The sequence below is a fragment of the Manacus vitellinus genome, unplaced genomic scaffold (genome assembly GCF_001715985.3).
Source record: "Manacus vitellinus isolate BGI_N305 unplaced genomic scaffold, ASM171598v3 scaffold_9_pilon, whole genome shotgun sequence".
Taxonomy (NCBI): Eukaryota; Metazoa; Chordata; class Aves; order Passeriformes; family Pipridae; genus Manacus; species Manacus vitellinus.
This window is the reverse complement of record NW_021940917.1, coordinates 13,833,530-13,905,618: the sequence shown is the minus strand read 5'-3', so window position 1 is coordinate 13,905,618 and position 72,089 is coordinate 13,833,530. Positions and strand designations below refer to the sequence as shown.

The following is a 72,089-nucleotide window of genomic DNA, read 5'->3' as shown; positions in this document are numbered from 1 at the left end:
GGCCAGATGATAACTTATTGGTTAAAAATGATGAATGTATTTAATATATTCTCATTTACGAAGATAGAATTTGTCCCTAGAAAATGTTAGAGTTTAAATCAGCTTCCAGCACTGCCCTGAATTCCCAGGTAGTATATTGATTTCCATGACGGGGATTACCATGTGATAAGGACTAATACCAAAACTCCTCATGAAGTATTCAAGGCTGCAAATCAGGCTGAGTGCAGCACATAATCCTTAATAATATGAGAAATTATAAACCAGAAAACATCCATTCTTGTAAAAAACCCCACTCATAATCCTATTTTCAGAACAGATTTATGGAGTTTCCCTCAGGGTTTCTAGGTTACTCAAGAATAGAGCTGGATTTCTCGCTTGAAGGGTATAAGTTTCTTGTGGTTAATTCACTGTTTTTCTGCTTGTCTGTTTTGTTTTCATTTATTTTGGTTTAGTTTGGTTTTTTTTTTTCATGTTTCTAGCATTATTATCATTACAGAAATCTGAGGGATATTATGGGATAACTTTTATGATGTTGCTGGGGTATCAATGAGAAGAGGGAAAAAAAAACTCAGTGGGACTCACATTGAACTAAAGTTGAATCGTTGTTACAGAAATGTTTTACATGTCCAAATGCAAATCACTTTTCCGACTGTTTGTTCCAACCATCCTGTCGCCCACATAGGAAAGAGAAAAGCTAGGAACAAGTGGCACAAAGACAACACAGTTTCAGTACTTTACCAAGAAGTTTCTCTTTGTTTTAGTGCCTGGTATTCGTAGTTCCTTTTTCTAATTTGTGATTGACTACTTGCATACTCCAGATTTTCAGAAATTGCTTAGGTAGCCACAGTTTGAGTTTAGCACAGCCCTAAAATGTGACTAGCAATTTAGTATTATTTATTTAGCTTCCAGTTTGTAGCAGTGAGTTAACCTTTTCCCAGCAGTGGGAATTCAATTTCATGTGAGGGTGTTTCTGCAGATTTTCCAGTTTTCAGAAAAGTTTTTCAGAGACAACGCTGCTATGGGCTGCAGGGGTTTAAGGCTGACAGATCCTTGGATTGCATACTGATTTTCACACCCTGCCCCATAACTTAGAGGCATTCAGCAGCTATCCATCACAACTTTTCTAGGCCATTGTTATTGATCTCATTTCTCTAGTCTGGAGAGTAGTTAAAATCGGCATTTTCATACCTGTGGTTTTATACTGTACCAGTGCTGCTCTTAACTGGCTGCTCTAACTTGTCTTGGTGGCATCAGCGACCACCTGAATGTCAGGAACAATAGTATAGCAGTGCCTGGGTACACCTCTCCTCTATGCCTGTTCTCCTGGCAGTCTAAACCTGAAATAAGCATGGTGTGGAGCCATCAGACTGGAAAACTATGAAACGGGGCTATCTTCCAGTAGTCATTCTGACTGCTTTACAGTTTGCATTCGGCTTGTGCATCTCAGCTAGATGTAAAGACACAGACAAAACCTCACTGACTCCATGTCTCAATGTCTCCATTGCCTTTATAAGAGAGGTGACATGAAGACATGCTGGCAAGAAGTCATTAAAATATTACCATAATGGAAAATCCCAAGAACTTTGAGTCATGAACAGGACGATAAGTATATGCAGGATCTGAATAGGACAAACCACTTTAGTACCCATTTGTAAAATTATCTTATCTGAAAATGTTTAAGCATGGCACCATGCTCTGAAAAAAACCTCCCCCACCTATCTCTGAAATTTCTAGGATTAATATGAAAATGGAAGGATTAATGATATCAAAACATCTCCTGTTTGGTATGACCAGTGATAAACTCCTAAGTACTACTGGAGAACCACCTTTATTAGATATGGCCTGATCAGACTTGTTCTTCTATTGTAGCTCAAGATTAAAGCATTTCTTACCACCACACTTTTTTTAACTAATCCTCTCTGTGGCTGACTCATAACAGCTGTTAAATAACTAGATAATTGGCTTAAGACGAACTAAACCTATAAATTTAAAAGTGATACAATAACCAACTCCTTTATGCATAGCAAACTGCTTCTGTCATCATGTGAATGCTTTATGCTGACCTCACTGCCTGCTTCTGATTGAACTGATCTAATACTATAGCTGACAAAAGACGATAATAACAGTGATTAGATATTTCTGATGCATTGTGGAGGTGGACAGAGACCTCATAGGACAGAAACCACATAGGAGTGAGAGGCACTGTGTGGGGGGAGATGGAAAGGTTGACATAATGTTTTTGAAATGTCTGAAAGATTGGTTGGAGTTTGTTCCCTAGTGTTTCAACAGCAGCACGTGCAAAACGTACACATGCTTTGTTTTTCCTCATTTTCTTTGCCCCCTTTGTCAGTTATTTGGTAGTATCTCTTTCCTCCTTTGACTGTGCATGAAGTCATAGCCTTGTCATGGATGAAACAGTACATTCACCATTTTTCTCTGCCTTCTTAGACATTCTGATTTGTCAGAAACTTAGTAATACTCACTGGTGCTCTGCAGCACGCAGCTCATTCTCTCTAGACCATAGTGCTTTGGAAATGTTGACTTTTTCTGGTGGGAGAGGCTGACACCTAGAGAAGTAAAATGACTTGCCCAAACTCATGTAGCACAGATCCAGTCTTTTTATCCACAGCTTCCTCCTAATTTAGATCGCAAGGAGTCCTCATGCCTTTTTTTCACAGCGAAGAGACAATATGTACACATAAAGGCTTTTATTAAAACAGATCTATGTAAAAGCTCAACGAGAAGGAAAAAACCCTTTTTTTCCCCTGTTGTTGATAAAATTTACTTGCTTCGTCATCACATAGTCTCTTGGCTCAATTTGCCCTAGCCCTAAGGTGTCCTTTAAATATTTAAAAAGGACCTCATGTATTGTTGGAATTAAATCTAGGAAGCAAGATTTTATTTTTTTCCATGCGAACAGGTTTCATGAAACCGAAGTACAACTTTAAACTGAAGTGGCAATTTTAAAGATTATAGGCACATTCTGAAACCTTTTGAAAAGACCTTCAGCTTTAAGATTGTGAAAAGTACCTTAGGACTTCAAGGTTAACGATGTGAGTAATGTGTCGTCTTGGTGCAGACCTGAATTCTTAACATAGTAATTCACAGCCAGAAGTGAAAATGCTCAGTTTTATTCTAGCCACAGTAAACATGGGATCACCACTGGTTGTGGGCACCAGTGGTTTCAAGACAGGTAAGTTCCTTCTGTTTTGAGTTATATTTGTATAAGGAAGCTTAGTTATGCTGTATTCTGTGCAAAAACGTAATGAAATAACAGATTTTTAAAGACTTGACAAAGTCCTAAAGTAAGACAATTACACGGATGTTACTGGTGTGAGCCAGGTGATAGAAAATCTCACTGATGTGATTTGCTGATCTCCTTTGACAGTAAAAGGCAATGAGAGAGAAAATATGAAGATGTTCACCTGAAAAGTGAAATGGAGAAAACTCTGGCACTGTGAACTACTCTGCAGTGTCAGTCACCTTATCAATACAAAAAGAGAGAGGTAGAGACTGGAACATGAAGAGCCTTGACAGTGACAAGAAGTCAACTGTATTTGGTGAGAAAGAAAAGGGAAGCAGTGTCATAAAGAGTGAAGTCATCTAAGCTGCAATACAAGAATGCCATTTTTTGCAGCAGCAAAAAAGGAATGGAAAATGTTGATATAAGCTCCTACTGTCTAGGATGATAATGTTGTGATGAAAGTGTGGGATTTCGAGAGCTGAAGAAATGAAATGTGCCATTTGGAATAGCCATATCCTTGAGAAGGAGAAAACAGACAATAAGACAGTCTATTCAATGTCACAGATTGAGAGTCTGGGAGGCAAGTAAGCATAAAGAAAGGAAAGTGGGAAAGTCCACCAAGGCAGAGGGATGGCTCAAAACCTCATAAAGAGATGTGAGAGAGACAGGACAAGACTACATTTGTGAGAATGAAACTGGCCAAGAATAGTTTGTGGTTACCTTGTCTCTGTCATGTAGCCTTGTCTTTGTGTAGTCTTGAGGGTTAAACAGGAGTATCTTATATAATATTTAAAAAAATAAATTCTACAGACCACTATCAGCTCAAGTGGTCCTAATCAGACAGCATCTTTTTACTCATTTGAGGACATGGGCGAAGTAACCCAATACAGGAACCCAGTGATGACAACTGGATGGTGGTCAGTGATGTTTTAACCTGGGGAAAATTAACCTGAATGTTAATGGAAACAAAACTGCTTAATACGAGACATGGTCAAAGTGGCAGTGGAGATGGAGAATTAGACTCTGCCCTTGTTGACAAGAGGCCATGCATGCACAGCAATGGATAGCTTCACAGGTACAATGCAGCTCTCTGACCTCTTTCTCTGTGCAGCCTCACTTCTTTTAGCTATGCAGGTAATGCTTCTGTATACATAGCTTGATTTCCCTTAGGAAACTGAGCTGAAACTGCGCTGCTTAATAACAATTTTGTTAGTTCCTCTCTTTCCCATTACTTAATAACCCATTGACCAATTCTGAATCAATGCAGCAAAGTTCAGAGATGTGTTTCACGCAGAGGAGGGACACTGACGGTGAGATTGCAGAGAGGAGATCACAGACACCAGCCATCACTTGCAGTTCTGCATGTAATGCTCAAGAGACCTCCTGGCCATGCACTGTCTTCTGCCCAGAGTAGGAGCAGGGCCTCCATCAGAATCAGGGTTTTCCCCTTCTGGAAGAGGATGTGTGATGTGTGATGTGTGATGTGTGATGTGTGATGTGATGTGATGTGATGTGTGATGTGTGATGTGTGATGTGTGATGTGATGTGATGTGATGTGATTGATGTGATGTGATGTGACAGGAGGGGGCAAAGGGGATGTAGCACATCACACCACACAAAACTGGCCTTTATTAGCTGTACTGCTCACAGGCTCCACAGCTGCAGTTTTACAGCAGAGGGAGAGGCTTTCCAGGGGGCTTGGGCTCTGCTTCAGGGCTGATATGAATGGTACAGTGTTGATTGCGTGGGGTCTTCAGTTAGCCATCAGGAAAAATAAATAGCCCATGCAGTATGGTGTCCAAGGGTTTCTGGAACAGGAAGAACAGTTTTCATATAGACTCAAGTCTTCCCATTTTTTGTTCTCTCCCTCTGCACACCTTCATGTTCTGCCAAGTATTTCCTCTTAAACAGATCCACATCTCTGTCCCAGACTTAAGTCCTGTCATCAGCTTTACTTCATCTGCAATCATCATGTTATTGAAATCACACACTCGGAGGCACCTAGTGAAATGTTCAAAGATCTCTTAAAAAAAAAAATTTTGCAGTCAGACATGCATCCAGTTGGCTTATAAACACATGCTTGAAAAGTGGAATTTTTCAGCCCATTAGTGCCTCACATTTTGACTGTAGGCAGCAGCTGTGCTCATCTCACAGACACATGTGGCTTTGGAAGACACGATATAACTAGATTATTGGCACCAGACACACAGGAGGGACTGCCTCAGAGGTCTGAGCCAAGGTCCATGCTGCTCACCACTTGTCTGGCTCAGGAGGTGGTGTTTGCCGCTGGCTCCTGCTCTTCGCTCCACCCTCTGGAGAATTCAGCTCTTTTCCCCAGATATAAAGCCATGGAAAAACAACTAAAAAATTTTAAGTTTTACACATAATCATGGATCAAACTCACAGAGATACTAAAGGTCAGTCCAGTGTCCCTCCTCAAAGCCATGCCCTCTTCACACTCACTAAACTGCATGTTTTACCTGTTTTACAGCAGACACACATATCAATATACAACTGGTGATGAGAAAGTCAGGTAAACAAAGCGAGGCAAAACCAATCTGAGCACATGCATGAACTTGTTCTGAAAGTGAAGTGCAGTAATTGTTCTTTAGAACAAAAAAACCTAATACTCATCTTCCTTCTTCCTGAAGGACTTTCTCCCAAGAGAGCCTGTAAACACTGTCAGGCAGCAAGTCTGGGAGGGAGTACGTCACGGGCTGGAGAAGTCAGAGGACTGGTGGCTGTGGAGCTTTTAGGAGACAGCAAACCACAGCATGAGCTGCACCTCTGTAGCATGTACAGCTTCAAGAAGTGCTTCTAGGCCTTTCTCTCTGTTAAACTAATGTCAAGAAGGTCTAGCACTAGACAACAAGAAAAGGAAAGCAATGCACTTCAATTCCTGGCTCATGCCCTAGGCTATGCTGTGGTTACTGGGTTACTGGGGAATAGGTGGTTTAGAGGAATAAAATACCTGTAGATGTGACATGTATGTGACATGCAAATCAACTGATCATGGCACGATTTTTGAACCCATGCATACAAAGATAACGCCCCACTTACAGATGATTGTTTTGGTCTGTAAGCATTGACACAGACACACATGTGCACTGCTTACATGTGGCCATCAGGTACTCTTAAGAGGACTATGGAGGAAACTTCCTAAAGAAGTGAAGGTGTATATTTTGGGCTCTGCTGCTGTTACCCATTCTACTTATCTATAGTTATTATGCTATTAATTTGCTCCAAAGTAGCTCTAATGCTTTCTCTGAAATGGAAATACAGGTATTGCCAGGACAGGAAGGATATAAAATTTAAGTTTATTCCAGTTACTAAATCTAATCCAGCAGATAACTACAGATGTTTTTAATATATGACATATATGTTCAACTGCTGTAAAAATAAACATCACAAAAATTCAGACATGAATGGAACAAGACATTTGCAAAATGTGAAGTTATGTATTGCAGTTTATGTGATGCATGTTTGGTGAAGTAAGGGCAGACTGCCTAATACTTTCAACATTCAAGAGAGAAACTCAATATTACTGATTCATAGACCCTCAACCATATTGATTTGAAAGTATTCTTTTTAAAAATCATAAGTGTTCTTACTGTTGCTTTTAAATACTTTAACTTAGCTTCTCTTTACAGTATGCCCTAGCTATATCTGCTATTCTAGCAGTGCCAAGCACACCTGAAATTGGTAGTTTACTGGGAAGAAACAGCCATGGCCATTGAATTGCTGTGCCCTGGCAGTGCTTGGCTGGGTGACTGGGATGTTCCTTGGAAAGATGGTAACAAACGTGAAGCCACCCTCTGTTTTGCAGCTGCTGGTTGTAATGCTCTTGCTGTAGCAGACACAGAGTGGGTAAGTATGAGGATTTGGGCCTTTTCTTAGGGGTGCTGGTGTCCCTGATAAGGACTAAATGCATTCTGAGTATGCAAACATATTTGCAAGATGAAACAGCGATTATACCTAAAATGTCTGTAGCTGGATTCACTTTTTTAATCTCTCTTGCAGGAATAGGCATAATATCAAGCTCCAGATGGCTCTAAATTTTTTTCTCTCTCTTTTTTTTCCTTTGTATTTTTGTTCATCTGTAGGCAGAGCCCTCCTCTGTTTTATATTTTCTAGATTCTTTTGTATTTATTTTCAGCCTCCCTTAATTCTGGATGTGAATTCTTCAGACAGGAATTTCTACATTTGTAACATCCAGTGCGTTATTATTTTTGTCTTAATTTTTTTACACTTTACAAGAAGAGTAAAAGCCACAAGAATGCAGGAAATCCTATATGAAATGTAACTAAACCCTTCGGTGTTCTCTGAGGAGATGGAGAGATTGCTTAACTGTTAATAGGACACCGTCTATGAACAGGAGAACTGCAAAGGAACAGTTGTTACATCAAGAGTTTTCCATGTTTGCCATGACATGAACTTTTCTCAAGCACTCAAAACTGTCAGGAAATTTTGCTTTCTTCTTTTCATCATTCAAGAGGAGAGGAGAGCATCCCCAAATGTCAACTTGTCTCTTGCTCATGGAAGGCAGTGAATGTGGGGTTTCTCATATTTTCAGCACCTTACTACTCCATTATCATGATGAAGTAACAATTTAATGCCAAGTGTCAGAGATTTGGTTGTGGAACAATTCAGATGTTGGCATTACCTTATGAAACAGTCCATGGTTAGCTTTCCTCATCCCTTCCCTTTGATCTGTGCAGGTACTAGTATGGAAACGGTTTCCTCCACATGTTTTTGGGTTTTAGTCTCCGTCAGGCAAGAGGGAACTCATCAAAGACCACTTTGTTGCTAGACTTGGGACTGTACATTGGCATAAAAAAGTCTCAGTCTGCTACTCAGTGAGATGTGCTACCAGGCCAATGTATTAGCCTTCAAATAGCTATCCCAGAAAATAGTTGGGCTAAGAGTCATTTAGTCAAACTGCTTGGACTGTTAAATTTCTACCTAGCACAGAGAAAATTTTCCATGTTATTACAAATTTTTATTATCTTTGGGCATCAAGATGCTTTCTTCATAGATTAGAGCAAATAACACAACTGACCAGAGAAGAGCATTTGAGTATCGTGTTCATGCCAGTATTTGCAAGTCCTCCATCAAAACAAGTTTCTCTAGTTGCTTAGAATTAATTGGTAAATTTAACATGCCATGAAACAAAACAGTAGACCCACCACTCTTAACCCCAGCACATCTTCTATTAGCTTTTTCACTTCATAATTTTTTTTATTGTTTGATTTGTTTACATCTCCTTTTTCAGACCACCTGAGGCATTTTAGAAAGTCAGACCTTATTAACAAACCATCTGCCCACTCTGGCATGCTGAAATGTCACTATGTGTGCTGATACAGTATAAGAGATATAATTGACAGGTGCCTCTATGGGTGGGTGGAGGAGGCAGAGGTGGAAATTTTTACAGTTTGTCCTGGAAATTAATTATGTTGCGGGGGTAGGAAGATAAGCTATGGTGGTGGGGAGGAATGAGTGTGCAGAGGTATTACCCAGAGAAAAAGAACTATGACTATGTCAAGTGTATATGATGTTTAATAGCATATGAAGGGTGATAGTTTATACAACTGTAACACATAAGTGTAATGCCAGCATGACAATAGTGGTTACAGTTATGGTTGAACACTATTAAGCTGTAAGATGACTGTAAGATAACTATAAAATAATCTTGATGATGGCAGTGGATAGCTACAACAGTCTTAGCAGCGTGCAGTCATGGAAGAGTTAGCACATTACTATGGCTATGATGGCTGCTCCCAAATCCCTGGATTCTCCTGGTGTCACAAGATCTGCAAAATCCTGCTTTCATCCATGAGCATCCTCGGTGATGGCTCAAAATGTCAGGATGTTGCATGTGGCCCAGGTGATCTGGAAAAGGGCACAGCCACCATAGGAGCTGATGTTCACAACCTGGTGGCAAAAATCCCAACCTTCTTCTGCTGACCCCACCCTTCCCCCACCTTGGACAACTTGGGTTGTCCATTTAGCTGTTAAGCATCATGACCTATGGCTTTCTGTGCTTCATTACCTCCATTTTCTGGACAAATTCATCACTACTGAGTCACTTGCTGAGCTGATCCAAAAGTGAGGAGTCACAGCGTCTTCTTATTGCTGTGTATTCATCATGCAGCTCCTCCCCAAGCGAGACCATTCCCTGAAACCTCTCAGAGTTCAGAGGTGGCCTCTGCTTTCATAGTTGCTCAAGGCATCCCAACCAAGCCATTATTGCACTTTTTGTCCTAAGTTCTACAAATCATGTTAAATGAGTAGGACAGTAAATCTCTTCATGACAACGTCAGCAATTTAATTATGGTCTTACAGATAAAGTAAGGCTTTATAGTTAGGCTGGGACAGTGGTACATTAGTATATTAGTCTTTCATCACAGATAATGCTCTAAATCTATTTGTTATGCTAATATTAACAAAGTTGGGGCCCCCTGGTGGTCTAGTGGTTAGGATGCAGCACTCTCACTGCTGCGGTCTGGGTTCAATTCCCAGTCAGGGAAACTCCCCTGGGCAGATGGAGCTCGTCAGCCCTGTAAGGCCATCCATCTAAGAGAAGGTCATTCTAAACAAACCTACGTCCTGAGGACCTCGCTGCCACTGTCCAAGCTTGCTCAGTCCCGGCAGATGAACCTCAGGATTAAAGGGTGGGCTTAGTTCAGTGCACACTGTGTCTCACCTAAAAAATCCGCTGCGCAGGCTCAAAGGGTAAAGACCTTTCCCAAATCCTCGCTCACAAAGACTGGCCAAAACCTCTAATTAACAAAGTTACATAAAGGTTTTATTATGGCTCAGTGGTCCCCTCTCCCCTGCTTTGAACAGAGACCCCTACAGCCATTGGGTTTCTTCTTCCAAATTTATATAAATATTTTCCCTTTGTTTTGATTCTTCTTCTGTATCATTTGCAGTTTACAAAGTATGTGTCAAATTATGGGCTATGTGACATAGTAAGGACCATTTAAAGTGGGCTGAGTTTATTCTTTCTTTACTAAGTATTGATAATAATTCTGGTCCTCTGTAAGTGGTGGCCACAGGATTTTGTAGTCGATACTAATTTCTTCATCACGATGTATTTTTGTTTCATTACTTCCCCCATTTTCCCAAATGTTAAGAATTATTTTGAGGTACATTTGAACAGTCATTTTTTCAACATAGTAGCCATTTTTTTCAACATAAGGAATTTGAGCTGCCTTTTTTTTTCAGTTATATTGTACCATAACTATGTTTTATTTAAACTTTTGTAGAAATATCTCCCTAAAATAATAATTTCTTCTTGGGAACACCAGCATTTTCATAGTGTTAAGTACATACATTAACAGATAAATATGTGCCAAATTTGCACAGAAGACATTAATCATTTGAAGACACTTACTGTTAATTTAGTGATTAAATTTATGCCAGCCTCACCAGAATGAGCTGTTACACAGCATTAGTCACTTTTTTGCATTACATTGGTGGCAGAGGAAGTAGAACTTCTGGGAACTATCCAAAGCTATATTAGTGGTGGTGGCAGGTTTACATATCTTTTAAATAGCTCCAGGGATGATGACTCAACTACTTTCCCTGTTCCAGCCTGTTCAAATGCCTGACCACCCTTTCAGTGGAGAGTTTTTTCCTAATATCCAATCTAAACATCCCCACGTGAAACTTAAGGCCATTTCCTCTCATCCTGTCACTTCTTACCTGGGGAAAGAGAACGATTCCCACTTCCCTACAGTCCCCTTTCAGGCTGTTGTGGAGAGGGATAAAGTCTCGCCTCAGTTTCCTTTTCATCAGGCTAAACAACTCCACCTCCCTCAGCTGCTTCTCATAAGCCTTGTGCTCCAGACCCTCTAACGTGCTGGCTTTTAAATCTGAATTGACTGGGTTTTTTTAAAAAAGGTTTTCTACCAATACTTTACCCATTCATTCACCAGACACAATAACCTGACCCTTAAAGTGTCAATAAACTGGATAAAATCAACATTATACCACCATGGTTCCCCTTTCACCAATTTTTAAATATGTCTCCGCCAATAATTTCAACACTTCAGCCATTTAAGTCCTACTAACAAAGCTCAGTAGCAACAACCATAGAACTGTGTCATGTAGGAGAATGTCCAAATCCTCCACATTTTCTTAAGATTTATGCATTAATTCAGTCGTAACATATTAATTGCACATTTTTCTTGTAATAGTTTTGCCATTCAATTATGATTATGTTCTTTTTCTTCCTTCACAGATCTCAAGTTCCATCAATGCAATGAAGTATTTTCTGCCTGAAAAAGCCATTCCAGATTTGGACACAAAAGTCATCAGAGTACCATTTGGTGATTTTTTAGATGAACGTTTTAAGTAATCTTTTTTCAGAAACATAAGATCATACATTAACTGATGTGAAGTGTAAAATAATAGTTCTTTTTCATGGTGGGTAGTTAATCCATAAGTCATAAATTGTATTCATAAATAATGTGATGTGCTCTTTGTGAAACAATTAAATTCTTTCTGTATGTAAGCAGGATTCCAACAGGTGATCCCACATTCCCATGCTTTTTCTACAGGTTTGTATTATACAACACAACACTGATTCTTTAGGGCTGTTAGAAGAATGCAAGCGTATCCTGCAAAAAAAATCAAAAAGTACAGGCCAGTTTCCTCAAGGAAACTCAAGATAAGACAGCAAATGAGTCTAATACCACCAGTCTTGTTCTAGTTCCTTAAAGGCAAATTTTGCAATTGTAAAGCATGCTGCCAATTACTGATTTCCCACCAGTGCATAAAAGTACTAACTACATGTGCAGTGCTTGCCAAACTTCCTGCTCCACATCAGCCAAACCATTTCACCAGGAGTTTCCCAGTGAAATCCAATGAAAAAATTTGCAAAATTGTGCAACCAGTATTAATCTTTTTGTGATCACCCTGAAAGGAGAGGAAACAAGCACATACTGTAAGACGTGAGTGGTTGGTACTTTTCAGTATGCGCTTTGGCAATCAATGCAAATACTTAGAGCAATAAAAACACATCATAGCATGCATTAGTACAACAAGTTATACCTCTCCATGTTCAGAACAGTGTGTTGTTTTCAAAGAAGTTAATTTAAACATTTCAAAGCACAAGAACAGTTATAACTGAATCATTTAATATGTTTTATTTTAGAGATACTTTCCCCCCCTGTGAAATCAATGGGTGTATCAATGGGCCTAATACATTTTAAAGTCCTATTAATATACAGGGCAAACCCAACAGAGTCAGCAGCCTATTGCTGTGACAGTATATCATCATCCTGTTTTGGGAAAGCTTATACTGGATATGAAATTATTTACCTCTTTGCTAGAAGTAGCAGTTGATAAAGGATAGGTGACTTTGTAATGGGGTCCCTGTGTGCTTGTCAATGAACTGCTGGCTGCCAAACCATTTCATATGAGCATCACCATATTTTTCCGCTAACCCAGTGGGATTCAAACACTAACATAAAGAGGTAAAAGAGTCCTTCTGCCAGCCTCTCCAGGATTATATTTCAGCAAGAAACACTGTCACTTTTTTGAGAAAGGACTTTTCAGATACCTTCATCCTTGGCCCACTCATGCTGCCATGGTGATAAGCCCAATATAAAAACAAATGGACTTCATAGCAAAGCAGCTAAATGAACAGGACTAGGAACATCCCCATTTCCTGAGGCAGATACAGGTCAGGTTTGCCCATGGGTGGTGCCTCTCCCCCATTGTTTTTGTTTGCTGATTATCACACTTCAGCGCGGACATCAAATCCTTAATATAGTTGATGGAGAGTCACTGGATGCTTGGTTCTCAAATAGCTGTGAGTGCTTTTCATCAAAGTCACCAGAGTATATTCTAAGTCCAACTATTTGGACTTTCAAGACTTAGTCCACTCTTTGAAAGGGGGAATGGTTACATAGGTGTTTTTCTTAAATTTTTCATTAATATATATTGTTTGAACAGGGGTTGTTTAATTCTATGATAACTTCAAGCGCTGAAAGTAGCGTGACTGCTCCCATGCTTAAAGGTCAATGGGAATTTAATACTTGTGTTTACTCGGTCATATAGAACAATCATCACAACAAACAAGCAAAAAATAACTTGTTATTTCCCATGTTAGGTTTATTTAAAAACCCTTGAAAAGTGCCTAATATTTCAGAAAAAGAATACCACATCTAATCTGAATCTTGTAGGTGTTTGTGATTTCAGAAATTTTACAGAAATAATTATTTTTACAGCGCCTGGGCTTGAAGAAAAGTAATGTAAGGCATATGTGTGCAATTTAAGCTGCACGAGGTCAAGCAAGAAATGACTCATCTTCTAATTTGAAGTAATAACATTCTCATACCTTGCTTGTGATACGAAATGAAAGGAATTCACAAATAGTGCTAGTTTCCTTTCAGTAATACATCACAAAATTGATACTACTAATGCGTGCTCAGCAAAAGTGGTGGGTTGAGCTCAGTGTCAAAAGATTGGGAAGGTGAAATATTTTGTGATTTGTCTTTTTTTTTTTGTAATAAAATATAAGGCAACTCTCTCTTCTACTTTGAACATGGCAGATTCTTTGGAATAAACTACTTCCAACTTACAGAAATTATTAGGATTTAGAGAAGCAGATTCTGAATGAGTTTGCCAATCATTCCTCTTGTAATAAATTTTACTTAAATGTTAGATATCTCCAGTTCATGAAAGAATGTGGTTCTCTTTTACATCAGCTTTCCCTTCTACAAGCAGCTGATGGACTGTGTTCAAAAAGCTTTAAAAAATATTGTTGCTCTTTGCCCCCACAAATCTGGTCTATTATTAAGAAGGAACTGAGCTGTAGAAACATTAATAGTCTAATCATGCTTCTTAAATGAGTGACTGTTATGTGCCATATTTGTTTGAATAGATAAGGAAATATTTATATTTATTGGGATGATTTGGGTTTGTATCTGTTTAAATAACTGTCATTCTAGCATAAGAAATACTGTCAGGTTGGCATTGCTAAGCTGTATTTAACTGCAACATTCTTTTAAGGTCTGCTGTTACTGAATGGTTGTATGTGTTATTTTGCAAAACATCAAATATAACTAACTTCCCTACAACTATCCACAAGCTAGATATGGGTGTTAGGCACTCCTATCCAAACTTTAAAAGATCTTGAGTTTAGTCAACATGTAAGTTGTGAGCCAATTAACTGCTTAGGTTAACAGTAAAAGGTTAAATGTTATAATCAAGTATTTTGCCCAACAATTGCCATTGAATTTGCATGGAATTTTGTCATCTTCTATGATTAACATGAGCCCTTCTCTAGAACAGTTGTTCTAGCATAACAAAATAAAAATGATTGTGTTTATTTGCCATATAACAATGAGAGGGATTTGACACTGTTTTTAACTACTCCTACAACCAATATCCTGCCTAGAGAAAGCCTCATTTTTAAGTGTTATGCAAAGACCTTATCCTTAGATCTTTTTTGTTGTTGTTTTTTAGAGCCTGATAAGTGCCATCTTGGGTGAAAGTAAAAAAAACCAAACAAAACCAGAAACCAAACAGACAAAAATCCTAACAATTAAACAAACAAACAAACAAAAAAAACCCACAAAAACCCCACCCACAAACCCACAAAAAAAAAAAAAAAACTGAATAGCAAAATATAGTATTTGATCCAATTTCCCTTTAATAGTTTTCCTCAAAAAAGTTTTCCTCAAGAACTGTTTCTGCTCATGCACATAGTAACATGTTGTTTACATAACATCTGTTTCCATAGGTCTTGTCCTCTTCTGCTGTGGTCCAAAACATCAGAGCACATACAATGCAGAGCATCAACTAATAGCAAGAATATTTTGCTTTCTTTTCAATTTCTTAGTGACATAGAGATATAACTAAATAGAAATTTCCCCTAACAAGAATATCAGCTGAAAAATAATTTAGATAATCAAGTCAAAGAAGCTCACATATTAGTCGTGTATTCTAATTTGTTGCTTATTTTTCTTCCCTTCCATAGCCATTATCTTTTGTCTTATGTAACAAGCTATTATTATTGGGCTAATTTCACTCAAAAGTCTATGACTCAGCTATTAATAATAGCAGAGATAAAGGAGCACTTTATCTGCTGTCTTTCAGATGGGTTTTAAGTCATACTGTTCCCAATGAGTCAGTAGCTCTTTGCCAAGAGCTTTTGAAATCCCCCACTTCTGCCATTTAAACTCGTGCCTTTTTCACAACAGTAGTGAGCAGCACATTCAAACCCTCAGTATGTTCACCCACCCAGGACAGTACCGTGTCCTGCCTGCTCACACATCAATTTACATTTACTTTGTTATTCTGTCAATCTTTCTTTATACTCTCAGTCATCCTTCCTTTCCACAATTCAAATGAGTCATGGGATCCTGCAATCTGTTGTAATATAAGAAGTTTTCCTACACACCTGTTGAAAATGGTTTCCTGAGAGCCCCACTAAAGGCAGTGACTTCAAGTACTTTCTAAATAGGGTACTGAGAATTATTTCTGTAGATGTGACTTTATTTAGCAGCTGAAGTACCCCAGTTTCATAACGCATCCTCCAAAAATATTTTCGTCTTTTAGCTTCTCCCTAAATTGGTAAAATGTGGCCTATCCTCTTTCGAGACTGCTGAGAAATGCTCTTCAACCGTGTTGTCTCTCAGACTGTTCAACTCTTGTCTTTGATCGGGATGAGAGGGAGTTAATTTTCACCACAGCAGCCCTTACAGGGTTGTGGTGAGCTCTGGTGGCCAGAAAGGTGTTGCCAACACACCAGTGCTGTGGCCACTGCTGAGCAGTGCTCACACAGCACCAGCCTCTCTCTCCAACATGCCAACCCCACTAGTAGGCTGGGGGTGGGCAAGATTCTGTGTGGGGACAGAGCCATGACAGCTGACTCAAACTGGCCAAAAGGATATTTCATATCATGTGATGTCTGGTCAGCACTAAAAGCTAAGGGAAAGGAGAAGGAGGTGGGGGGGAAGGTGTTTGTTCTTATGATGTTCCTCTTCTAGAGCAATCATATGTACAGAAGTTCTGCTTCCCAGGAAATGGTTGCCCATTACCTGCTGACGGGAGGCAGAGAATAAGTTTTTTGTTTTCCTCTGCTTCCACGTGCAGACCTTGTTTTTGCTTTATTAAACTGCCTTTTTCTTGACCCTTGAGTTTTCGTCCATCTTATTTTCTTCCCTCCCCCAGTCCTGCAGAGGAAGAGAGTGACAGAGTGGCTTGGTGGGCACCTGGTTTCCAACTGTTGTTCGTGAAAATCGGATTTGTTCCCCAGTGTGCAACAAGCCAATAATTACACATTTGACAGAGAAGTTGATTGTTTATTTCATAGTTGTGCAAGCCTGGGTGCTCGCTGATATTCCACAAATCAAGCACAGCAACTATCAAAACTTTCTACTAATTTATACATTTTAGCAAAAAAAGGACTTACTGCACATCGGCTATAAATTACATAGTTCTCTTATTAATTAGTATTCTATCTTCTGTTGATTAATTATTCTCTCCCTCCTCATGCTAAGTAGTCTGCATGCTCAGTCTCTTCTTTAGAGTTGATGGGTTTCTTGGGTCGGTGGCCCCTGAGTCGGTGGTCATGGGTCTCCCTGCTGGAATTACCTTTTACCCAGATGGAGCTGATTTCAGCACAATTGCTGAGCTGGCTTTATTAGTTTCTTCCTTATTTTGGGAGTTCTGCCAAATTTCCTTGTGGCCCATAAATTCTGCGTTCTTTGTGTCCACTATCAGTGGACATCCCTCTTCCCAAGCTTTATTAACCTCCATTTAGGTTTGAGATCACTGAAGCATGTCCAGCCCTAAATCTTACAAGGCAATTCTACTGACAAGCCATTTGCTTTTCTAACACATGGACATCACTTAGAGCTTGTTAGCTGCTTTTTCATGGATTAAATCTCCCTTCTTGTTGATTAGGCTTGAAACTACACAAAAATCAAACATCAAAAACCATCCCTTCTTATGTATTTTTTTACATGTTCCCCATTTTGCAACACAACCAGGGTTAACCCACCACAAACTCCTAATTTTACACAAATCCCAATCACAGGCCTTCTGTGAACATCCCTACAGGGGTCCACAATACATCTGTGCATTGTTTCCTTTTAGACCTCTGCTTTTTCCTCATGGCAGAACTATCAACATACAAACCTTTCATCGATGCAGGGTTTTACAGTGCTAACAGTTTTTCACAGTTTGCTGAAACTTTTTAAACTTGAATGGTTTTGGTAATGCTATATTACTACATTATTATAATAGTAACAAGATAAATCAGTCACCACAACATAATCCTGCCCCTTTCTTTACCTAAAGACTTACATTAAATGCTTAGAAGAAGATGATCTTGTTAAATAAATCTACTTTTATTAAACAAGAAAACAGGACAAAAAGACATTTTTAGAAGCACAGTGTTCAGAAATCTGTCAAACAATTTGTGCTACCCATGGGGTTTTTTTTAGGTTCCTAGTTCATTCAATTCGAGCAGATTAAATCTAGAGATACTCATAGTCTTCAGGCGTTTTCCTTCTGCTTTCTACAATCGTTTGAGAATTCTCTGAAATTGTTGAAATTCAAACCTGTCTTACGAATTGTCCCCTGGACAGCTGGGGAAGGTTTGGCAAAGCCCTCTTTTTAAGCAGGGAGGGGTGCTGATGGTTGAGCTCTTATAGGGTGGAGGGACAACGAGAGCACAGCAGCATTAGTATGAATTCTTAACAAAAAAATTAGTTCAAAACTAGGATTTGGACCACTACAACTTGTCACTGTTTGAGGAAGCTCAGTGGCTGTAATTTAACCTGGCTCAGTGGAAGAATGGGATTGGGATTCAGACAGCCTGGATTCTGTTTCTGTATTTTCACTGCTCAAGTATCTTCAGTTGTTTCTGATTCTGTCTATCCTCTCTTCCTGTTAGGAAATGCATAAACAGCAAGCTGTCTGAAGAAAAGACCATCCTAATGATGCTGACATCTCAAGAAACACAAATAGTTAACAATTTGCCCAGAGAGTTACAGGGAATGAGAAGGAGGTTGTGAAACAGGATCCTGTCCTATTGTTGCAAAATATAGAATATGTAAAAATTTTCTTTCTAAAAATTAGCAGCACTTCTGCTGTCTACACTAAAGAATTTTCCTTTCAAAGATATACTGGTGGCTGCAGCATGGCATAGTTTCAGAAGAGAGAAACCCTGAACAGTAATACTCTTGTTAATCATGTTCGACTTACTTCAGCAGCTAAAAAACAGCAGCAAAGGATGTTGATCCCAAGAACTGCGATTTTTTTTTTCCTTACAGCTGTCTCTTAAATCTTGCTCAAAGGCAAATAGTGGAAATTAGACAGACTTTTCTTCATAGATGAAATTTCAGCTGCTGAAAACTCTTTCTGTCACATAAGCATTTGAAGGATGCTAAAGAACACATGCAGTGCAGGCAGCTCCGTGTGCAGCTGCAGTGGGAGCTGCAGGTTGAGCCCTGTGAGACAGTGGGATCCTGAGACAAGAGGCCATGAAATGCCAACCCTTTGCACAACAAAGCCCACAGGGACCTGTGACCCAGCCAGGTGACCAGACACTGAGACACAGCAGGAGCCAATGACCCCCAGACTTAGGTGTGCTTAGACTGTGAGGGTATAAAAGCCCAGGGGTTGCTTTGTTTGGGGTCCCGCATCAGAGGCTCCAGCTCAGGCTGTTACTTTGTTATTTAGTTACTGCACCAAGATTAAATTATTTAAAAAATAATTAAGGAAGGATGTCTGAGACTCTGCTATGGGAAACCTGGACTTGAGCCAGTTAGGGAACATGGTCTGGTTTATGAATGTGGGGTGTGTAGCTGTGAAGGGTCTTTAGTCCCAGATCAGGTGCTGCAAGAGTGACTGCCAGAGTGGCTCTTCAGTGATCAGACAGGGAAGTTTCCCTAACATGGAGATTACCTGTTACAATCCAAGAGTTGTTTCCCTTGTACCTTGAGTTGGACAAGACTCAGACACTTGGGCAGTGATGTCTCAGGATACACCTCTGTGTTTGATTGAGACCCAGAGAATTCTCCCGAAAAAGGACTTTTAGGAAATTCTTTTCTTTCTCTTTGCAGATGCGACCATGGCAGAACTACTTGCTTCAATAGCACAGCTCTCCTGCTCAGGTGACTGACTGCCAAATGATTCACACTGTAGCAGAGACAACATAAAAGTTACTCCTGATGTCTCTCTTGACATTTGGGATACTTCAATCTCATTACAAGGTGCGCATTAACTCATCACCTATTTAGAGAGTTAAGAACCAGCTGAGACATTCAGTATTTTGACATCCTGACATCTTTTTTATCACACTTTTAGTCTTGTCACCTGTAAGCAGTTTTACCATCCCATTTGGGTGTTGTTTGGGGAAGCATTTTTAAAATGCTGCATGTTTCTCAACTACAATAGGATAAATGCCATACAAATAATGGATACCAGCAGATATGAAGTCTTTGTTCAAAGCATTGTCCCTTTACTAAGCTGGAAAGTAACATGTCCTCTGACTTAAGGGGTTTATTTTACTGCTCTGATGCCATTGTGTTAGTCACCCTAAATTAGGCCAACTAAAATATCAGGTATAAACTTTTAAATACCTCTTCAGATTCACTCCAAATATTTTACAATAGTTACTGAATTAAATTCTTTTTAAGTTGTCACCTTATTATCTCAAGACTCCTTTAATATTTTGGAGGACAGCAAAATAAAGATGTATCAAACTCTTTTTCATTTAACATCCATGGAATTAATTTTTAATTGCTATTTAAAGTGGGATGATGAGCTAGAAGATGACATATACACCAAGGTTTAACCAGGATTGCCACACAGGTTACATTAACAAAGAAGCCACCCACACAACAAAAAGGTAGAGGTAAATCACATTGCTGAAGGACATAAATTGTACTTGCAATGGATTCACATGAAACACTGATGTGGGTTTTATTTGGCACACCATAGCCAGATGTTGGCTAGAAGCACCAGCAAACCTCAAAACAAAAGATTAAATGCTCACTAAGTGAGCAGTCACCTACACACAGGACCTGCTGGACCAGTGATCTAACCACAGAGAAATGGTACTTGGAGCCCACTAAGTGGGAGCAGGCAGAGGCATGAACAAGGTGAAGATATGGTCCCGCTCCTGCTACTTACCATTCAGAGCAAGGCTGTGTGAAATAGCTGCAAGAACATGTAGTAACTGAAGGATGCATTAGGCCAGCAGTGTGTACCTGCATGCCCATGGCCAGGAGGAAGAGGGGGAGGCACTCTGCGTCACATGCCTCTGAGTCACTGTGCCTTCTGGGCCAGTACCCTGGGTACAGTTTACAATCACCAGGACCTAACTTTTAGTCATCGAAGTCATAAAGAAGTGATGCCTGAGCAGATCCAAGGAAGGCACCTGAAGTCAGAATGCAATCAAAGAGAGGTTAAGGGTAAACAAAATCCAGATGGGGTTTGAATAACTACACTTCAACATAAACCCATGAAAATTTTATGCCAATCCTTTTTTCTTTCTTCCCCTTTTAATAATTGTGTGGTGGATGTAGTGCTAAGCTGATATGCATATTAGAAAAAAATGCTGGAAGTTGAAATATGTGGTAGATGAGCAAGTTTCAGCAGAGCCAGATGGAGAAGCAACTTTTAGTCTAGCTACCTAGATTAATTTCATAAGCACTTGCATGCACAGGTGATACAGATGCACTCATGTACTTCATGCACAAAAACTAATTAACTGGTATGAGGGCAATATTAGGGAGAAGTCCACATGTCTTAACACTAGCAGACCAATGCAGCTATTACTTAAAATAATGCTCATATTCTGTAACCATTCCTACATGATCTGCTGTTCCCTTTTCTCTGTGGCATCACTAAAGATAATGGGGACTTTGAGTCTGTACGTTACAATCAGGAAGAAAAGTATGCCTGTGTAACTGAAGTATGGATTTTATTTCATGAACTAATGTCAGTAATGTCAAATGTCAAGTTCCTTGACCTCGCTGCCTTATCTTGCAGATTTTATATGCCTGATCTCATAGTGCATGCTTCTTTGCACGGCAGCTTTTCAAATTATTGTATCAGTAAATTATCTGTAAGCTTAAAAATTCACCTTCTTTCACTTGAAATTGGTGGAGTTGCTCTGTCTGTGGACTGTGCAATCTTCACTGCATTAAGGTTATTAAGTGTTCAAGGTAACAGTTTTGAAGCTGATGAGGTCATTTTCTTGATGGTTCCTCCCTGAGGGAAAAAAAAACATTCTAGGGAAGGAATTTTCTGGTGCTCGTTTTTCTAAAATGGTCCCTTCAGGATACTTCCACTTGTGTCAAATTAGGGGAAAAAACTTGTTCATTTTGCAAAGGAATGGACCAATATAAAATGTTACAGTCCCACAGAAGAGTCAATGTAAAGACAGACAACTTCACTTCAGCTGTTATAAAGGTTTTTTGAACTTCCATTAGCCTTTTGCTGACATGCTTTGGAGGCTTCACAGACCTCTCTGCTCCATGAGAGATCTGTAGAAACAATAAAATCTAGGTAGTGGATCACAATAAAAAATTGGAAAGTTAGTTTTTTAATTATTCCTGAACGTGACCCTTGGGTGCTTACATACAGTAACCTTGAATCTTATTTACGCTTAAAAATGATTTGTCCTAACACAAAACACACACTAATTTTTCTTTGGAGTCAATTGAAATCTTAAATCATTACTCTGGGGACAGGGCCCAACAAATTGTTCAAGAGAAAGCTAGTTTCACAGTAAGAGCATATGGTTAATATGGGCTTCCTTTTGGAAGTAAATACGGGTCAAGTCTTGGCTGATGCAGAAGGACAAGGAAGATGCTCTTCTTTTAAGATGTTTGTAGTACTTCATCACTACTGAAAGAAATTCTGTGAATTTGTAGGGCAGAAACAGGAAAATTTACAAGCAGTACAGCATAATGGGAACTCATGGCACTGAGACTGGCACAAATGAATGTAGAAGATAAACTGGACTTGACTGAGGTTTTATTTTCCCTTCTTTCATGTAAATATTGTTTCTTTGAAGTAACATTGGCAAAAGCAATTCAAAGCTCAGCTACAGTGTACACAGCACTGGTATTTCTTTGCAGCAACTTTTGTTGTAATAAAAAAAAAAGTAGGACCTTTTACCTTGAAACAGTTCTTTTCATCTTCAAAGCATTTTCACAAATACATTCTAGCTAATCTAAACACCCCTTTAATGCAGTTAAGGTTGATTATCACCGTGATTATGACTTTACAGGAGGGACAGAGTTTAAAGTACTTAAATGTGTAAAAGTATTTGATGTCAGAAGAGGTATTAAAACTCAAGGGTCACTAAGTCCTAATTGTCTGCTCACACTAGATCTTCTCTCAATTTTGGTTTCCACTGTAAAGAATTATATTCTTGTAAATAGACTGTTTTCTATATTTAACTAAATATTATATTATTTGTGTATTAAAGTGTTTCTTAAATTAATAAGAATGTTTCAGTTTATTTGACCAAGATTTCTAAGCTCTGTGAGGCATATGACCAAAACTATTAACATAGTTGCAGGAAACTTAAATTGTCAGGTGTTCCCAGACTTCTAAGGACAGGGTTTTCAGGCACTGACTACATGTGGATTTTCACCAAAATTTTCACAAAAAATGACATAAAAAATTACTTTACATTTAAGTTCGAAAGGCCTTCATCTGATATGTAAACTACTTATTTTCATCTAAGGGTTCTTTTGTATTTTATGAATCGTGTAATGTGTAAATGAAACTTAGTTTTTACACATTATTTTAACTTAAGATAAGAAAACACTGTTCATGAGACACAGACAACTGAAATAGTGAGAAATCAAAGCAAACAGATTTCAAGTAATTGTGCATTTATTTTATTTTTGAAAAGGCGAAACGTTTTTTATTTAGATAACTGGATTTACATTCCATCACTTAGAACATGAAGTACAAAGTTCAACCTCTAGGAAAATACAAAGCTATCACTTTATTTCAAGGTTTTCTATAATGTCATAAGTGGAATTGTGAACTGAAACTGCAATTTCTACAGGAACTCTCTAACCTGTGTCTTTTTAAGAAAGTACGTTCATCATGTTTTCCTGAGCATCGTGGTATTGCTGGGGTGGTGTTTGATTACCTGCTTCCAAATCCAAAATGGCTGCTGCAGAAAACTGACTTCTCACAATGATAAATGCTGTGTTAAAAAATTCTAGATTATATCTTAATGATGAACAGTCACTGTACTGGATTCCACCTCTCAATCCTATCATGGGATTTTAATTTTAAGATATTCAAAACTGAGAAATAAAAAAACATATGGTCTATAGAAATGAAAATATTTAAAAATGTTAATTTCATAGAGCACCGTTTCTTACCTGTTATTGATTAGTTAAATCATTCAGAAGGCTTAAATACATGTATTCCTTAATCCAGGTTATAAAATGATATAAGTAATGGGAACTCATTAACTGTTGATAAACAGCTCACTTGAAGAAGTGCAAAATTTCATATTGGTACAGGTTTTTCTTCTAGCAAACTGCTAAACTGAAACTCACATGGCATTAAATGTGAAAAGGTACTTAGTTTGTCTGCAAGACTGCAGTTTTTCAGCTCCTTTTCTGATTCTGAGTCTAGGCTATTCATCCATTGTCTGGACTGCACCAAAACAGTGGCTCAGATCAGCCATCTTCAGAAACTCCATCTAATGAAGCTCCTTTTCAGCTTCCATCTCAACCTTTCTTGAACTATTTCTATCATTAACAATTCAACATGAGTAGGTTTTTCTGCTTGCTGCTCACATGTAACGTGGATATATGGAAAGCTTTATGCAGAGAAATACTCCTACAAAACACACACAGGAACAGAGAATCCACAGGTGTGAAGTTGGAAAGCTGATTCCTCTCTGGTCAGCTACAGTATCAAGCTCCCACGAACGGCCTGTATAGGAACAGCCAGAATGTTTTAAACAGAACTAAGAGCCAATTGTCTCTGAGAGTTTAAATAGTGAATACTTCCACACTATTTAAGCAAAGTGAGCTCTCATATTCAAAAAGCAAATAGATTGCACACAGTTGTGGTAAAAGACACAACTGACACAGCTTCTTGTAATCAATGGATGAACATTGTAGCAGAATTAAACAGAAGGAATTGCCAAGAATTATTCACTAAGAGATTCTGTACACTAAGAGTAGAACATATAACTTCAATGCAATGAGAAAAATGAGGTAAGTTTCAGACTTAGCGTGTTATTATGGCTACACACTGAAGAAGAACTTATCTGTAACTTCACCTGACAAACTGTAATTTCAGGCTGAAGAAGTTAACATGTAACTTTACCCACATCCTTCTTTCTCCCTTTATTAAACTACAATTTTCCAAAACTATATTTCTCATCAGTACAGTCTACACTTTGAACTGCAGTAAGAAGGCTTCAGCCCTGGTGACAAATATCTCAGCAGTGTATGAAGATCTCTAACATACACTGAAGACAAGAGGATAAAGTGTTTAAAGCTGCACAGAGAGCACATTCCAGCTGAAGCACAAGTTCAGCATTAGCTGCTACTGCCTCAGATTATCAGGAATATTCTTTTCCTCTTGGTGTACAAAGAACTGCCTCAAGATCTTAGCAGCTAAAATCTAGGACGTATGTTCAGTGATGAGTCTGAGTGTTCATTTACCAGTAGATATGTGACATTTCTTTAACAGGCAGGTAGCACTAAGGGCATGTGAGAATGGCATGTCTGAGTGCCCGAGGTGTCTCCAATAGATAATGTAGCTTTAAAGAAAATATGTGAAACACTTTTTCATACTTCCAATTAACAAGGTAACAGCTGTTTTTGAAAGCTCTACATCTGATATTTATACCTATCTATAGAAGCAAAATATATAAACACATTGATGTTTCTCAAAATGCAGGATTGTGTTATGGCAAAACAAATGTTCCACTTAAAATAAGAAAAATACCACAGGTAGGAAAACTGTAATTATAATAAAATAGTTTTTACCTTATTCTATCACTTGAAGCTCTATTTAGCTTGGAGAGCTAAACATATATACTTTTTATATATGTGTACTTCAGAAAGGATTTCCCCTTCCCCCCCAAACATGCTTCGGTTTGTTCTCAGAGTCATTTTGGGGTATTGAAAAGATCACCTTCAATTCCACTTCTGTTGACAAATTAATGAATTTGGGGCGGGGAGTCAAATAAACTGCTGTGTCTCCAGAAACATGGGAGGGAGGTCTGACCGGGATATGAACCGTCTGAAAGTTAAGTTTCCAGAGAGACCGAGCCAATGCTTAGCATCTTGAGAACATACCTGCACCTTTAAGTAGACAAACCATTGCGATCACACCAACCGCAGCACCGCTCCGGTCCCAAGCAGCGGAGGCTCCCGGAGAGTCACAGGAAAACGCGCAGGTCAGAAGGATTAAGAAAAGAGCAGGACGTGTGCTCCGGCTGAGAATTCGAGAGTTATTTAAACACGGCAGCATTCTCTCTGACCGAACAACGAAGGCGCTCCGGAGGCGAGAGCTCTGTGGGGGAGCAGCGGGGACACTCCGCTCCCGCGGCGGGCCCTCAAGCGCGGCGGGTGCTTCCCCCAGCGGCGGGAAGCGCGCCTCTTCCCCCCGCCCGGGCCGTGCCCCGCCACCCGCGGCGCCGCCCCGCCCTCCCGCCAACATGGCCGCCGCCAGCGCCGCCGCCGCCCCGGGACCCCGTGAAGTAAGCGCCCTCCGCCCCGCCGCGGGGCAGCGGCCCGCCGCCGCCCGCAATCCCTCCCCGCCTGTTCGCCTTCCGCCCCCCGCCCCGGGAAGCGGGATGCGGCGGAGCGCCGCCGCCGGCCCTCCCGGCGCTGCCGAAGCGCGTGGCCGAAGCGCTGCCTCCCTCCCTTCCCGCTCCGCCGCCCTTCCGCCTTCGGCGGGGAGCGGGCCGGCAGCCCGGCGGTGCCGGGCGGGAGAGCAGCCGCGTTGCCGGGCGGTGCCCGGCCGAGCGCTCCGCGCCGGGGCCGTTCGGGGCTCCGCGGCCGTCTCGGCAGAGACGATCTTTTAAAAAATTTTTTAAATGAAACCCGGAGGCCTTTGCTGAAATTTCCGGGTATCCGACCCGGCCGCGGTGTGTCGGGTTTGTCAGTGAGAGGGACCGTGGCACTGTGTCCGTGAACGTGCGCGGAGCCCGAGGCTGCAGCAGGAGCGAGCAGTGCGAAAGTTCCCGCTAAGACCTGTCGGTCCGCCGCGTGTGCTTGAAAAGCGGCTCAGAGCGGCGGTGGTACCAGCGCTGGGCAGGCCTGTGGGCAGGCTGAAACCCCGGGACTGCGTTTTAATAAACTACTAATTCTTTTTCTCAGGTGAAGTAGCTCGCCCCATTGTTTCGGTGTGTGGAGAACAGTTACAAGCTGTGTTCAGTTTACAGGTGTATTCTCTTAATGCAGTTTGATGATCTTCTTTAAGCAAAAGTCTTTGTAGTGCCATCCTCTCCCTCCCCTCCATATCCCCAAAACAGAAGAGAGGAATACAGAGGGATTTGTTGGTCATTAGTTGTCACAGAGACTCGTAGGTGATCATGACAATGTTTAGGACCCTCAGACGGACAAGTGTAATCTGTTACTGCACTGATATTTCCATGCTTGTGCTTAAACCTACTTGGGGAATTTCATCAAACACCAGATGAAAAATGGCATATGCTTCAATGTGATTGTTGCTTGGACTTCCACAGAGAAATGCTTTTGATTTTTTAGTTACTGGTGTGATAACTTTTTGTTAGGTTTCACTTTTGCTGCTCTTTATTCCAATGTTTGAGATGGGCAATATTAAAATAATTCATATTTCACTCTACTGCAATGCCATTTTACTTTAGATTTAATTCCAGATATCCTTAGATACAGCCTCCATTAGTTTTTACAAGTTATGTCCTTTGTATCCCTTTGTAGGATGCAATCAGTGTCTGGGATGGAGCATACAATCTTTCCATTCTTGAGGTCACTCCTAGATGTGACTGTCTCTGGCTTTTGAGGAAAGGTGAGGCGGTTCTCCCTGAGTGAAGTTCTCGCTACCATTCCATACCTTCCGTGCCTGGGCTCGTAGGTGGGGATAGAACTCAGCTCCCTTGACAGGGTGTCGTGGTTTAGGAATGATATTCTTCAATTTAGTGTTCCCACTGAAAGCACTCCAAACCATGCCGCTGGTTCACTCACCCCTCCTCCTCCTCTGTGATAGGATGGAGAGGAGAATTAGAGGCACAAAAGGTAAAGATCACGGGTTGAGATAAGAACAATTTACTGGAAACAGCAGTAAGAAAACAAACATTAACAGCAACAATATTAGTAAGGAAAGTGTACCAGAGAGGCGAGAGATTCATATGCAAATGCTCACCACTGCACCTTCACACTACCCCGGCTGGGAAGGGTCCCCATCCTCCCCGGGAAGGGTCCCCATCCTCCATTCCCAGAAAAGGATGTGAGGTAGTATAGAATAACCTCTGTGTCCTGGCCATGCTCCCTCCTGACTACTGCAGAAATTAATCCTGTCCTGGCCTGAACCAGGACACAGGGTATCTCCTCCACTGAGCCTAGAGCATCTGCATTCCTTTTGGTAATTCACTAGAAAATTTGGAAAGCAGAATTTAATATAGAATCAGATTGCCTAGCTCCCAGATGCAGATAATAATTCTGGAGATTATATATACTGGAGGAAAAATAATTGTCAGAGAGATAAATTTAAATTTAGGGATAGAGCTGCCAGCTCCAAGTTGACATTACATGGTTGAAGAAGCAGCTGCTTCAAAAATCTCTGCTGACCTAACTTTCCTTCCACTGGAATAGTGCTCCAGCACATTATAAGTCATCCCAGCATTTCTCTAGCCAATGTTGCTTTGGTGGCCTGAGGGTTGACCAGACTGCCACTGAGGTGTTTTGCAGTGGGGAAGAAGGCAGAAGCAAAATCAACATAGTCTAGCTCTTCTTCTGTGCTCTGTGTTCTCCACCCTGGGAGCTGTGAATATTTTGCAAGCTCATTGCACTGCTGCCATTTCTGACAGCATGGCCATTGGTGTTAAAGCCTTCTCGGAAACTCAACAGTGCAGCACAAGCACGTATTGATGAAGCTGCAGCAGCAGGAGTAGGAAGCCTGAGAGCAGATTTGAAAGCAACCACACCAGCCTATGCTGCCCCAGGTCAGGTGTGCTGCTTTCTGGTACAGGGACAGTCCATTATAGTGATGGATCTGTGTGTTCATAAGGACCTTAAAGCATTGCAGTTCCAAAATAACTTCTATATCATGTATCTGTAGCTGATATCTCCAGCATTGCACTGTTTTCCTCAGTCCCAACAACTTTCACTTTGCCAGATGTAAAAGTTCAGGAAGGTAAACATTCCCTTTTGAATATACTTAAGTCATAACAAGTGCTATAGGAAGCTAAAACTAGTTCGGTTACTGAAGGGACCATTTTTTACCTAGATTTAAAAAACACCAAACAAACACAAAACCCCAACCAAACAAAAAAACCCCCAACCATCAAACAAACAAGCAAAAAAAACCAAAGGAAAAAAACAAGGACCGTTTTGGTAATGTCTTCTGTTAATGTGGCAATATCACTGTTTACTGGATGCATGCAAGAACAATGTTAAATATGGTCTTTTGTTGATTTTGTGTTGTATGATTGCTCCTGTTGCACGCCTTCCACAATTCTTAAGGCTGTATTTTATTCATCCTAAAGTGTATATAGCTTTTTGGATTTTCATGAGAAATCTAACAGTCTGAACGTTCGTGATAACTAAGCAACGCGAGTAACGTGGGAACAGACCATCAATATTACTGCAAAAAACGATCTAGGTCTCCCCTAATACTTGTGTGTGTTCAGGATTGGAGTCGTAGGTTATTACTGCTATTTTCCTTTGCGCTGCTCCTCGTGCTCCTCAGGGGGGTAGCAAAAGGAAGTAGGAGATCAGTCAAAACTACTTCATCTTATCAGGGTTTACAGCATCTGGTGTGGAAAGCTTTCTTAGAGAAGTATTGGGTGTGTATTGAAGACCACATCTGCTTGTTGAAAAGAAATGCATGATAGCCAGCTAATACAGTGGTTGAACAAATGGGGTCTCTGTGAATGTGAAAGTAAGAAAAAGCTACAGAAAGAGGCAGTTCTGTGTGTGTTGTGGAAGCGGGGGTGTTGTATGTTGAAATCTGGAGGTTTTACTTGGGAAATCTTCAGTCTTTGTGGTAACAAGTTATGTCAGAACGGTTCAGATTTTTTTTTACCGTGATAAACAAATCAGTTATGAATTCTTCAATATGAAAGTGATACAAACTTTGCAACAACAAATGAAGGGGAAAAAAAAGAACATTTTCTCGGTGGTGATAGTGACATCATTTTTAAATACCATTACTAAGCTTTCAGTTGTGAAAAGCTTGGCAGTACCCATTCCATCCAAAGAGCTGCAAGTGTTCTGTACTTAAGAGAAAATCTGTCTTGACTGAAAATTGAACTGTCTAAAGAGTGACAAAAACAAGTTACTTTCCAATTATGAACTAGAAACAAGAAAATTCAGATGCATTTTTCTTTAGCTGGAATATGAAATCACAGGCAAATTTAGTCTCAATAAGAATATATGTTTCAATTTAGCCTTTTTTTTTCTTTCTCCTTTTTTACAAAAGAACTAGATCAGATGAGTGAGAACAAGAAATTGGTGATTACCAAAGGATGACAGATAGGTGGTAATTGTGAGTCACTTCGTGCTTTTTCACTATAAATTGTATCAAGACACAATGGGGATTTTAGTTGGGGAACTTCTTAGATTTTGTCAAGTCAAAATTTTTTTCAATAATGTTTTCGTTATTTTGGATGTACAATGCTGCATAGTAATGCCTGTGTCCTGGAGTAGAGTTAATTTCTTCTCAGTAACTGGTACAGTGCTGTGTTTTTGATCTGGAGTGAGAATAGTGTTCATTACACACTGATGTTTTAGTTTTTTGCTAAGTCATGTTTATCCTGAGTTAAGGAATTTTTTTTTTTCCTGTCTCATGCTCTGCCAGTGAGGAGGTGCACAAAAGAAACTGGGAGAGAGCATAGGCAGGGCAGGTGATCCAAACTGACCAGAGGGGTATTCCATACAATAGAACATCATGCCCAGTATATAAACTGAGAGAGTCACCCAGAAGGGGATCCAATCTGGGCTCGGGAAGGGGGGTCTGGCATCAGAGTGGTGAGCAATTGTACTGTGCATTACTTGTTTTTCCCTTTTCGTTTTCATTATTATTATAATTTACCATTATTACTGTGTTTTATTTATTTTCAATTATTAAACTGTTCTTATCTCAACATAAAAGTTTTACTCTGATTCTCCTCCCCATTCCACTGGGGTAAGGGGGGAGGGAGGAGGAGCTTGAGTGAGCAGCTGCTCAATTTCCAGCTGGGGTTAAACAACGACAGCCTGCTATTCTGTATGGTGGTTATGTGTAAGACTGTTTTTCTCCATGTAAACAAGAAGCCTTTGTTGTGATATGATTTATGCATGCATTTCGCACTCATCAGAGGCATTCCCAAATAACACTCTTCATTTTTATATTGCAAATAAATTTTGAGTTGGCACATCTTTGTGCACTTTTCCATAGCTTTTTTTTTATTTGGTATTTCAAAGAGAGAATCATAGGGTAGGGCATTGGCAAGTTAAATACAATTGTTTGAAATCAGTTATTTGAAATTTCCATTCTGGGAAGCTGTGTCGGGCGTATTACGTTTTGTTGTTCTGTAGTCTAGTCCCATCTTGAGCAAAAACTACATTTTGTAGCTGCCTGGTTAGTTTTTCAGCGTGCCATTAAATGTAAATTGCAAGAAGACTAATGTGTGCTTTCTGTGTAAGATCGGAATTATCGGTGGAACTGGCCTGGATGATCCGGATATCTTAGAAGGAAGAACAGAAAAATATGTTGACACTCCTTATGGCAAGGTCTGTATAACCTTTATATTTATTAATGAAATTTTCTGCCGTTCTTCAAGATGTATGTGTGTGTGGTTTAAGAATTTTCAAACTGTTAAATGAATGTATAAGGGAGGTCCCAGCACAAGACTATTCTTTTTATTTGCTATGTATTGTGTAGTTCTTAATTTCTAGAAATGAAGTATTGTAAAGATGATGTGCAAAGGAGACTATGCCTCTTCTCATTTGTAGATTTGACGAATTTGCAAACTCAGTCCTGAATTTGCAATCAAGAGATAAACCCTCTCTTTCAAGTTTGTGCTGTTATATGACCTGTATTATCTGTCAGATCCATCCAGGAACCTTTCCAAATTGCAGAAAACTGTCGTTTGAAGTATATGGGCCACCATTTTCCCTGTAACTACTGAGTTATACTTTACATGCTAATGTAAGGTCGTGCTTATAACCACATAATTTGAAAATGAAGCTCTGAGACTGTTTTTGTGACACAGATGTTCTTGAACAATTCTCCTTCACATTGATTCAGTCCCTTCTCTCAGTAAAAGGAAGTGGAGGCTGAGGCTGTTGCTCTGTACACAGCGTTGGCGGTGTTGTGAAGGATAGGTCCTGTCACAAAGCATTTATACTAGAAACAGGCAAGACAAAGGATGAGGAAAATCAAGGGTGAGAGAGGTTCTAGTTGGCACAGGAAGTTCATAGAAGAATTGGATCTTAGATATTCTGTACTGTCATAAGACATGGGGAGTCTGTGTGCTTTATGATTGCCATTGGAATTACATCGAATTATATCTTATGAAGTCTAGCAGTGTAAGCTAGTATACATAACAATGAAACATCTGGTATGCAGTAGCAAGTGCTATTTTATGAGTAAAAGCTTGCCAGAAAGCTCAGTGGTATGGTGTGTGATTGAACATCTGAATCTGTGCCCCCCCTCAAAAATGGTTTAAGGTGGAAGTAAGAATGTGAAAAGCAAGAGGAGTTTGTGTGCACACCATTCAGGAAGGGGAAGGAGATCAAGATTAAGGGAGGGAAAAAATAATCAGAAAAAACACATTTGGCTTTTCTACCGTCTTTCAAAATGAGTCAACAAACTGTGTTAGAATGAAGGGAACTGGCCTTCTGTGTTTTTCTATAGTGTACTTTCCAAACGTATCCAGCATTGTTCTGAAGGAGAATCCACTGGCTAAACCAAACCAGTTGCCGTTCATTCCCTGTCATGAATGTTCACAGCACGGATGTGTTTGGAGACTGCTGACAAAGCAAAAGTAACACTGTGCTTTTAGCAGGTATTAACTGAACCCTTACTGTCTAGGAAGGATGAAACAAGTTCTCCCTCACAGATTCAGATCAGATTTAAGGGCACATTGGCAGCACAGCGTTTGAAGGTCTATTCTGTCATGGCACTGAGATGCAACAGGATTTGGGTGACACAAATTCTGCAGTGCAGCAGGGTTTACTGTTACTGAGAGGAGTGGGAGTACTTGCAGGATAGGTCCTGCACAAGGGAGTAGAAAAAGCTTCCTCAGTCACGTATCTTCAGTCTATATGGAAGGCTTTTTAAGTTTCATTTAGTAAGCAGATTAGCTGGTGTCTTTTTTTCCTGTGTTCTTCACAGAATGCAATATGAATAGGAGAAAATAAATCTTGGTACCTGTTGTGGTTTGTGAGAAACCTTGATCGATAGACTGGCTTTGTCTGAGCCTGTGTATTATGCACTTAGCATGGACTCAACTTAAAAGCTCATTAAAGTTTTTTCTCTGTCTAAGGGGGGTCGGGGTATAACTGAGATGTCAGGGTAAGAATCCAAGCATGAATTCCAGGTAGTGTGGTGAGTTAAACTGGGACTGTGAAGCTGACCTGGATGGACTGTGAAAGAGAACACAGCCAAACAGCAAACTTTTATCCTTAACCCTGATGACCTGTCTTCCTTCTCTGAGATCTGAACTTCTAAGAAATGAGACCATTGACCTGATGCTTGTTTCATGTAGATTCCCTCCTCTGTAAGGTCACATCAACTTCAGTGGTTCAATGCAGTTTGCATCCTCATGGAGCAACTGATGGATCAGCCTTAGTGTGAGATGTGCAGAGCTTGGTGAATGAGTTACAGGCGCATAAAGTGCATTGAACTGGGTCGAGTTGATGGACTTCCACTGAAGCAGAAACAAACCTCACAGATTCAACTGGTATCATTAGGTGGATCAAAATTCACTTATTTTGCTGCTGAGACTTTTTAGTATTCAGGAAGGAGGGTTACACAACCTGCCTCTCATTTTAGAACTACAGAGTTGAGACGAGCAACTATTGCAAGAGAGCAATTGTAGGTTTTTTTGAGTGTGCTTTGAAAAGTTTAGAAGTTTGTGGTTTGTTAGTATTTTTTCTGAAGATGTGTCTTGTTCTCGATTGTTACTTGAAAGAAAACCAAATGGGGATTTTTCTGCCGTAAAGACACTTTGTCATAGAGCTGTGACATCACTGGAGAGAGAATCTGCCTGAAATTTTAAGAAGTAAAGGACTTAATCTAAATAAACTTCAGAACTTTTTGATCTTTATTTTCTGAGAGAAGTGGGAGATGCAACATCAGCCTATTTAGTTCAAGCAAAAGTAGGAAGAGTGAAAGTGAATGGATGACAAAAGGAAAATGCAAGGCACAGTTAAAAAAGTATGCCCATTTCCTTCTATTATGTAGAAAAGCAAACTGTACAATTCTACTTTATATAAATTTTGGAGTTTAATTCTTAAGTTTCTTGGCAAGAACATAGCCAAGAGATTTTTGGCTGAAAACCTTTGTTGTGTGTCTTTAATGCTGTTTCTTTTCTTTTAGAAGATGAATAATAGCTTACATTTTGTTCATATAGAGTCCTTGAATTGTCTTCTGCTTGGCTGTCTCAAATCATAAGAATCATTTGATAACAAAACTTAATATTAAGGAATGTGGAGATATTTTTTCAGGTGAAATATTGAAAAGGTTACAGGAAACTAGTATGGTAGATTTTGTGTTTCTCTGTGTTGACATTGGTCCTCCTATCATCTTTCAAGTTACATTAATGATAATGAAAATGCACTACATTAGTTTAAAAAAATAAATAAACTTACAGCTCTTAATATTCCATCTGTCTTTCTCCTTTGTCCGATTTCAGTGCATAAAAAATTTGGTGTTCTATTGAAAACACCCTGACACCATTGGGGATTCTATATATGGAAAACAGTGTTCTCCTGCAGGATAATAGATGCTGTTCCAAGCAATTTTATCTTCATGATTGAATTTTGAAGCTACTACAAAGCTTTGTTCAGAATATACTTTCAGTTAGATTGTTTTACTTTCTGGATGACAGATCTTGGTTCCGAATCACCTTTTCCCAGTTGGGCAAAATATCTTGCTGTTCTAGAAAACTATTCTAGGGGCTCCCCCTCTTTTTCTGGTCATAGGCGTATCTGGCAAACAAAGCAAGAGGGAATTTGGCCTTGCAATGATCTTTGTGTGCTTACATTAGGAAAAATCAGACCATGTAATGTAACACTTACACACCTCTTCTGCCTCCCGAAAACAAGGTGCATAATTTGGTTTGTAAACTAGCTCACAGGTTAAATGGAGGCTCGGGGAACCTCTGGATACTTTTCATCTCAATTATTCCTTGATTTTTGTTTTCCTTGGAAATAAACTTAAATCTACCACCCGCAATAAATTTAAATCTGTCACTTCTAAAACAAAGGGTTCAGTCTTCAACTTACTAATCTTTACTTTTGACTTTGATAGGAGGCAAGGACTTTTGCTGGATGTCCTCTTTAGTTTATAGGAGTACTTTTGTATCCTGGTGTGAACTAAGTGCTTATTACTTCACACAGCAAATGTGTGTAAACAAAACAAAACCCCAGTTGCTAATTATTGTGAACCTTCCTTGTTATGGAATGTTGTAACATCACAGCTAGCAACTAGGCAACAAGGCTTTTGCCCTGTTTAAAATTTCACTCCTAAAGGAATATTTGCTTCAGAAGAGTATATGTAAGGTGCAGTAAAGATTAAACATTTAAATATCAATAGTTTAATATTAAATGGAGACTTGTAAAAGGAAGTGAAAATACACTGCGGTTCTAAAAATAAATGTTCTGGCACATTCCCTTTTAAAAAAAAGTAGTGAACGTGTGTCTGACAGAATTTAGGTGTTGGTGGTGCTTTGAAGAGCTTTCACATAATATTTGCCAAAAAGATCTGTGGAATAGGAAGTAGAAGGTGATGATTTTATTAGAAATTGATATCTTCAAAATGTAGCTACATGGGACTCAAATATCACTTTATTCTAGAACTCTGCAAATTTTCTAGTGAGTAATAGAATTGGCAGCTGTAAAACTAAGCTCTGATTGAAATCTTGCAGCTAGCATTATAATTTTGTTTCTATTTTATCAAGTAGCCTGCAATAGAACATTTCTAGATGTAAATGTGTGAGTCCTTCAAGGCACTTGCAAACGTGTGATCGGTAGATTAATGATAGTTTTGTTAGTAGCTGTTTAACAAAAAGGGAAGCTAGATGTATTTTGTATTTCAAATCCCTAATACCCAGGAGGAGAATACAGCCCACGGAACAGTTAATTTATTGTAATGGTGGTTGATGACTTGGGAGCTGCCTGGTGTGGGCAGTGTGTCCCATCTCCAAGGCAGGGTACATGTACCAGCTAGAATGAAAATGCTCTGTCATCCTGGCTGGTTGGTAGTCAGGAGGAATGTATTTTCCTGTTGTGTAGCTGTGAGAGAAGTCCCAGGGCTGAGCAAATGCAACACTGCCTCTGCCACTGATGGACCAGAATTTCTCTGTCATATCACAGTTCACTTCCCAAAAGCAGGACTTCCAGCAGCAGGGAAGAGTGATTTTTTTTCAGGAAGCTGGGGGTGAGTTGGAGGAATCCAGAACTCTGCACACCCCTATTTTGAGATAGGGGCCCATGGTAGAAAGACTGAGAAGAGCATGCCGAGTGTTATGGAAAGGGACAGATTAAATGTGATTTACGTTGGGAGGGGACTTTAGTAGAGAGTGGCACTTGTTTAGCAAAAAAACAACCCAAACTGACAGGAAAGAGTGAGGCATGCTAATCAATCTAACAGGAACATGTACATGCTGGTTTTTTATTAAGCACTGTTTGAAATGTTTTTTTGATATGTTTGAAAGTATTATGGTTTCAAACCCTAAAGTAAAGGGTTGCAATGTTAATGTTAGTGTGAACGCAGAAAAACTGTGATAATTCTTTTGGTCTGAAATTTGATCTTCCTGTACCAGACTGTTTTACTAATCTGCCATATCAAATTACACAGCTGAGCTCCAGAAAATGTGAGACTACAGTGGTAGCCAGTACTTCCTTTCATAACTATTGTGCTTATACTTGGGTAGTTATAAAGGTTTCTAATATGATTGTCAGGCTGTAACTCATTCTTATTTGCTTGTTTTGCAGCCATCAGATGCTTTGATTTTGGGAAAGATCAAAAATGTGGACTGTGTGCTCTTAGCAAGGTAAATGAGCATTTTAAGGGGTTTTATATTATGTGTCTTAAAATTTTCTCAGAAGTTTTTTTCTTTACATTAGGTAAACTGAATTTCTGCTGTGACTTCATCTTGCTCTGTGTGGTTGCCAACAAAGTCAAGCAGAAGTCTCTATTGCTTCCTGAGCAAATTCGATGCTGCAGGGACTGAGAATATTAAAAATACTGTCTAGGTTAGGAAAGAGAAAACCAGTGGGAGGTTCTGCCCTAGTGAGAATGGCAGCCTGCAAGGCCACCTGTTCTGTTGGTAGGTAGGTGGTGCTGATAACTTTACTAATTAATTCATCTGCTCACTGTGTTTGCAGATTTCCTTTGTGAAATGGAGAAAATGCCTGTTTCTAGGTGAATTGTGTCTCTAATACCACTGTAGACTCTTCCAAATAATTTCCTTTGATTATTGAGTCCTCTGGCTGTTACAGTTATTGCTTAGGGGGCTGCATCCCCTGCAGTTTTCCCTAAATGATTCAGACATCTCTTACTGTACTCAGAAGAGACTCTGGAAGCAGGATCTGCAGATGAATGCATGGCAGTTTCTCACTAATATAACCATGGATGTCTGGGACCAATGTACTACTAGATTAAACATAAGAATACTAACACAGTTCTCAGCATCTGGACAGCATGGGCAGAGCCAGGTGCTAATGACAGCAGCAGGCCCAGACAAGTAAAGTTTTCTGGGATCTTCCAGGGTCCATCCAGGGAGTTCAGGCAGGAGCTGTAGGAAGTGGGAGACAAGGCTATAGCATGTATGTAAAGCCCACCTCGGACTGCAGACAAAGTACAGTCTGGGAGACAGGGCTGGGGACAGGCACACCTGTGACATGGCTTGGGCCAGGAGTGAAGGCTGGAGTCTGAGCTTGGAGGCAGGAGCACCTCAGGTTTGAGTGGAAGCCCAGGGTAAGACTGGCCAGGGCAGTTAGGATCCAGTGGTGCACTCAGGGCCCTGATTCTGTTCATGCCAGTGTTTTTCCATTAAAGCTGCTGACTGGTAACCATCTCTGCAACTACACTTCTGTCTGTGGTTTTACTTTTCTTATCTTTCGTGGACTTTACTCATGTATTTTTTTTACAGCTGGCCAACATTTTTCTCATTTTCTCAAATGAAATGCTAAGTCAAGATACCATAACTGTGCTGTGTCAAACTAGACCTTGGGCCACAGATAGTGGGTTACCTCCTCACTGGAATTTATTACCATTCATATATGACCTTTGTGAGTTTACTGTTAGGGCTAAGGTACCTGAAAACTTCATTTTGTGTTTTGGTTTCTGAATGTCAAATTTCAAATTAAAAAAAGGTGCATGTATTCTGGAAGAGGATTATGACAGCAACTGCAACATTAAGCAATGAATCTGCATTCCTAATAGCTTATCAGAAATGGTAATGACAACATGGGAATCCTCCCTTACAGTGCTTGGTCATATTGTGTGCAACTCTCAGTTCCCAAATGATCAAATTCTTAGGACTTTTTGATCTCTGAAAAAATCAGTTGGGAAATAAAGTTCCTTCTTTTCTCTTACATGGTTGAAAATAATTTTCAAATGTGTTTAATCATTATATAAGTGATACACTTCTTTAGCAAAGACAGAGGTAGCACAGAAGCTTGTGCTTACAAGACTAAGTATTTCCTGTCTTGGAGAAGAAGAATACTGCAACAGTGTGAAGTCATTCTTTTAATTTATGAAAGCTGTCAGATCACTGCAAAAGCAAAGAGAAAAATGTGATGATTCTACTGTTTTCTTTGGAAAGATGACAGGTTAGAACACAGTGTTCTGTGATGTACTACTCTCTTCTGTGTAGGGGAATACAGGCAGCACTTCTGGGCAGAAAATTCCTAGAGGTGTATATAAATCTTAGAAATTTCTTGTAGTGTTTGGAAAGAGTTTCGGAATCTATAGAAAATTCAGAGGAAAATGCTTATTTTACTCTCGAATCTGCTGAAATATATTTGGATTGTATTTTTAAGATTCTTTTTGTTACAGTCTTGAACTTAAAAATTTTTGCATTTAAAAAGAAAATTACACCGCTGTTTCTAAATTGAGTGCTGAGAGGACCTTAGTATGTTTAGGAAAACAAGCTACACTGGAAGTAGCTGAAATGACCAGTTCCGCTTCCAATATTGTTAGGGAAAATATGTTTCCTGGAATTCTCTTTATCCTGCAGGAGGAAGGCAATTTCAGTCTGATTTATTTTGCTCTCTTGCAACATGTACCTTTGCAGACATGGAAGGCATCATACAGTTATGCCATCGAACGTCAACTACCGTGCCAATATCTGGGCTTTGAAAGAAGAAAATTGTTCCCACGTATTAGTGACTACTGCCTGTGGTTCCTTACGAGAGGAAATACAACCTGGTGATCTTGTCATAATTGACCAGTTCATAGACAGGTGAGTAACAGGGAGGTAAATGTCGACAAGTGGGGCCATATAATAACGTGTCCCTGTTAACTCAAGTTTTTTCAGTTCTTCTGTCAGAGAATGAGATTCATGCTAGAAGATACGATAGGAAATAGGAATGAGATTACAAAAAGTTCAGTTCTAACAGGCATAGAAGTACCAGGCTTTCAAGAATGGCCATGAATGAACTAAAGTATAGCTCCATGGGAAGAGTGTTCTTCAGAAGAAATCTCCTATTCTCAGATGTGGGGAAGATACCTGGATAAGAGCACAGGCCATTCAAATTTTATGAAGAATCTGAAGTGAGATCGAGAGGGATAAAAAAGCATAGTAGGAAAATATTTGCAGTAATGATGAGGTTTGCAGAAGAGAGGTATATGCAACACAGTAACAAAAGAGAGGAGGTTGTTTTAAAAGGAGGATAGATGCTTGCATTTTTTATTTGCTAAGAATCATAAGCAAGAAACTTTTTTTCCAAAGTCTGTGTACTCCAGACAGTCTAACTCTCCATGATAGTCTGATGTTTAAAAAAATTCAAGTGAAGCTGGGGGGAAAATAAAGTTACATTTAAAGATCACCAGCACCGCCAGTATTTCAAAAGAGGCAAATAGTTGGGGTGTTGCCAGCAAGTTAGAGAAGTTGATCCTTCTTCCCTTCTATTCCATGTTGGTGAGCCACATCTGGAGTATTGTATCCAGTCGTAGGCTCCACAGTGCAAGAGGAGCATGGGCACACTAGATATTCCGCCTCTGCTTTCTTTGTGCTTATAATTGCATGTGTTTAAATAATAAAAGATCCCTTTTTTTAAATAAATACAAAAATACTTTGTGTTCTCCCTACTTCCAAATCCAAAAATAACCACAGGTGATACTATGAACTTCAACAGTTGTTATCTTTTTGTAACAAGTACTTAGAAAAAAACCTGGAAAAATTTTTTATACCTTTGGCTCCGCTTAGTTAATTACAACATTGTTAGTCAACTGTCTACATCAGACTGATTAGGGGCTTTTGAATTCTAATATCTGCTGATATTTGCGAAGCAAAGAAGAGTAAGACTAACTTGAACGACTGAACTCAGCTGGGGAGATGCAGAAAATAGTTTCATAAAAGAAATTCTGTAACAACTGCCAATTTTAATGTTTCAATTCTCTGTGTCACATACACTATTGCAATTACTCAGTATTGTTACACTCTAAATTTTTTTGAGGGAGAGTTTTCTTCCAGTGTCCCTGAAGACACGAGCATACTGAGACTAATTTTTATACTGCCAGTGCTGGTGGGAGTTTACATTGTGTTCTTTAATTACTAATAGTTTGATAATTCAACACTACTGGAAGAAGGAGGAGGGTGATGATGCAAGTGATAGAGAGCTGTTTGTCACAGATGGAAATGATTGGTTTGTTCATTTATTTGAGTTGGATTTGCTTTCTAGAATCAGTCATAGTCAGAATTGCCAGAAAATCCTGTATTACTGTTACAAAACCAAAATGAAGGAGCAAAAGCCACCTTGCTGTCTGCTTAAAGGTGTGAATGTTGCTGCAGACCGGGGAATAGAAACTGAGAACATCTTCAAAATTGCAGTATGTGCAGCTTTGAATTTCTAAAAGCAGTAAAGGTGAAGAAGGCATGGCAAAACTGTAACAGTGCAAGGGTTTGCTTGCACTGAGTGCCAGTGTTTTCTTGAGCTTGGTACTCAAACAATTGTGCTTAAAAACATAGGTGCCCCTTTCCCAGGGAAAGAATTCCCTTTTCTCCTCCCAGGCCTGTTTGGCAGAGAGGCAGCATGAGGCTCCAGTAGGCATTCTCTGCAGAGCCCTATGCACAGGTCAGATGACCAGCAGAAGCAATGCAGCACCATCTCTTAGTAGATTGTTTGAGGTTATCAATCCAGTGTCTTCTGGTGCTGCTTCTGATTTCCCCCACTGGGGGTATCTCTGTACTCTCCCTTTGTGCTACGCTTGATCCTTCTGGATTGTGCGCTTCTACTATGAGTATCATGGCTAATTTCTAGGCAGGCACGTGGTGACTTATTCCTGTTTAATTGTGAGTAATCAGGCAGTTGTATAATATTCAATTGTGCTTTGTTGTTAAGTAACCCGTCTTCTGACAGAGGGCATGCAAATTTTTCCATAGTTAAAACTGTGAGATCTAAGGAGCAGATTGTCTTTGAAGACTGGCTGTTGAGTTCCTTATTTCTTTTTTCCTGCTGGCTCCATAAGGAGTCACTCAGGGTACATGGGGATGTCTTCAAATACCTATAATGAGAGGCAAGTACTATCATTTGTTTCTGGCTCTTGGTCTCTGTGAGAGTAAGGCAAGGAAAGGATCTGTGATTCTGTGACCTTCATTTTTTCTGCAAGAGATACAGGGGAATGGTATTCCAGCAGTTAAAATTATGTGCTGCTGCCCTGTACCTTGCAGACAGATGAGTTGGACAGATCAAGATGGTCAAGCCTTGGCTTGAGTAGAAGGGCTGGGCAAAGGATGAGAGGCTAAAAGGCCTTCCTCTCTGCCAGCCCTTATTTCATATATAGCAAGAGTCAGAAATAGAATCAAATCCACCTTTATTCTTACCATAGCCTAGCAACTTACAGACACATCATCTGGCCCATATGAAATAGCTGTGGCCTTTGCAGAGTTGCAGCCTTCAACGCAGAGGAGGAATTGTCACACTCTTAAGTGCAAACAGATGTGGTCCATTGCTCAGAGCAATTATAGGTCTTACTGTTGTTACTTATTCCCATGCAGTTTGTATGTATGGTGCTAAACATAGTAGGGTTTCCTTATAGGCCATGTAGAGATGTGTCCATTCTCTTCAAAGAACAGGGTATCTGAAAGTCCGATATTAATATTTACAATGTCTGAAATACCATAATGCAGGAGATGGATTATGGCTTTCACCAGTTCCTCCGACTCTAAATTGTTTATTAACAGACACTACAGAAAAGTGTGAAAAATCAGATACATTCTATTTGCACCTTTTCAGTATCCTGTAAAGAAAAAAACAATATCAATGTTTCCACTGATTTTAACAGTGTATCCCATTTTACATATGGTTTTAATTTGTTGATCTCTTTGCTATTTTAGAATCTCATTTTTAAGGCTGCCCTATTATTTATTTTTTTCCCAAACCTACTTTAACATATAACTTGTGTTTTAAACCTTTTTTTAAAAATATTTGCTAACTTGTATGGGGGGCTGTTGTAAACAGTATTAGCAGTAGATGTTTTGTATTTTAACTGTGGGTTGAATTTGGCTGTTGTCTTAATTTTCTCCTGTAAAGTACAATATGTAATACACTGCAAAGAAGAAGGAAATGTCTCAAAGAGTTTTGTTCCAGAGGGTTTGTGCCATCCAATTGGCTGGGTTAGCTTGAGGTGGTGCATTTGAAGGTAAAGTGATATTGGGCAACAGTTCCGTGTGTTCCAAAATGGCATGCTGGATGGTAATTTCTGCAGCATGTTTGGCCATTTGCATGCAAGGAAACAATTTCTCAATTGAAAGAAAAGAGAAAAAGGATTCTCCTACTGGGAAGCTGCCAGTGCTGGATGGGCATAATCTTTCTGAGAACAAGAAGACAACCTGTTGCCAAATTTTTCTAGTTGAATTCAGACCTCTTTTGTGCAGGAAGCTGTTCCTATAAATTCCCATCCTTTCAATGTAAGAATGCAATGATATGAACAAGTTCTACTTTGACTAGCCTTGTGGTAATTCAGACTTTATTTCTTGCCTTCTTGAAAGCTTACTGTGCTCTTTTTTTTGGAGGTTACATGCCTCACTATTAAATTAGCTGACTGTTTTTGGGTAGAATTGCAACATAATGTGGTGAACATAGCTGAGGAACATTGTGAAAATACTGAGGAACAAATAAGCATTTCAGCGTCCTGTTAACAGAAGATTTTCTGTAATTATTTGATAATGCACTCCTGGAGTAACACTTTTATAGTCTTGAGCTCAATTCTGAGGGTTTGAACAGAGGCAAAACAGGATTATAGGTGGTCATTAAGATCATACTGATTTTTCCACCCACCTCCCAGGGATGCTGTGATTTTTGATTTGTAGAAATTTCTTGCTTTCTCTTTTGTTTTATTTCTGTTCTTCTCTCTAAGCATGTTACTGTTTTTCTAGGACAACTAAAAGACATTGTACTTTATATGATGGGCAACATTCCAGTCTTCCAGGAGTATGTCACATTCCGATGGCAGAGCCATTCTGCACCAAAACCAGAGAGGTTAGTGAATTTTGTAGTAGTATTTAGAAATGTTATTTTTATGGCACTTTTTTGTGATATATTAGTCTAATTGTGTGTTCTTAGAATATAGTCACAATATGCACCTTTTTGTCCTGTTTCTCCGATATGTCAATGTATTAAGGACAAATGTAACATTTGGAAGACATGGGATGTAAAAGATCTTGTATCTGTCTTTCTGAGGGAAGTATCCAGAAGATGTCAGTTGGCAACCTAGATTTCCTCAGAGTCTTAATAAATGGAGAAAAGATCTTTATTTATCAGGTAACCGGCCAAGAGAGCAATGAAGTAAACAAAGCAGTTAGGATTAGGAATTGGTTCCATTTTGTTCTGAATAAAGCTACACCTATGGTAGAGGCACTCCGCATACTTAATACAAATATTCAAATAAATAGTACTTTAGCATTTGCAGAAATTACAGTATAGCATTTGTAGGTTTGTGCATTGTAGAGCTGGGTGATGGTGGAGAGTGAAGGCTTAGGATGTTAAACGTGAAAACAAGCCAAATTGCAGTAACCTTTTATTCTTAACTTTTGCTTTCAGTTTTGTCACTTCAGGATTTTCAGGGTTCATAACCACTTAGACTTGGGATTTTCAGGGTTCATAACCACTTAGACTTGGGAGTGTGAAACACTTCTCTGTTTTTCAGCGCCTTTATAAGCTTCTGGGAGGGCTGTATCTGTAATTAAATATGTCACCTTAGTGTATTCTTAGAGTTGAGGAAAAAGGAAGGTGAAGGTTGAACTTCATATTTTGTGCTATTGTTGAATGCTCTGATCAGAAGCTGCAAGGAGGTATGTTCTTCAGGGGAACAGGAGTACTTACAAAATCAGTCATATCAATCTAACAGACTTGCTGTCTGCAAGCAAGACAGAGCTTAGTTGTGAAGCAAGTGGCACAATCTATACCCAGAGAACATCTGTACTACTGATCTGTTCTGCTTTTGTCACCAATTCACTTCAATGTCCTTATGGGCTATTTCTGTTAATTGGCCACACTGTGGTTTAGAAATAGCCACTGGCAAGTCCACACTGGGAATTGAGATGTTTTACAATGAACTAAAGATATTTCAAGTCTCATGAGGAAACAAACCACTGCATATTAAACATATGCGTGCGTTTGACCTTCTTCTCTTGAGCTGCAAATTGTACACTTTGCATTTTTCTTGCAAAAAGGAATCTAGTCACATGCTCTTACCAAAGGTTTGTTGGCATAGAGTTGCTTTCTAACTGTGAGCATGGTGTCATGTCACAACAGATACAAGGAGTTTATTAAGAAATTGATTGAAAACAGTGTTATTTCTGAAGTGATTGGCAGCACTTCACACTGTCTTTCACTTTAAAAAAAAAGTAAGTACTCATGCATAAGGCATTTCCTGGGCTTGCAGGAGACATACACCTAAACTAGTTGTCTTTCAGCTGTTAACTCGCTAGAGACAATGTTATTTAGGTATTACAGTTTTTGAGAAGCCAGCAGAGAAATGCACCTTTTCAAACAGAGAAAAAACATTTAGGTACTTCCCAGTCTCACATGTGATCATAATCTCATTAGCCTGTGCATTCTAATCAGTCTAACAGATGTTTTAAAGGACATGTGGTTTTGAACTCCTTGTGAGGCTGAGAAGGAATATTTTTACTTCATTTGAAATACCAGCCGAAAGTGACTTAAACTTTTTCCATTAAACTATCCCTGAAAATAGTTGGAATAATTTCAGCCCAATGCAGGGGAATTTCATAGATAAATGCAATAATAATGAAGTCCGAACTCTGAATGTAACAGTCTATTTAAGGAATTTTACATCAAAACATCTGAAAACTTTATATTATATTGCATTTTTGCAAATTCATTAAAATACTCTGGTTTAGTTGGTTTATGCACTGTAAATTAAATAAGCATCTGAACAGAGTTATCTTTTCCTCCAGTTGTAAAGTTTTGAATACCACAGAGTGCCTTGGTTATTAGTGCTTTCAGAAACTGAGGCTCAATGCAGCATCTTATAGGCAGTAAAACTGGAACTTTGTAAAGTGTTTTGGGAAAGTACTGCTCAACTGTAGTTTAAGTCAAGTCACAATTCAAGTTGTCTATTGATTTATTAACAATATGTAATAATTGGCATTCAGTTAAACATAGATTCAGAATTAACATCAGCAATGAACCAAAATATTAGGTGTGATTAATATTAGATTAACTTACAGCACAGAATTAATCATAGAATGTTAAGAGGTTGGAATGCACCTTAAACATCATCTAGTTCCATCTCCCCTCCCATGGGCAGCGATATCTCCTACTAGACCAGGTTGCTCAAGGCCTTTTCCAACCTTGCCTTGAATACTGCCAGGGTTGGGACATCCACAACCTCCCTGGGTAACCTGTTCAGTGTCTCACCACCCTCATAGTAAAAAGTTTCTTCTTAATATGTAACCTAAATTTCGCCTCTTTCAATTTGTACCCATTACTCCTTGTTCTGTCACTACAGTTCCTGACAAAGGGTCCCTCTCTGGCTTCCCTGTAGGCCCCTTCAGATACTGGAAGGTTGCTGTGAGGTCTCCATGCAGCCTTCTCTTCTCCAGGCTGAACAGCCTCAACTTTCTCAGCCTGTCTTTGTAGAGGAGGTGCTCCAGTCCTCTTATCAACTTCGTGGCACTTCTCTGGACTTGCTCCAACAGTTCCATGTCCTTCTTGTCTTGGGGACACCCAGAACTGTTTGCAGTACTGCAGGTGGAGTCTCACAAGAGCTGAGTAGAGGGGTAGAATTGTCTCCCTCGACCTGCTGGCCACGTTCCTTTTGGTGCAGCCCAGGATTCCATTGGCTTTCTGGGCTGCCAGTGCACATCTCTGGGTCATGTTGAGTTTTTCATCAGCCATCACCCCCAAGTCCTTCTCACAGGGCTGCTCTCAGTCACTTCTCTGTCCAGCCTGTAGCTGTGTCTGGGACTGCCCGAACGCAGGTGCAGCACCTTGCACTCAGTCTTGTTGAACTTCAGGTTTGTGTCTGCCCACCTCTCAAGTGTGTCAAGGTCCCTCTGGGTGGCATCCCTTCCCTCCACCTTGTCAGCTGCATCACACAGCTTGGTGTGTCAGTGAACTTGCTGAGGGTGCCCTCAATCCCACTATCTGTGTCACTGACAAAGATGTTGAACTGTATCAGCTCCAGTACCGACCCCTGAGGGACACAACTCATCACTGGTCTCCGTGTGCACAATGACCCATTGACCACAACTCTTCAAAACATAAATTTCCTATTACTGTTCTCACTAGCTCAACTCCACAATGTGATAATGTAGTGCTCAGTGGACCACTTCCACCATTCTGTTTGCAGTGTAAGCACAGTCTAAATATGCAAAAAAATCCTGTTTTCCAGTCTTAGTCTGCACTGAAAGCAGTAATCCAGATGATACCAACAAAATCAAATGAGTTCAAGTTCGTTCCTGTTGGTCAGACTGTTAATTTCCCTTGTTGGGTGGGGAAATCTAAACTGATCCTTGGTTTTGGACAGCTGTAGCCATATGAAGTTTGACTGCTTTGCATAAAGCTAACTTCTTTTCTATATAAGATTTTGAGGGGATGCAAAAGCACTGCAGGAAGGGCATTATTTCCTTTTCGCGATGTTGGCATGTTTTGCAGGTTCTTATTGAGACTGCCAAGAAGCTGGGGCTCCAGTGTCATTCCAAGGGGACAGTGGTCACAATCGAAGGCCCACGTTTCAGTTCTCGAGCAGAAAGCTGTATGTTTCGCAGCTGGGGAGCTGATGTTATCAACATGACCACAGTGCCTGAAGTGATTCTTGCGAAGGAAGCTGGAATGAGTTATGCTAGTATTGCCATGGCAACAGATTATGACTGCTGGAAGGAACACGAAGAAGCAGTGAGTAAAACTTCTTTCCTCTGGTCTTGTCATCAGGGATTTGAATGAGAATGTGGTTTTGGTAAGAGATGACATATTGAACTAAATCTGTTCTTGCCTACATCAGTATCCCTGAGGTATTCATGATGTATGATTGTGAAAGTAAGAACAGAGTCAGTCGTTGCTCTCTTTTGTTTTCACAAACTTGCCTCAATACTAGCAAACATTTTGTTTCCTCTTGTCTGAATCAGGTGGTCTTTGAGTATGAAGCTCATGAACTCTGTCTTGTATTTGATCTGGTGTTTTTTCTTTTGCAGCTCTGTGCAAAACAGCACGTATGCCTTAGTTCTCCTGTTTGTGTACAATACACAAATATACACCATACACACACAGAGGAAAGGTGTTCTTACTGTCTAAAAAGACATTGTAAGGCTTCACCTTTATACTTATGAGTTAAATTTATTTGGTTGTTAAAAACGTGTGCCATCAAAATTGAGAGACGTCATTCAGTTTTATTGTATTTCTAGGTTTCAGTGGATAAAGTTTTAAAGACACTGAAAGGAAATGCAAATAAGGCTACTAGCATACTCCTTACTGCTATACCTCAGATAGGTTCGATGGAATGGACCAACACCCTGCACACCCTGAAAGTAAGTACACTCATGAGGCTGATGAGTGCAAGAAACAGTGTATGTGTGTAAATACATAACACAGGTGTATGGTATAGAGTGTTTCTGCTTAAATCACAATGTTTCAGAGTAGATGCTTCAAGAAACCAAATCCATCCAAGATGGGCAAACATTTTACAAGATTGTTGCAAGCTTTATTGCGAAGATCTAGCTTCAGTTTTACAAGAAGTTTTACCAAAGGTTAAAAAAAATGGTTAGCTATATATGGTTGATGAAGTGTTATCCTTCATAGCACAAGTAAGATACAGATATATGTGAGTATCCAAATGAAAAACCTGATCTTAGCTCAATGGAGAGTCAAGTGGAAAAGACTGAACCAAACCAAAAGCATTGTGCTCACTTTAATATGTAGAAGAAGAGTCTGTTACAAGAAATAGGTAATAACCAGTTTGAAATTGTTTGGAAGTGTGTTCTCCCACAGGTTTCAAATCCACAGTGTGTGGAAAAAAAAAAAAACGACAAAGAAAAACATTTCAAAACATATTGGCAAGGGAATTTTTAGGCAGAATTTTTCTTAGGCAAGGTTTACTTATGTATTGTGTATTTCCTCTGTTTCACAAGCATGCTTGAGATTCATTTGTGGCTGTAGCAAAGAGGGAAAAAACAATGTTTAAATGGTTTGGATGTCTATCCAACTTCTCAACAAGCGTTTTTTGATGAATAGCTACTTCCAAGAGTACAAGAGCTTATAGTGTGAGCATAACTGAGGATTATGTTGAGGTGGTGTGGGAGGTAGAGAAAGATAACTGGAATGTGAAAGAAAGTAGACAAAAGTGGGCCACAAGGATCTCTCTTGGTGGAAGCAGCAGCTGTCTGAAAAGGAGGAAACCTATTGAGGAAACTTCTGAGAGAATCCAGTCTGATAACCTCCGTTAGGTTCTTTCTTCCTCTTTTCCAAAAATCACTGTGTTGTCTGAAATTTGAATGGGTAAGAAAGATGAACACAGGCATAAGTCATGTCTTCACATACCTGAAAGTGTGTCCCTGAAATTCAGTAGTCAGCAGAACTGGATGTGCTGTAAAAATCTTCCATGATTTCTGATAGGAATCAAATTTTGGGGTTTGTTTACAGTATGGTTCTCTTGTCACTGACTCTCATCTCTAGTTTAGTCAGTGTCCTAAAGGAAAGACATATGAAGCAAAATTCACCTCAGACACTTTTGAGCATACATGACCAGGTCAGGTTCATGGATGTCCAGCCCAAATCCTTGAAATTAGTCTTTTGTTGATTCTTCACTGAAAAACCTACTTTTTATTGGGAGTGACTGAATTATGATTCTTCCTCACCTCATTATCTGAACCAGTTATATTAATGTCCCCTCTATATATATTTGGGAGAGGTGACTGACTTTTTCCCTTTCCTCTCTGCATTCTTTAGAAAGCTGTGTCATGTATGGATAAGGGAAGGAACAGAATCAGTATTCCTTCTCCTCTCTAATCCACAGAAAACATTTTCAGAGGATGGGGCTGCTATCTTTAAAAGAGATGCCTAGCTATACAGCAAAACTCAGAGTTTGAACAAATAGTCTAAAACATATGCTAGGTTTTCCTTAACTACTTTTTCATACTGACATGCAAGGAAATGGTTCCCAATTATATAATGCTGTGAAAGTACTGAGGGATTTGCCCCCATTTCTGGCAGATGTACTTCAGTGAGCAGTGTCCTCTTGCATTCCTTTGCATGATTGTCTTGAATCTTCATCAGAAGTGAAAGAGAGCTGTCACTACATGTGCGGGATTCCCCTTTAATGAACACCAGCCCTTCTTTCAGTTCATTGTATAATGTTTCTTCCAGCTCAGTCCCTGAAGTACTATTTGCCAAGGGAAGAAAATACGAGGCACCAGAGGAAGGGTCACTCCATCCTAATGTAGCTTCTTAAACCCTTTTTCTCTTAAACATCTAGTGCTGCCTCATTATCAATGATGAATAATGAGGTAGTTTCACTTGAGATTGACAATTCTTATGGTTTTTTTGCTCTTTGCAGATAGTGGCTTGGTTTGAGTGATAGTATACTGAGAAAGGGAGTTTATCTGATGGCATTTGAAGAACTGGAAACAGAAAGTAGGTATTGGCAGTGGGGATTGAAATTTCTGTCAAGAGCGTAGGAGTCACAACTGTTTATGATTTAACACAACCAAGTAGTCTGGAAAAGTGACAAAATTCTAAAGCTCCAAAGGCTTTGGAGGCTTACTCTGATTTTATGTAGGAAAATCAGAAAAGGCTAAAAATCTTCCTTTTTGGGGAATGAAATGATGGTAAAGTAGATGAAGGGTTGATCCTAGGCTTCTGGGTTAATGAATTAGAGAGACAATTTTGCAATGCAGCAAAGAGAGAAATATATGTATGTGGTTCTGTACAAATGTGTAGGTGAACCATAAAGAGTTTAAAAATCTATTTTCTTGTAGTGTACTTCTGTATATTTTACACTGGGAGTTTTGAAGGTCACATGGTGAGGTTTTTTTAACTGATCTGTTCCAGAGGTACCTTTTCCTAGAGCTTGAAGGCAGCACGTCTTGCATGTCCTGTGGTAATGTGTTAAGGAACACAGACAAGGATCAAGCTGAATAAGACTGCAGCTGGTACACTACTGTCACTGACAGCCTGTATCCAGTATGCAGCTGGGTATCTCAAGTGGGCATTTGCCAATGTCTGTTTCTAGTGTTGGGGAAGCATGTAAAATGATAAAGCTCTGCATGGACACAAGAGCTTTTCCTTTCCGAGCTCTGTAATCTGGCTGCTATGACTGAAGGAACTTCACCAGGCAGGAGAAATTATGCTGCCAGTCTCTTTGCCCACCTGCATTTCTCTCTCTCCTTACGTGGAGGTATGCATCCCACCTGTACACACATGCATTGGTGTGACCTCTGAATCTCACAGTAGCCTTTAGGAAAGACTGCAGTGTTGAAGCAAAATCTCCAAGGGCTGTTTTTCTACTAAAGGTCCCTTCTCTTTCATGTGTCTTTTCATCTGTGATATGCCAGTGAGTTTAGGCATAATTTGAAAGTTACTAATTTTCTTACTGCTTAAGATGTCTTTAGACCAATATTTCCTGGCTCTTGCTGTAAAGAGGTCATTCTCCAGTCTCAGGTTAAAGCCCTTACTCTTTCAGAACAGGGTACTACCATGTGATATTTATGTCATGGATGAAGAAACACAGATCGTACTGGTGATCACAGTGGTCCAAGTGATTTCTGGCTGGTATCAGGGAAATTTCTGGATCGGATGCTTCAGTCATGGGTGATATACAGCTTGATATGCTGCTCACAGAGAAGAGTTGTGTAGTGAGGTGATAATTACTGGCAGTTGTTGCTGTAATGCTCATGAAATAGTGGTGTTGGACATCCTATGGGGAGCAAGAAAGGCAGTTAGCAGAGTACAGGTGCTGGAGTTCAGTTAAACGTACTTGGTTTTAACCAATGAAGTTGTAGGTATCATCTCATGGAAGGCAGCTCTGAAGAGGCAAGGAGATCCAGAAATTAGGCAGGTCCTTAAGGGCAGCATTCTCCAAGTACAGGACTGATCCAAAGAAAGACCAGTCAGGAAACTGAATTGACTGAACAGGAAACAGAGCTCTGTGTGAAAACGCAACATTCAAGGGTTGGAAGCAGAGACAAGCTACAAAGAAGGAATAGAAAAGCAAGAGCAGGCATGCTAGGAATTCTTTCAATAAAACCAAAGTTTGTCTATAGATGACACTTGGAAGAGATGCCAAAGGCAACAAGAACTTAACCCACTGCATTGATACCAAAAGCTTATCATGTAAAACATGGTCTTATTGCTGAAGACAGTAAATGAATTTTGGTGACAGCAGACAATTTCAAATGGGAACTGATATAGTAGATTCCTTTTTGTCTTTGCTAGGAAAGGTACTGGTTAGAGAGGAAAAAATTGTCCTGTTGAAAAGAATTTTAGCTCATAACTGGGAACTGAGCTCTGTACCTTTCTTACAACAACATTCAACACCATAAGGATCAGAAGAGAATCTGAATTACAATAATAAAAGGGATGTCCTGTGGAAACTGATTTTTCTTACAAGCTGGTTGCAAGCAAATCAGCTTGTGGTAAGTTGTCAGAGCTTTTGTGAGTGCTTCTCAGGTAAATTTCTTGTCTCTGTGAGGAAACCTGCTGATGCTACCTGCCTTTTTTTGAACTTCTGTACTAGCCTTTGTGAAATGGTATTTGGCAGACCTTTGCTACAAGGCATAATGCTGTATTTTGAGAGTTGTGGTAAGTCAATACTGTGGAATAGTTTAGATAGGGTAAGGTATCTGTAGATACCGTATGTATGTGTTTTGACATACTTCATCATTGACTCACTTGGGCATTTATGTTTGGTAGGTTGAAGGGCATAAAGCTTAATATTTTTCAGTCATTTTTTCTGCTCTGTCACAAGCTGAAACTGATGTTCCTAAGGTAGTCATGTAGAACTGTAATCTTGTAAATATGTTTGAATAATTTTCCTCCTCAAAAAATATCTCAGTGAAATCAGTGAATGTACTTATGTGACCAGAGTAAACTGGCTCAGGTGAATAAGGCAGAGGGGAAAAATTCCTCAAGGCTTTGCTTCAGCTGTAGTTGCACTGGTCTGCACATGCAGTGGTACTTGCAGGCTAAGGACCTCTCACAAAAGCTGAGATTGAAGTGTTTCTCAGGTCCTGCCATTGAATGTGGCTAATGACAAAGTTGCCTCTCCCTACATAACATGAGTATTGATTGCATTCACTCCCAGTGAGTGCACCTTTAGAGAAAGATTTCTTTTCTGAATGGCTGTACTTTCAAACTGATGAAAAATCACATAGAAGTGAAGAAAAGCAAGCTGCACAATTTTTCATTTGTATCGTGTGAGCCCAAAGTCCATAATTTAGTGTTTCTGCAATATGGTTGTTTTTCTCAATACCAATCAGCGTGTCACATAGGTTTTCAAAAGTTGTAGTGACAGCTCCATGTGTGGGTATGCCCATCTTGTAATTCTTTTAAATTCTGTGGTTTAGAAGAAGTTGGAGATAACTATGCACAGGTAAGGAGTTACACCTATTTGTAATCCAAATGGAAGCTATGTAGTCTACTTTTACATTGAAAAGTAATTCCACCTGCACTGGCAGAAGCAGCATTCATCTACTGTGACTTTGTATTTCAGACAACAGTGCAGTGTTCAGTCATCCTGCCAAAGCAGTAACAACCTGGATGAATCTTGGAGTGCTTACAAGGAAGAATGGATCACTTGTGAACTTCCAGAGGTTATAATATCTCCAAAAATTGTTACGAGCATAAAAGAACGGACTAGATGTTAACCAGTGATAATATGTAAGGCCACTGTTAAAATCTTTATCAGTTTGATAATGTATAAGATGGTTAAAATTAGCTATTGAGTATGTTTTCAACTCTTGTAACAAACGTGGATAGAGCCTTCCTAAATCTTCGTTCGCGAAGCCTAGCCATGATGATGTTTTCAACTAGAAATAGCTTTACTGTCAAGCTGGATCAGACAGTGGCTGAAGAACAAAAGTCAGTATGCTCTATTCAGTGGTACCTTTTAATTGATGGTAGAAATTAAAGTCTAGGTAATACTCTTGTTGCAGTTTCATAAAATAAGGTAAAAAAATAAAGCAGATTCACAGATAGGCTATTTGTGTTGCTGTTTCTACCTCCCATCTTTTCCTTAAATACAGCAAGTGATTATAATTCACTTCTGAAACGTAGCAGAAAAACTGAGCAAACCATATCAAATAAAAATTATGCTATTTTTATACATTATCCTTATTTTTAATTCTGTTTATTTCTTTTTAAAGAAGTGTATTTGTTTGTGTGCTAGAAGATATGATTTAATAATTGTGGTGGTTCTGTCACAGCAGCAGTTGTGTAATTAATTAATGTTCTCGTTGAAAAAATTGAGGTGATGCCTAAGCCAGATTTGTGCCTAAAGATGTACTTATGTGACTTACAGAACTGTACATAAAAGTACTTTGGTGCCAGTGTCCCAGTATGCTGGCCATTTTCTGCTTCACTGAACAACTCCAAATTTAGTTTCTGTATTAAGTGATTAATGTGCTCCAGTGCTTTGAATGTATGCATTTCAAATTTTTAAATATAATTTTACTTTAATAAAATAACCTGCTGCTTCTTGTCTAGTAAATAAATTAAATGGTTGTCCAAGCTGTGTGCAAATTGGGGTTTGTTTATTTACTTCTAGTCCTTAGTCCGTGAATTTTGTTTATCTCACAATGACTTTTGCCATTCATGGAACAGGTTGGTGGTGATACCTTATAAGCACTGCTTTTAGAAAGACCACTTTTTAGAAACACTGTGCTGCTCAGAACTTTAGGTTCTAAGTTCCTGAACAACAGGGATTGATGAGACAGAAGTGGATTAGAATGCAAGGCAAACAAGGAAGATATCAGAAACGTGAAAGGTAAGGATTCTCACGGTAATGTAAAAAAACCCAAACTAATCCAAAGGAAAATAGAAGAAAGAAGGTACATAAGCATTTTACCTTGATAGTCTTGTTCTGTTAGACACCCGGTCTCCTGCTGTGAAAGCCTTTAGATTTGGACATACTTTGCCTAGCAAAACCAGTACAAGTGCTTTTCAGATACTGGCAACAGTGGCTTAACCAATTTTCTGTGTTTCCTGGTGTTTTTAAGAACATGGGTTGCAGGAGACAGAGCTTGAACATACATTTCACTGCCTTTCACTAAACCAAAACAGGTGTCTGGCCTTAAAAATTATTTCCATTTTTATCTTTGTCCCCTAGGCACTTGTGGTGAAATAAATTGGAGCCAGGAATTCATATTTGATTGTTCCAAGAGAAAGTTGTTTATGGGTGTCCATTTTCAGTCCCCCTTGGGTTTCTCTTTTTACATTTGGTAGTTTATGGGTGTCCATTTTCAGTCCCCCTTGGGTTTCTCTTTTTACATTTGGTAGTGACATATAAAGATAATTGTTGTGTCTTTTTTTTTTTATTATTATATTGGGTACTTACTGTCACTGGACAGTGGCACAGAGCAGGTCCATAGGTAGTGAGTTTTGTTAGACATTTCTGTTATAAATTCTTCCTATGCAAGGCTAGATAACAACACTAGGTAAGGATGACTGTGTCCAAAGAGTTACAGTCAATAGCTCCATGTCCAAGTGGAAACCAGGAACGAGTGATGTCCCTCAAAGCTGTGGGACCAATACTGTGTAGTATCTTCATCAGTGAAATAAGATAGTGGGATTGAGTGTGTAGAAGACACCAAGCTGAGTGATGCAATTGATTCACCATAGGGATGGGATGCCATCCAGAGGGACCTTGACGGGCTTGAGGAGTGGGCCCCAGTGCAAGTTTCATGAAGGTCAACAAGGCCAAGTGGAAGGTGCTGCATTTGAGATGGGGCAAAGGGGATTGAGACTAGCCCTGTGGAGATGGACTTGGGGGTGCTGGTGGATGAAAAAATTGAACATGGGCCAGCAATGTGCACTCACAGCCCAGAAGTCCAGCTGCATCCTGGGCTGCATCAAAAGCAGCGTGGCCAGCAGGTCAAGGGAGGTGATTCTGCCCCTCTACTCCCCTCTGGTGAGCACTCCCACCTGGAATGCTGCAGACACTGGTGTCCTCACTATAAGAAAGCTGTTGGAGCAAGTCCACTGAGAGCCACTGAGATAATCAGAGGACTGGAGCACCTCTCTTATGAGGACAGGCTGAGAGTGTTGGGGTTGTTCAACCTGGAGAGGAGAAGGCTCTGGGGAGACCTTACAGTGGCCTTTCAGAACTTAAAGGGAGCTTATAAGAAAGATGGAGGGAGATATTTCACCACATCCTGTAGTGACAGGACAAGGGGCAACAGTTTTAAACTGAAGGGCGTATATGTATATTGGATGTAATAATTTTTTTAACGATGGAGGCGGTGTGACTCTGGAACAGGCTGCTCAGAGAAGTTGTAAATATCTTTGCAAGTGTTCAAAATCAGGTGGGACAGAGCTTTGATCAACCTGGTCTAGTGGAAGGTGTGCCTGCCTGTGGTAGAAGGACTGGGCTATATGGTCTTTGAAGATGCCTTCCAGCATCTTCTCTGATACTTGCTCTGTCAACATAGGCATGATACCTGAAGGTGCCTCATGTAGAATTTGTATATAAAGTCAGTAAAACAGTGGTAGTGTTTAGGGGTTTTTTGCAAAGTTCAGCATACATTTTATACTCTGAAATGTGTTGGGAGTTATTTATCCAGCAGACTATACAACAGAGATAGTAATTGGCAAGAAAAGCGTAGGTCAGTGTTTAACTATATAAAGATAGGGCCAAATAAAAGTGGGCTTAATTGTCTTTCTAAACAGTCTTAAGAAGGGTATTGTAGGACGAACTGCAGGTGTGATAGAGAGCAAGAAGATACAAATTCAATGTACTTCATTACTAAAACCAAGTAAACATTCTAGCAGAGAACCATGGTCGTTCCCAGACTCAGGATGTATCTGGTTTAACAAGAATGAGACAATGACAGGCAGAGGACTTCATTGATGAAAATTACCTCACTTCAGTTTGAGTGTATCCATGACAATTTTTTTTTTTTTTTGCAACCATGCTATTAGCACTGCTCCTGTATCATAACATGAGAAGTGCTAGCTTGAACCTACTGGAAAATTGCATCTTGACCTGGTAAACAGCTTACCAGGATATACGATGCTCAATTGTGGCTGTTGCCTAGTTTTCAAACATCACAGATGGCAAAATGTGTGCCTCTCTAGCTTAACTGATGTCATTGCTCATCTTACAGAAACTTCTTGTCTTCTGTTCTTTAAACGTAACCTGTTACATGCTTGTTTCTGGTTTTACACTAACATCTCTTATAGTAAATACTGTCTCCTAGAAAAACTAACAAAGCTTTCAGCAGGACCTTCAGGACCTGTCTGGTTTCTATGTGTATGTTTCACAGACCATTTTAAAGTCTTCTTTAAACGTTGCCTACTTCAACACAGGTGCCTAAATAATGATTGCTGAAGCAAACGAAGCAGCTTCTCTGTGGGTAAATTGCTCATATCTCATACAAAACAGATTAGAACCATGGAAAGCCTAATAAAGTATTAGCTAGTGAAATTTAACCTTAAGTTTTCCAAGTCTACTTCTCTTTCTCCAGTGAAATTGCCCTAAACTAACTCATGGCCTGAATGCTTTCAAGACTTTGGAGAGAGAGAGAGCACCCCTAGAACTAGCAGTAATTGTTGAAGAACAGGTCGGTCTCTATTGCTCCTGTGCAGGATTTGCCTTGGGAATATAGAGAAATGCGGCTAGGGAAGAGTTAGAAATAAATGCTGAAAGCCTAATTTTCTTTCCCACTTACACAGAGGAGAGATTGGGTGGAACTGAGTGCTTGCAAATAGCACAGATGCACAAAGCAGGAGGCATGCCAGTATTAAGCAAGGACCAGGAAACACAGAATCTGTAACCAACTGATTCCTCACAAAATTTTCAGCTGGCCTCCAAAGGAAAGGCCAGGTGTTTGAACTTCATAAAATGTCCAGATCCACACAGACCACAAGCAGAGTGTCACTGCAGGGTAAGTTCAACATGCAAATAACAAATGCAAAAGGACACAGGAACTTTTGTCCAACTGTCCCTCCAGTGGAGTTCATTAGGAGCTCTGCTTCATCTTGGCACACGTCAAGATATCACAGGCAAGATATCTCCTTCTGCTTTGATTGAAGAGACTTCTGGGTTTGGACTTGGTAGCATTCAGACCCAAACAACCCTTGTCCATATTCCAAGCCAGCAGCTTGTGTCATGAGCACTTGCTATGAGCACTTGCTCTCTCTTGAGTGTGCAGTTGCTACTGGGTCCTACCCCACTTCTCACTGATTGTTTGCATGTTGTATTTTGCTTTACCCAACTATCCATGGCTTTTGAAATCCTTTTGTCTTGGAGAAGATTGCAATTTATTTTGCTCACAGCCTCCTCCAGTGTATATGTCAGCAGCATAATGTACTGATGCCAATGCGGGTTCAAATATGGCACAAACTAGAATGTGGGGCAGGCCATTACATTTACTCTTTTGCTCCTTTTTCTGTTTTCTCTAAATCATTCTTTGCAGCCTGACATCGATCTATCTTGCTAACATGAGATTGCCCACTCATATCTCATTTTTTCACTTAGCTAACACTTCCCGCTGTTTCATGCTAACGACATCCAAAGCATCTCTCAGCATCAGCACAGGTGGCATGGGACATCAGAATTGAGTTTTTATATTAGTATTCAAAACAAATCTGAGAGCAGTTGGAGTTCCCAGAACTGTAACCAGTAAGAGTGTTTTGTTTATCGAAACCAGCTGAGTATCAGTAAGAGGAGAAATTAATTCAGAAGGTGCTCAGCACTGGGTGGGACCAGCCCTCTAAGACGGAAATTCTGGCCTAACTGTTTTAACGACTGCTTCCTCTCCCCACTATCATTTCAGTGCTGGCTGAAGCAGGACAGTTCAAAAGAATTGAAATTAACTTTTAATCACGCTTTTGCAAAAGTTTGCCACTGTTTGTTTAGATAATTGTCAAGTTCCAGCTTTACTAGGTATTGGCTCAGGCAATTTGTGGTGCGAAGACCTGCGCCTTTGCACTGTAACAGTAAGCAAACAGAACAATAAGTAACAGTAAGTATCAGTAAGCAGGCAGAACTATAAGCAGAGCAATAGGCAACCCCAAGCAGAGCTGTATGCAGCAGCAAGTAGGCAGCAGCAATAAGCAACTTCAAGCAGAACCACAAGCAGTCCACTGGTCCCTGACCACAAAACAGTTCCCCAGTCCTTTAAAGAAATGGCTCCCAGGTGTCCCGGCATGAGGCAGCCTGGAAACTCCTGCTTGTAATAAAACTGTCTTATTTATTTCCTACAATACCGTGATCAAACACTTACAATCATTCTTTTGCATCTGCCTGAAGGTAAGCCAGCAAGATAAACCAGTAGGAGGAAGGTAATGGTAGGAGTTGCTTCCCCCTTAATTGCATATGAGGAGGACAGTGGAATTAGCTCTGTCCTTGGACCAGATCCATATGTGATACAAACTTTCCACTTCATGATATTATTAGTGACTCTGTTGTTCTAAATTGCTGCTCTCGTGTCCTCAAGTAGGAATGTCTTTGTTGAGAAATCCCATGTAGGAGGTTGCTTCGTGAAAGGAGTGACTGCATCACTGGCAGCATGAGCTGCCTAGTTCAGTGGTAGGAAGTAGGTTATTTCTAATACCATGACCTCTGCTGGTGGTGTGAGCTGAACTCTAAATGTCTTGTCCCCCTGGTCATTTGTGCCTGAAGCAGTAGGTGCAAACAGGGCTTCTCAGAGCCCACCATCAGTCCTGATCTTACACTTGATAACAAGAGCAATGCTGGGTCTAGTGGCAGTCATCCATGTACTTTCTGTGAGGCATCCTGAAACCTCTAGTTGCAAGATTCTTGGTTTTCAACTCCTTGGGACTGCCTCTCATTTCACTATGCCTTCTTGGACTCTCTCCAGCACAGAAACACTTTGTTATCAAGTATTTCTACCGAAAGCATGAAGGTACTTATTGAGAAACAGGAGTGTAGAGAAATTTGTCCTCTGGGAACATTTTCGCAAAGAAAAGAAGTGTTCCGTCTTAACTTCTGTTCATACAGTATCTCAAAGTATTCCTATCTTTTTTCCTGTGAGTTTGGGGGGGGGGGAAGTGTTGAGTTACTTCAGTGGCTGTCAGTTTAGGATTGACTGACACCTGATTAAAAAAAAAAAAAAAAGGTAGAACCACTAGGTATATTATCTCTGCTGCTGTGAGTGATGCCCCACCAGGGCTCTTCTAAGACACAGATGTCTTCAGAGGTTCTCTCTCCAGCACCTAGTACTGTGCCTTGCCTGTTCCATCTTCAAATTCCTCACTTTTTCCTGTAAGGGCTCTGAGCATTTCCATTTTCCTCCTGAGACTCACAATTTGTGAGGCTTGTTTCCTATGTAAGTAGGCAGTGAAATTAATGTATTTCTACACCTTTATTCCAGGCAAGGTTGGGTGATGACTTTCTTTTCTAAAATAGTTTTTGTTTTTCACTTCTCTGAAGCTTTCAAAGACTTTGAACACAATATATAAAGCCTGTGGGCCTTTAGACGCGATAAACTTAGGTGAATTCAAAGGGGATGTTGCCTATTGTAAACCTTGGGAGTCATGTTCTCAAAGAGTAGTTTTTCATAATGTGTAATAGTAAACTCGTTGTGCCATTACACCTGAAGGTATTTTTATTGAATATAAAAGTTTGGCAGAGGACAGCAACTGGACAATATCCTGTCAAATTATTTAGATGCTGGCATTCACAGACAATTGGAATGTGCTTTTCATGAAACATAGCACTGCTGGCTCCTTGCCCAAAAAGTGACACCACCACGTCTGAAATCACCATGCATAACTCCATACTAAGAGCTTTCCATTCTCTTCAGGTGACTTCCCAAGGAGGTTTTGGGCTTTGGCAGCTCTGAAGCCAAAACACCTGGGGGGGTCGCACTCTTTCAGCATGGCTTTTCCAAGTGGGGAGAGGCTGTGTGGAAACCCCATTGGACATCCCAGTGTGAATGGCTCTCTCCCTGTCATGTTTCTGAAGGGACTCCCTAGGGCTCTGGCCCTCCCTCCTACGGGATGGACAGCCCGAGGGCAGGAGAGCAGGCGGCAGGGAGTGGGCAGGGAGGCAGGGAGTGGGCAGGGAGGCAGGGAGTGGGCAGGGAGGCAGGGAGTGGGCAGGGAGCCCAGCAGCGGGGATGAATGATGGATGGATGGATGCTCTGCCTATGCTCTGCCAACAGCTTGGCAGGGAGGACAGTCACCTGCCCTCAGGCCCCATCTGGAAAGGCTGAGCTGGGGTCCTGCCCACATGTAAGCCTGGAGTGTCAGGGCAGAAAATGAAAAACATTCACAGAATCATAGAATATTCTGAGTTGGAAGGGATCCACAAGGATCATTTAGTCCAATTTTTCCGGTCCACTTTGCCCACATGAAAGCCTGGAGCGTCAGGGCGGAAAATGAAAAACATTCACAGAATCACAGAATATTCTGAGTTGGAAGGGACCCACGAGGATCATCGAGTCCAGTTTTTCCCACGTGCCCTGCCCCAAACCGGTTTGCTGACGCCTTTCCTGGTCGTCAAACACCCTCTGGGACAGGGCTCACTCTCCATTTGGCCCTCAAAGAGCTAGGAGACAACCTTCTTTTTGAGAGGAGAGTGGGTCCCCACCCCTGCTGTTATTTTAAAGAAATGAGTCTAGTGCTTCTTCAGGACCTGTGCCCCTGACCGAAGTGGAGGCTCCGAGACACTAGCATGCCGACACCAACTTTCCTGCAGGGATTGAAAAAAAGCTCTTGGACATAGTATGTACCAACAGTGCATTCCACAGTAAGCACCTGTCAATTCTTCTTTCGGCAGGAAAAGAAAAAAACTCCTACTCTTAAAAATAGATCGTAAGTCATGCAAAGGTACAAAGTTCAGTTGGACTTTCCTTTTGCTCTCTTAAGTGTTGTTTTAAATAAGGAAACGAACGATTTTGATGGTTTTAACTTGCGTGTGTATGTGCTTAAGTAATACACATCTGCGAAAAGCCCTGTGTATTTGACCTGCGTGAATGTGCTGTGTGTATCCATGCAAATTTATGCACAGACCCCCCAAAAAAGAAAGCAATAAACGAAGTCGAAATAAAAAACACCACCCAACACTGAGTAGTGCTGCACGCAGAACCATTTAATAGCTGAACACTATGAATGAAGTTTTTTAAGCCGATCTCATGTTTTGATATTGAATAATAACAGGTATTTTGTTGAACTCAAGTGGTACAAACATTAGGTAGGCAATGGAAATTCCGTAGGAAAAACAGAAAACGAAAAGTGTGAAAAGATCCAGATTTATAACCAAACTCGGTCATTTGTTGTTTTTTCCAAATATCTAGTTTAGAGACCCAGAAAGTTGTCTTAAAATTAAGGAGCTCGTTGCCCAAATCTTCTGAATGAATGGGGTACCTCCAAATGCAAAAACACACAGTAACAAAGCGATCACTAATTGTTTTTTCACATGGATGGCTTCCTCAAATGCAACTATACAAAATATTTGTAGTAGTTCTCAAATTGTGATGTCTATCAGTGTTAAATATTTTAACATTCAATCAATGTTATATACTAATATTAAAATTCTAAGTTAAGTGGGCTGATGAGGGGAAAAGATTTATAGATTGAGAACATTTGTAAACGAGATGGCTGAAGTGTTCACTATTTCAGAGCACTACAACATAAAAGAACCTCAAGGTATCTCTACAATGCAAAGCCTTGCGGGGCGGTGAGCAAGCCGGTAGGGGAAACATAGCATTCTCACTTCTCCAAGCAGCTTCATCGCAACAAAAAAAATGGAGAGGGGAAACGGCAGATTTTTCCACCGCCCCCTCACTCCCCCGAGGCACAGGAGAAGGGTTTGCTGCTTGTGCTCTGCCCGTCGGGGAGCCTGAGAGGGAGAGCAGGAGCGCTAGCCTTGGCAGTGTTTTGGTTCTTTCCTTTTTTTCTCAGGAAATTGAGCAGCACGTGTCTTCTCGCAGAAGCAGGACACGGGGTGCCCGGGGCGTGCGGGAGGAGCCCTGGGCAGCAGGACAGAGGAAGGGTCTTCCCAGCAGTCGGACACCGGCAGCGCCGCCAACCGCGATCGCTCTCCGGGTGACTCGACGGCGGGGATACTCGCGGCGGAGATGGGCGCAGGCGGCGAGGGGACAGGGTGCCGCGCGGGGCGGCCGAGGGCGGTCAGCGCGCAGCCCCCTCGGCGGCCCTCCCGGCTCCCGGGAGGGGCGGCGCGGGTGGCGCAGGTATCGTCCACCGCTCCGTGCGGCCCCCGCCGCCACGTCGAGCGGGAGGCGGCCGCGGCGTCGGGCTGTCGAGGCGCGCCCCGGCCCGGTGCAGAGCGCCGCAGCGTCTCCAGAAAGCCGGCGCGGGCCGCGTCGTGCGCCGGAAGGCAGCCGCGTGCTCGGGTCGGGGCGGTTGGGGTCGGCTCCGCGCTGCAGCAGCAGCTCGGCCACCCGCGGGCTGCCCAGCATCATCACCTGCGGGGAGAGACAGTGTCAGCGCCTGTGGACGCCGGCGCAGCGTCGAGCTGGCGGTTGGGTGGCGGTGGGACTGGCGTCTCTTTTGGGCATAATTCTCCTATGTCGGCTACTTGTAGTCGTGACCTGCATAAATACTGACAGCCGTATGCGATGATCCATACGGGTCCCTTGAACTCGAGATAGTCCGTGATTATATAAATAAAAATAAAAATACTAGCTACGATGCGTGTGGTTTCCAGACTAGGTTCGGCATATGTGTATGTCCTTTTTCACATATTAGCCATTTATATATATCCCATGGTATAAATGGTACTTGTAGTGTGTGTAAAATCATATATACGTACATGCAGACTCGGCTGTGTATGTGTGCACATATATATACACACGAATATATATATCGTGTATGTACCACCTATTATATAATAAATAGTGTATATATAGGTACTACAAGTAGATTTATACACATGCATATATTAAAAATTCATTAAATATATTTATACACATAAATAGTCTGTATATATGTATATATATATGTATGTATATATTTCTATATTATACATACACATCCTGTATTTTGTGACAGCCCTGAACAGCCCTGCATTAAGGCTTCTGCCACTTAGAATGTCTTATTGATTTATCAACGACCAGCGCAGCAAGCCAGGCTAGGCAGCTGTGTGTGGTTCCTTTCGGCATCCGGTGCTGAATTTTCCAATTTTTCTCCTCCTGAGTTTTGGATCGAAATGGTTTTTCTTTGTTTTTCATTCTCTCTCTCAGCTTTGGCTTCTTTTCAGAAATGTGAGGAAAGTTGCTGGGTGCTCATAAGTAATGCACAAAACTTTCCTGATGGCAAATTCCTAAAGACATCTTGCTTTTCGGCCATTAGCAAAAACTTTTTGCAAGGTCTGATCATTCACGATTGAACAAAATCAAACAATCAACCAACAAATAAAATAAATTTGCATTTGGGTGTTTACTTCCATCATTGTCCTGGTCATTTTCAGTGGAATTTTAAACTCCATAAATTGCAACTTAACATTATGGAAAAGATCTTAAGACAAAAGGTTTTTCACATTATTTTCTTCCTCGATACTTTGTTTATGCACTTCAAATAATTGTGTTTATTTATAATCAAAGTCTGAAAATGCTTATAAATTTAATCATTTATAAATTTCTGATTTAAATTTTTTCAGAAAAAAAAAGAGTGTCCACATATCAGAGTGTCAGACATTTTGCAAGTGTTGAAAAGGGAAACAGAACCCAGTCTCACTCTGAAATGAGGGAAAGAAAGAGAAAACTTCTAAGAATTTGGAGATTCTTTCCATCAGGAATTTGAACATACAACAGAAATAAAACGAATAATTTTCTCAGAGCCTTTCTCAGTAACTTACTTTAGAAAAACATTTCCTTTTCCCTGTAAAGTGCAAAGACCAAAATGGCTGTTCAGCTTAGCTGATGAATCATTAAATATATCCCTTCAAATGACAACTCGAGAATTGTTTTCATGAGACATACAACTCTAGCTTAAATCACAGTACATTAATCGTTCAATAAACAGTAAAAACTTTTATCTTAAGTATGTCGATTAATAGAACACATTTTAGCTCTCAAAATGCCTGGAAAGCAACTCCACACACGGGTACTTTCAATATCTATCAGTGAATACTACCACTATTGATGAATAGAAAATATTAAAATTACTACTACTAAAAAAAAAAAACAAACTGGTGACTACTAATATATACCTAGTTTCAAGTTAAAATTTCTATCAGTACAATTGATACATCGCCTTCTCTGCTGATGTTGCTCCTGAATATATTAGTAAGGGATTCTACTTCGATTTCCTTGGGGAAAAAAAGAGCCATTCAGGCTATATTTCAAAAAACCAAGAAAAGTTGCTCAAAGTGCAGTCAGCTCCCCAAACCCAACTGGAAGAGGATTTTGCAGTCTCACTTCTCCTTTTAAGTACCCCCTCGCATAATTCGTTTTACTACCAGCGGTTCCCCTCTAAAATCCATCTTGTATTTTCAGGATGGCAGGGGTTAAGAAAAGCACCCGTTTGTATCCAGCTGCGCCTGGAGTACGGTTCCGATCATAACAATAAAAATTCATTCGAAATCCAAAATATCCGCCCCTCCTCGCTGGCGTGGCGGAGCACAGTTTACCCCCGCAATCTGGCTGCTCCCCCACCCCCCCCATGCTCCGTACCTGGAGCGGGGTTCTCCCAAAGCAGTTGCGTCGCGTTGGGATCCACTCCTGCGTCCAGCAGCTTCCGCACCTCCTCGAGTCCCCGCGGGCGGCGGCGGTGCACAGCCGATCGCCGTCTCCCCGGGGGGACCCCTCCATCGCCCCCCGCCCACCCGAGCCGCACGGCCGCCCCTGGCTTTCTGGCTCTGCTGGCTGCGACCTCGCCCGTGGCGACAACGCAGCTCCTCCTTTCCCAAGAGCAGCGACTGCCCCCCTCGCACTCCCAGGCAGGGGCCCCCGGGCAGCGGGCACGGCCCCGGGCCCGCCTCCCGCGCCACTCACCACCCACTGCGGGCCGTCCGCTGCGGCGTCCGCTCGCTCCCGCTTCCCAGCGCTCCTGGCGGCTGCGGTGAATGCACGAACCTCGCCCGGGGGGGGGGCACGGGAGGCTGGCGAAGGACCGCGGAGGATACCGGCAGCCTGATCCGCAATCTGAGAGCCGGGCCAGTACAGCACGTCGGCAGGGGAGCCCGGTTTGACCCGCACCTGGAGTGCGGGGCGGCTCCCGCGGGGGATTCCCTCCGTACAGGAGAAAGAAGGGGATGGGGCTGCGGCCCCACACCCTCTCCATAATGGGGCCGGTTGCGAAGGGAGGCGAGGGGGGCAAATGGCTTCTCCAGGCTGCCCGGGATGGTGGCAGCTGCCTAGACGCGGGCAGGTGGGACGCGGCCCACGAGTATCTAATTCGGGGGTACGACGACACGAAGAGGGAACGATAGACCAGAGCCTTTCCGGGACAGAAAGGGGCTTTTGTACGAGGGATGGATTTGGTTTCTGCGTCCGAAAGGGGACCCTGCCCTGCCCTGCCCGAGCCCCTCAGAGAAGTGGGTCGGGGTCCCTCCCTACTACCCGCGCCGGCCGGGAGCAGGCGGACCGAATGAGGAAGGGAGCCGTGCCCATAGGAAGTCTGCGATCCACCTCATGGCACCGGGCAGAAGAGGACCGCTTAAGCCGGCCCTGCCGAAGACTCCCGAGGGCAGGAAAACCGCAGCGGTAGCCCTCTGGGGTAAGGTGCAGCTCTAGACAGACGGAGGCTAGGCAGAGCCTGCCCTTTCCGTTATGAGGGTTCTCAAAATCCAAGCACCTGGTCCCTCCCCTTGCCTTTCCATCTCCCCGTTGCAGGCCCTGAGGACGTCCGTGACACATACCCCCGCTCCAAGCAACCCCTCCCGCCCCGCGTCGGAGGGGAGCGGGGGATCGGTACCCACGACCCGCGGCGTGAAGCTTTCATTCTGTCACCTCGAAGTTCCGGACAGACGTGGGTAAAAGGCAAGGGGAATAAGGACGTCTTTTAGTTGTTTTTTTTTCCTTTTTTTTCCCCCTTCCCCTCCCCCGCCCCGCCCCTTCCAATGTCAGTTCCCTAATCTTTTTTTAATTGCTGAAGACCAGTGTGATGCCACAGAAAGAGTGTCTGCCGTGCAGATACATCTCTGTGCCCTTCGGCGTTAACCCCCCCCCCGCCACCGCTCGGGCACACAAACAGCCCTGCGTAGCTGTAGGGGAAACCCGGCGATTTTATGTCTAGATGTACTGGTAGCCGAAAGGCAGAGACATTCTTGGATGAGGAGAAATAAACAAAAATTTAGCCCTAAATTCATAAGTCAGACGTTCATTGAAATTTCTTCATTTGACGGCCTTCTAAGCCTCCGTCACAAAGTTTCTGGGGCAAGTGACATTGCAAGATGAGGCTGCAGTATTTCGAGGAGGCTTGTGTGGGGTGAGACCCTTGTTGGGCAGTCACTGGGGCAGGCTCCCCCACACCGCGGTTTCTCTTCAGTGCATAGTGCGGCACGACCCCCGGGACACGCAGGCGACTAAATCCAAATAATAATTTTAAAAAAAAAATCAACAAAAAAAAATTTAAAAGTGGATTTTTAAAAAGTCTGTAAAGTCTAAGAAATAAAGAGAATTCCCCACTCAACAGGCAAAGTCCCCTCTGGTCCTTCTTGCCCTCTCCGACATGAATGATAGCCATGTAGAGGCAAATCCAAGGAGAAAACCTCGTTGGTTATGTCTGTATGGTGTCTTAAAATTTCAAAACAATATTGAAGTGTGGCAGGATTGCAGGTTATCACTGGCTAATCTTGCTTTCTGTGAAATAGTATCGATACTGGATTTTATGCATCTGTGTGTATAAATATATGAATACCTGTTTTTTGTGAATAGATAAGGATAGGAAAAAATACACACACGTGTATTTTGCAAGTGAAGACGTTATTAGAGGAGTCAGAGGCCTGCCTGTATCCCCATCTGCCCCCCCGGTAATGCTAAAAGCTACGAAATTGCAGCATGGCATAAAAAAAACCTAAAACACTGTCCCGTGCTAACACTACTGACTCTTCAAGTCACTTAACAAACTATTAGAACATTTTAAATTACATGATTGAAATCATGCGATTTTTTCCCCTCCAAAAAGCAAATCTTATATTTTCTCACAATTCTAGTACCAACAAAGAACCTCAAATTAATCAAAACATAACAATACACGGTCATATCTGAAATTAGGGAAATAATAACAGAGCCTGAGCTAGTGAGTTTTGAAAAAGACCACTGTATTTCACTTGCATCTTGGGGGAAGGGAGAAAAATCCAACTTCTCTCCCCAACAACCCTTACTGCGAAGATATTTATATTTTCATGGGGAGAAAAAAAAGTATCATATTAAGTGGAGTCCCTGTCCTACATTTCTGCTCTTATTTATTTTTAGAATCACTGTTCAGCCATACAGATCTTTTCACTGACAAGAGAGCCATTTTAATACTTCAGTACACCAATCTTGCAAATTGTTCTGAGATGTTTTACTAATAGCATGCAGAACGGAAAAGGTAGTTTTCAGTTAACATAGGCAGCCATCTTATGCACTGTTTAAAGCTTTTAACAGCAATAAAAAAAAATTAAAAACACTTACATGAGTTATCATCTAACAAACATTTTGGTAATAAGTTCAGTGATAAATTAAATACTACAAAGAGTCAAACTGTAAAGAACATTAAATTGCAATTTCCTAGCTAGTAAATACGTAAAAAATGTTCAGGAGAGGCTGGAGTAGGTGTTACAATGGAGAGGTTGCATGAAAGTAACCTGTTTTATACTTAAAAGAAGGTAAGGGAAAGAGTTATTTGGAGTTATGCTAAAAATGAAGTAATACCGATGCACAGAAATAGTTTAACAGTATTGATTTACTCTTCAGCTTAAAATGTCAGTGTATTTGTGAAGATAATTATCCTGATTACACACACTGGGTAAAAACAGGAATATCTATCACTTTAATTTTAGTCCTTCAGAAGTCATGCTATGAGGGTTTCCATCGAACATGGAAATGATCGAAAATGATCAAAAAATACCCCCCAAAAAACAAAGCCAAGACCACCCCCCCTCCTAACTCAAACAACCTCCGATAATAGATACTTCACAGAGTCAATTTCATAGTCATGGAATGGTTAAGCTTGGGAGGGAGAGAGAATCTAGTTACACACACACACACACACACTTTCCCCCTACAGCTCCCCTCACACCCCCTCCCTTCCTCTACATCAGATTTTTCAACGACCCATCCAGTCTAGCCTCGGACACTTCCAGAGACGGGGCAGCCACAGCTTCATTATGTGCTGCCCTAAATAGCTGTAAAAATATCCCCAAGTGTTGTATTTTTCGTAGCTTTTTCTTTTTTTTTTTTTTTTTTTTTTTTTTTTTTTTTAGATTAAGCACACACATTTGTCTTACCCCGTCCCAGGCCCTTCAAAATAAGATTTGTAGTCTAGATCTAAGTATCATTTTAGACAAACTCGATCTCCCTGATTAGAAGCTTGGGGGAAGGGGAAAATAAAGTAGCTGTATTTACAGCAAGCATAGAAATAGAGAGAAAAAAGAATAGCCACACTTCTGGATCCATGAGAGAATTCTGTCCTTGCTACAGCAAATTTACTTCGAAATAATCAGCACCTTCATACTTATGTTTTTATTTGAGATTCGTGCATTTCATGTCAGCTAGAGTTTATAGTTTCTTTTTCCTCCATTTAGTGTAAGATGAAGAAATGAGGCCTACTACAAAAGCAAGAAATGAGGCTTTTGAAAGCAACAAGAAAAACTGGATATAGTTTCTGATTTATATATATATAAATACGTGTATATATATTTTGTATGTGTGTGTCTTTTTGTGTGTCTGTGTATGTACCCACACTCGCTATTTGAAAAGCACTGGAAGAAATCTAACCAGAGACTGAAGCTGGGAAACTTAATTATTTTATCTCCATGCCCTGAGTCCCATAGTTTGAAAGGTTTAATTTTTTATACATCTATTTACAGATATATAAAATAAATTATCTCTATTTTTGTAGATATTTTGCAGAAAATATTTCTATTATTCTTCTCTTCTACCTTTGTTCTTCTCTAGTCTGTACTCTGGGTTAGAGGAGGTTGTGGGCTCTCTAACAAGCCTCTGTGATGACTTTGCAGAACAATCCCCAAATACACATCAAAATGAATATTTACTTTAGTTTCATTGTATGTCTAATTATGTGTGATGACTAACGCTTAAAGTGTACCCTGCAGGTCCACAACAATCCGATTTTGCATTCTACAATAGGGAAAAAGTCTCTAAAAATGCCTGAGCCTCGGATGTTTCTCAAGGTCTCAATATGTGAGTATTTTAGTTACTCTTTCTGATGTTGCTTGGCCGCTCTGACTCTTATTTCCCATATTTTTGTAACAGCAAGGGAAGGCAAAGTAGGCCACTGTATTTCACTGTCATTTATAAGAGTGGAAAGTAATGCACGCTCGGAAAACAGTGGCCATTTTCTCTCTTCAGAGCAGTAGTTATGTTCCTTATTTGCAAGGAACTGTCTACAAAAGTTGATAAGGGATGGTGGGTTTATATTTTCTTAATTAGCCATAGAGAAAACTTCTCAGGAAGTGAGGGAAAAGGCAGAAAAAAGTTACAGCAACTTTTCAAGAACCTGACATTTTCAACTGCGTTGGGGGGGGGGAGGGAAGGAAAAAGTTAAAAATAATAATACACGGACAGAACACCCCCGCCTGTACAAATCTAACGTGATCACGGTGGTGGAATCAGAGGCATATGGCACGGAGGGGCTCCGCGCACTGCCACCGGGGCCGGGCTGCCGCCTCCTGCTCCCGTCGCCCCGTCGGGCCGCCCGCGCCCACCGGGGACCCACCCGCCGCCCCGAACAGCCCGCTCCCGGGTCCTACCTGGGCCGGGGGCTCCCGCGGCGCCTCCGCCGCAGGACAGCAACAGAGCGAGGCGTGGCGGCCAACGCCGCCCCAGCGCTCCGAAAATGCGGCGGAGGATGAACCGGCCCAGAGCCCGGGCCCGGGGCCGGCTGCGAGCGCGCCGAAAGTGGATGGTGCACCTTATCCGGGGAGTCATGGATGCGGGGAAGCCGCCTGCGCCTCACATAACAAATACCTCCCCGGCGGGGCCCCACCGGTGAATCGGCCCTCTCACCCTCCATTCATTGGAGAGGACTTTATTTCTTTTTTTTATTTTTGCCTCTTTTTTTTTTCTTTTTCTTTTTTTTTTTTTTTTTGTCTCTTCCGTTGCCTAATTTCGAGTCCCCATTTTCGCCTTTACCTCCTCCCTCCCACCCCACCCCTCCCTACACCCCGCTCTAGAACTCCTCCCATGGATGATGCGCTCCCGCCTCGAAAGCGGGCGAAGGAAGACTGGGGCGGGGATGGGGACGGGGGAGACCGCTGCCTCGTCATTTTTTTTTTCCCCCTCCCACTGGCCTGGCCCCGGGGAGCACCGCCACCAAACGGGCGTGGAGACCGGCCAATCGCAGGGCGCTCGCCTGCTTTCAAATAAAGCCTTGACGACATGTCCTTGCCCTCCCTCCGGTCTGCCCCTCCAAACAAACGGCCTCCCTCTCTGTTTGGGGACGGGTGTTATTTGCTTGGGGTTTTTTTCTTGCTGTTTGATTGCTTTCGGATCCCTCTCTTCTCGGAAAAAGCCCGACGGGAAGGGGGCCAGCGGCGGCTCGGAGCGCCGAGCCGGGCCCGGGCCGCTAGCGGCATCCTGGCTTTAAATGCGCGGGCCAGTATTGGCCCGGGCGAGCAGCTATTTCCTTGTCACATGGCCATTTGAACGCGACGCGGGACCGTTGCGTAGCGGAGCGAGGGGAAGAAAAAATAATTGGAAAAAAAATAAAGTCTCGCTTTCCCCCCGCCGGTCAACGAAACGGGTAATGAACGACTGCCCCGCCAGCCCCTGGACTTTCTCCCCGGCCATGCTCCGCGGGGTCGGACCGCCTTGCTTTCCTTTTGACGGGCGAAGTTCTGGAGCGGGGCGGGGGAGCAGCAGGGGGTTCGCCCAGATGCCCCGATCAACCTGCGGCGCCTGCCCTTCCCAACAGCTCCAGGAAACCCGGAGGGCTGCCGAGCCCCCGACAGCCGGTGCCGAGCAGCATACGATCGCCGCCCGGTAGGAGGCTCTCTGGGACTTATCGCTACCCGCCTGTCCCACCCCCCACCCTGGGAGCCCATCTCCCTGAACATCCCCCCTCCCGGGTGCAGGGTACCTCAGTGCCAGGCGTGGAGAACGGTGACGGGCAGGGAGAGCGTCGTTCCTGTTGGCTGGTCTTCGACCTTCCCAGTGGCGGCCGGGCCCGGTTCGGCTGGACATGGCTAGAGGCGGCTGTGGGCGGAGCTCGGGGACTGGCTCCGGGACTCGTGGGGAGCCGCGGGAAGGGCGCCGGAGGCGGAAGCAGAGCGGCAGTCCCTGCGAAGGATGGTTGAACACAGAGCTTGTGCAACACCCCCCCCGCCCCCCAACAAACACCTCCTCTCGGCCTGACAAACAACAATAACTCCGATGTCAACAGAAGTTTCCTTCTTCTGCCTCGGCATGGAGTAACGCTAACAACACTGCTAATAAAGAAAAGCCGGTAATGGTTTCTTCTGGACCGAC

The 72,089-nt window shown here is 41.2% G+C and overlaps 1 protein-coding gene and 1 long non-coding RNA gene across 2 annotated transcripts; one reads left to right on the top strand and one right to left on the bottom strand.

Moving 5' to 3' along the window:
• Positions 1–20,072: 20,072 nt before the first annotated feature.
• LOC108641959 lies at positions 20,073–25,680 on the bottom strand. Its single transcript, XR_001922353.2, has 3 exons — positions 25,570–25,680; positions 21,360–21,487; positions 20,073–20,651 (listed from the first exon to the last, which is right to left on the bottom strand). It is a non-coding gene; the product is annotated as an uncharacterized LOC108641959 (long non-coding RNA).
• A 234-nt stretch (positions 25,681–25,914) lies between these two features.
• Positions 25,915–54,048, top strand: MTAP (methylthioadenosine phosphorylase; the record flags this gene model as incomplete). Its single annotated transcript, XM_029965452.1, has 8 exons — positions 25,915–25,967; positions 31,095–31,188; positions 36,619–36,677; positions 38,925–39,092; positions 43,230–43,332; positions 46,975–47,214; positions 47,721–47,843; positions 53,021–54,048. Coding segments are annotated over 8 exons (879 nt in total), but the record flags the coding sequence as incomplete, so codon positions are not given.
• Between the last annotated feature and the right edge of the window lie 18,041 nt (positions 54,049–72,089).